Source organism: Pseudophryne corroboree, chromosome 6 (assembly GCF_028390025.1).
Source record: "Pseudophryne corroboree isolate aPseCor3 chromosome 6, aPseCor3.hap2, whole genome shotgun sequence".
Lineage (NCBI taxonomy): Eukaryota > Metazoa > Chordata > Amphibia > Anura > Myobatrachidae > Pseudophryne > Pseudophryne corroboree.
Window position 1 is genome coordinate 131199830 of NC_086449.1, and position 72089 is coordinate 131271918.

Here is a 72089-nt window from a genome sequence, read left to right on the forward strand (position 1 = left end):
CGTCCCGGTTCCAGCCGGTCCAGCAATACTCCAGGACCAGCCTGGTCCGTCTCCTTTGGCTCCAGCCAATTCAAGTATCCTCGGATCCAATCCAGTCCTACTCATCCAGCCAAAGCTTTCTTCAGTTTCATCCTCTAAGCTTTCATCTGATGGTTTTCCACCTATTTACTTTGATGGAGATTTATTGCAATATGCCGCTCTGGTTGAACAATTTCTTTCTCGGATGGAGTCTGATCCTTCAGGTGCAGTAACTCTTTCCAACGTTACTCGATATCTGTTCCTGGCATTCAGAGGAAGAGCTTTGGAGTGGGCCAACATGCTCTTTGAGAGTAATGATCCTGTGTTCCATGACTTACAGACTTTCAGTAACGCTGTAGTTAAAGAATTTAGTCCTAAACCTTTGGAATCTGCATCAACGAAGGTCCTAAATTCTTCTGTATGAATTTCTCAAGTTCCTCTAAGATTCAAGATGGGTGTCCGGAGTCCACCCTTGAAGAGGGGGATACTGTCACAATCCTGACTGTAGGTTTTATATTTGGTGACTTACCCCTGCCATCTGTCCTGGATCCTGTGTCTTTTCACTCACGGAGTTAAACAGCTTGTCAGTTTTCCTGAGTTCTCTGCCTGAGAGGTAATAGTTAATTAGCTCCACCTGTGGTGATCTCCTGTGTGAGGCTGAATTCAGTAATCTGAAGTTCAGGCTTCAGTGTTCTCTCGGCCTGCTAGGCCTCGCTGCACTTCACAGCCTCCTCTAGAGTAGTCACATGACAGTGACTTCACCTGACCCAGAGTTGTCCAATCCTCTGCCAGCCTGAGACTCTCTACATCACCTAATCCTGCCCACCAATCATCAGGGACCAGGAAGTATAAATCAGGAGGCTGAGTTGGAATCTGGGCCAGTTCCTCATGTCACATACAGCCTTTTGTGAGTCTTATGCTGAGCTCCCTTAAGGTAACCTTTGTACCTAAGTTCCTGTGGGAACTCTGTTCCCTTGTTACCGTTTGGTTTACTTGTGTGTTGCCATTTGATTTCATCATTTTCCCTGAGTCTCAATGTAAAGGCACAGCTGCAATGTTTCGTGCCTCAGTACCTCCGTGCCTCAGTACCTCCATGCTTCCAGCACCTCCGTGCCTCAGTACCTCCGTGCCTCAGCATCTCCGTGCCTCAGTACCTCAGTGCCTCATCATCTCCGTGCCTCAGTACCTCCGTGACTCAGTACCTCAGTGCCTCATCATCTCCGTGCCTCAGTACCTCCGTGCCTCAGTACCTCGTGCCTCAGCATCTCCGTGCTTCCAGCACCTCGTGCCTCAGTACCTCCGTGCTTCCAGCACCTCCGTGACTCAGTACCTCAGTGCCTCATCATCTCCGTGCCTCAGTACCTCCGTGCCTCAGTACCTCCGTGTCTCAGTACCTCCATGCTTCCAGCACCTCCGTGCCTCAGTACCTCCGTGCCTCAGCATCTCCGTGCCTCAGTACCTCCGTTCTTCCAGCACCTCCGTGCTTCCAGCACCTCCGTGCCTCAGTACCTCCGTGTTTCGTCTTAAAGGCACAGTACTGAATTCCGTGTTCTCCACTGAAAACCACAGAAGTCGGGTTTCAGTTTTACTACTGTTGTAGTTGGGATCTCCAGAGCTCAGTACCCCGTGCCTCAGTACCTCCATGCTTCCAGCACCTCCGTGCCTCAGTACCTCCGTGCTTCCAGCACCTCCGTGACTCAGTACCTCAGTGCCTCATCAGCTCCGTGCCTCAGTACCTCCGTGCCTCAGTACCTCGTGCCTCAGCATCTCCGTGCTTTCAGCACCTCGTGCCTCAGTACCTCCGTGCTTCCAGCACCTCCGTGACTCAGTACCTCAGTGCCTCATCATCTCCGTGCCTCAGTACCTCCGTGACTCAGTACCTCAGTGCCTCATCCTCTCCGTGCCTCAGTACCTCCGTGCCTCAGTACCTCGTGCCTCAGCATCTCCGTGCTTCCAGCACCTCGTGCCTCAGTACCTCCGTGCTTCCAGCACCTCCGTGACTCAGTACCTCAGTGCCTCATCATCTCCGTGCCTCAGTACCTCCGTGCCTCAGTACCTCCATGCCTCAGTACCTCCATGCTTCCAGCACCTCCGTGCCTCAGTACCTCCGTGCCTCAGCATCTCCTCCGTGCTTCCAGCACCTCCGTGCCTCAGTACCTCCGTGCTTCCAGCACCTCCGTGCCTCAGTACCTCCGTGCCTCAGCACCTCCGTGCCTTAGTACCTCCGTGCCTCCACGCATCCCAGTGCCTCTACGCACCTCAGTGTCCCCAAGCACCTCAGTGTCCTCAAGCACCTCAGTGTCCTCAAGCACCTCAGTGTCCTCAAGCACCTCAGTATTCTCAAGCACCTCAGTGTCCTCAAGCACCTCAGTGTCCTCAAGCACCTCAGTGTCCTCAAGCACCTCAGTGTCTCCAAGCACCTCAGTGTCTCCAAGCATCCCGTGCCCTTTAGCACAGTTGAACCTGGTATTCTTCACTGATTCATCAGCGCCTTTCCAGTTCTGTCTTTCAGGAGACCTTCAGCGCCCCCACGTGCTTCCTGTCTGCCGACCTAATCCTGTATGAGGAGAGCCTAGATTCGGCCATCTCTGCCGCGGTTCCTCTTCCCAGTCATCGGAAGAATACTCGAGTCCACAACATTTCCAAACCAGGTCAGTGGTAGTATTCACATAATCCTCCAGTCGCCCGCACAGACTTCACTACACCGGGTTCACAAAAACCTCAGTCATGACAAACTGTAAACAATCATAATGTTTAATCCTTTGTTTTGCAGATTTTATTAGGCCTATCCTTTTTTTTAGATTTTGCAATACCTCAGGGTTCAAACTGCCCACCCTGGGGAACTGTTCTCCATCATCCTCAGTCATTCGTTCCCATTCTTTGCATAATACCTGTGTGTGTGATCCGTATTTCTCACACATTATATACCGTGCTGACCCTTTGGGCCAACAACTACCAACGTGAACCCTTGTTGGTCGTCCCTTACTTGAGCAACTGGCCCCCATCGTTTGCAGATATTGCTGTCTCAGCGAATTCTTACAAAACAAACCAAGTTCCCAGAGATAAGGCGACGGTGAAAGTTCAACGAGTGCCTTCACTCACTCACGCCCCTATTGGCCAATACGAATTCCAGCAATGTGCCCACCACTGGTCGTACCCAATCTCGGGATCTTTTATAACCTCTATTTACTGGGGCGTGTGGGAGTATGCTACCCTTCCCAGTAAATATTAGTTGTTGGAGATTTCCTGAGTGAACAGCGAAACTCCCTTAAAATAACAAAAACCTACACAAATCACGTTAAAATGTACAAATAGCGTCTATGATCCCACAGTAAATTGTTAGTGGGTATCAAGGTGAACTAACTAATGTACACAGTAGCGTGCGGTCCAGTCGCACTTCGTATAAATAACTATTATTTATTCGCCGTGCGACCAATGGAATCGGTTGATTAGGCTGCGAAACCTTCAGCCGGAGCGTTTTCTCAACTTGTGCCTATATGGGTACTACGCCAACCCCCTGGGCTGCGCTTCAACCTTCCCAGTTCTTTTTGTCTGCGAATACTACTTGCTCCTTTACCTTATATAATGTTAACGCGGGCAAGCCAGTCCCACGCCACCAAGTGTCCACTCACCTGATGTGGTCTCCGACGGGATCCCGATTTCTGGGTTCACAAAAGAATACCTTTATTTGCACACTCACTCCTATTCACTCATATGCACACTGATTTTTTCTGTACAGAAATTCCTTTCATTCAGGCAGTAGTTCAATCCCCGGGTTTTGCAATAGAAAAAGGTTCTCTTTAAACTAAAAGTTTTGGAAACTGAACAAACTTGTGCTATTATCGCGTGGCTGCTATACCGCCCACACTGAAACAATGCTATCGTGTGATTTGAGTTTAGTGGGCGTATCCGTACGCACGTTGCGTAATATACGCCACGTGTGTACGCCTTTGCGTCGCGTATGTAATCTCGCACGTTGCCCGAGACACGTATGCACAAAGTCCAAATACGTTCACAGTAACACAAATAACACGCTTCTATAAATGTAAACGATGTTCAACTGTAATCGCTTACCGAACACCACACAGTATCTGTTATGCTGTGTGTGTGTGTCTTTTACAATTATTCCCTTAAATATTACTTTTATAATCTTAACTGAATAGCACAAAATTTCCTCAGCCCGTGTCTAACAATCAATTCTTATGGCAACAAGAGAGTGACTATGCGAAAATACACAAAATAAAAATACAGGTGTGTGTGCGTGTATTGTGTGCGTGTATTGTGTGCGCAATTGGCGCCAAACGGAGAGAGAGAGAGGGAGAGAAAGAAAACAGATTTAAAACAATAGCTGTATGTTCTTACCTTCCTCGGATCTCACCAGCATCCCTACAAACCAAGCAAAGCCGACGCAGATGCTTATCCGATCAGCACTAGTGTATCCCCAAACACGGATACAGGGGATACTACCTTTCCGCCCTTTGCTGATCGATAAAGTCTGCGCGTTTTCGCCTGACTGCAGATATGAGGTGGACCGGACGAGTCCCCAATTGATAAAGCTAAATATTTACCTTTTAACATAAGCTATTTACTATTACTGTGTAGCCGTAATGGCCGCTAAACCACGTGCACGTGCTACGCACTTTGCACGCTATTTGCGTACAAAGACCTCGCACGTGGTACGTAAGATACGTACACACGCTGCGCTGGGTGTACAGAATACACACAGCGAGCGTACACACAGACAATAACCTTTTTAAACCTTAAACAGAATATGCTTACACTGTAAACCTTAATACCGTGATACTATAACGATATAACACTAATTAACCTTAGTATTTAAGCCAGCTGTTTGAGCGATAGATGTTTAGAAACCCTTAGTGATAAATGGTGAAACACACACACTGGATAAGGTTCCAACACCTTACTAGATGATTTTAGTATGTAAAAGGGAAAAGAAATACAGTTTACAGCTTATACACTACAATCCTAACATTAATACCTAAACACAATAACTAAACAGAAATATACACAATAGCGAAAGAACGCAAACACAAATACATAGAATCAGAATGAATGGCTTACATTAAACGGGTAACAAAGTGGCCACAGAGAAACATACCATACGGGGGAACGCTCGCTAGCGCAACCGGATCCAGTCCTCCAATTATCAGAGATAAATGTTGATGAGAGAGAGTACTGGCCGGTCAGGGGACAGTGGCCTTTATATACACAACATACAGTACACTACAAAGGGCCCTACAATCTCATTGTTCATTGTACGCAGGAATGTCTCTCTTCATTATAACAAAAGGTCATAGGTGGATTTGAACAGGTGGGCTGTGACTATTTCAAACTGCTCAGGTGGGAGGTATCCTCAGGATTCCCGCCGCATGGATAATGAACTGCAAATACAGCAAATGTCCATAACCTTCTTATAGTCATAACTATACGCAGGAGCGATTAATCACTTCCTAACCAACACCGGAATGTTTCTAATAAAATACTCTTCAGTTAGGTACTAGACACCACTGTTCAACCTTTGTCAGACCCTTCGTATCATGCAAAGAGGAATTCCCAAGTCCCTGAACCATTTACACTAAACATACTTGCAGACATTATTAAAGGGAATATTATCTACAAAACGCACTATATTAGTTAACTATGCTATAAACGAGTCGCCCGCTACAAGCCCATAAACTCTACCGTAAATACGCATATACCGCGCGTAATCGCCGGAGTGAGCGTACGCAATTTGTGGACATGTGCACGTACGGCAGACTGAATGCACGAGCAGCGGGCATGTGCTTTGGGGTTAGTACAAAGCATTGGAATAACGATATTTTTCGACTTTGACACTGGTGACTCTTTTTCTGACGTCTGTGTACATTTTCGGTATCGCCTGCCTAGAGAAATGGAACCTAGATGGTATTTGGTACCGGGGACACAGTACCTCAATCAATTCTCTAGTTCCCTGTGAATTAACGGTGGATACCGGAAACACACGTTTTTCACCACCCAGGCTGCCAAGGCCTGAGTTATCCGCTTTGCAGCAGGATGACTGCTGTGATATTTCATCTTCCTCGCAAAGGACTGTTGGACAGTCAATTGCTTACTGGAAGTAGTACAAGTGGTCTTCCGACTTCCCCTCTGGGATGACGATCGACTCCCAGCAGCAACAACAGCAGCGCCAGCAGCAGTAGGCATTACACTCAAGGATGCATCGGAGGAATCCCAGGCAGGAGAGGACTCGTCAGACTTGACAGTGACATGGCCTGCAGGACTATTGGCTTTCCTGTCTAAGGAGGAAATTGACACTGAGGGAGTTGGTGGTGTGGTTTGCAGGAGCTTGGTTACAAGAGGAAGGGATTTAGTTGGCAGTGGACTGCTTCCGCTGTCACCCAAAGTTTTTGAACTTGTCAATGACTTGTGATGAATGCGCTCCAGGTGACGTATAAGGGAGGATGTTCTTAGGTGGTTAACGTCCTTACCCCTACTTATTACAGCTTGACAAAGGCAACACATGGCTTGACAAATGTTGTCCGCATTTCTGTTAAAATAATTCCACACCGACTAGGTGATTTTTTTTGTAATTTGACCAGGCATGTCAATGGCCATATTCGTCCCACGGACAACAGGTGTCTCCCCGGGTGACTGACTTAAACAAACCACCTCACCATGAGAATCCTCCTTGTCAATTTCCTCCTCAGCGCTAGCAACACCCATATCCACATCCTGGTGTACTTCAACAGTGACATCTTCAATTTGACTATCAGGAACTGGACTGCGGGTGCTCCTTCCAGCACTTGCAGGAGGCGTGCAAATGGTGGAAGGCGCCACCTCTTCCCGTCCAGTGTTGGGAAGGTCAGGCATCGCAACCGACACAATTGGACTCTCCTTGGGGATTTGTGATTTAGAAGAACGCACAGTTCTTTGCTGTGCTTTTGCCAGCTTAAGTCTTTTCATTTTTCTAGCGGGAGAATGAGTGCTTCCATCCTCATGTGAAGCTGACCCACTAGTCATGAGGAACATAGGAGAGGGCCTCAGCCGTTCCTTGCCACTCCGTGTCGTAAATGGCATATTGGCAAGTTTACGCTTCTCCTCAGGCGCTTTTAATTTAGATCTTTGGGTCATTTTACTGAACTTTTGTTTTTTGGATTTTACATGCTCTCTACTATGACATTGGGCATCGGCCTTGGCAGACAACGTTGATGCCATTTCATCGTCTCGGCCATGACTAGTGGCAGCAGCTTCAGCACGAGGTGGAAGTGGATCTTGATCTTTCCCTATTTTACCCTCCACATTTTTGTTCTCCATTTTTTAATGTGTGGAATTATATGCCAGTAATATATCAATAGCAATGGCCTACTGTACCGTACTGCTATATATTATATACTTGTGGTCATCAAAATTATGCACTGTCCTCCTACTATATATACTGCGCAAAACTTAAATGCACCACAGGTATGGATGGATAGTATACTTGACGACACAGGTAGGTAGATCAGTGGTCTACTGTACCGTACTGCTATATATTATATACTGGTGGTCAGCAAAATTATGCACTGTCCTCCTACTACTGTGCACAACAACTAAAATGCACCACAGGTATGGATGGATAGTATACTTGACGACACAGAGGTAGGTAGAGCAGTGGCCTACTGTACCGTACTGCTATATATTATATACTGGTGGTCAGCAAAATTATGCACTGTCCTCCTACTATATATACTGCGCAAAACTTAAATGCACCACAGGTATGGATGGATAGTATACTTGACGACACAGAGGTAGGTAGAGCAGTGGCCTACTGTACCGTACTGCTATATATTATATACTGGTGGTCAGCAAAATTATGCACTGTCCTCCTACTACTGCGCACAACAACTAAAATGCACCACAGGTATGGATGGATAGTATACTTGACGACACAGAGGTAGGTAGAGCAGTGGCCTACTGTACCGTACTGCTATATATTATATACTCGTGGTCAGCAAAATTATGCACTGTCCTACTATATATACTGCGCAAAACTTAAATGCACCACAGGTATGGATGGATAGTATACTTAACGACACATAGGTAGGTAGAGCAGTGGCCTACTGTACCGTACTGCTATATATTATAAACTGGTGGTCAGCAAAATTATGCACTGTCCTCCTACTATATATACTGCGCAAAACCTAATGCACCACAGGTATGGATGGATAGTATACTTGACGACACAAAAGTAGGTAGAGCAGTGGACTACTTTACCGTACTGCTATATATTATATACTGGTGGTCAGCAAAATTCTGCACTGTCCTACTACTACGCACAACAACTAAAATGCACCACAGGTATGGATGGATAGTATACTTGACGACACAGAGGTAGGTAGAGCAGTGGCCTACTGTACCGTACTGCTATATATTATATACTGGTGGTCAGCAAAATTATGCACTGTCCTCCTACTACTGCGCACAACAACTAAAATGCACCACAGGTATGGATGGATAGTATACTGTTATGCACACCAGTGCCAGCAGGAATGTACTGGTGTTGGTGTCTGAACGGAGAGGGATGCAAAACAAATGAACTCACAGACAGACTGGGGAATATGACATTACATACACAGAAGGTGATAGGGTAACAAAATAAACACAAAGTGAACAGAGAAGCCCAAAGGCTAAGAAACTGGGTGTCTCCCTAGTATTAGGAATGCTCAGATGGAAAGAAGCGAGATGTTGTGATTTAATACGTAGAGAACCCGAAATGCTGTTGCTAAGGGCAACAGCAAAACCCTAAAGGGTTACCAACGGGTGTGGCAGTAAACTCCTTGGTCAGAGATGGAATAATAGACACAAGGAGAGTCTCCACAATCCTAGTCTTCACTTGCAGTGCACTGGTTCAGCGTACTGCCACTAAACTGACACCTGAACACCTTGCACAGTGAGAAAGGATTTTGGCAGGCAAGTCTGAGAATACAGCCGCAAACTTGCTAGGTTCACAGAGTAGCAAAAGAACCCCAGCAGGTTAAACGACTGACTCCAGTCTTACTGCTAGGTCTGGATTGGCAGAGTGTAATACCAAATCCCAAGGCCTATTTGCAGTAAGCAACAAACAAATGCAAAGTTTACGCAGTACTAGCTAGCTTTCAGGAACTGACTAACCAACAAAGATTCAGCAGCATCTGCCTAACCTGAGAAGAGGGTTTATATAGCAGGTGCTGTCCACGCCCCACTCAGACCTCACAGACTGTGAGCACAAAAACCAGCACCGGATCCCCTGCCGTGCACAGAGCCTGTAACCACTGCACAGCAAAAGACCCGAACCGGAGTATCAGCTACGCTCAGGTTACTCCGCTAGCACTTGTCTCCCGGTTGCCATGACGACGTGGCAGCACAGAGAAGGAGACCCTAACATATACTTGATGACACAGAGGTAGGTAGAGCAGTGGCTTACTGTACCATACTGCTATATATTATATACTGGGGTCATCAAAATGATGCACTGTCCTCCTACTATATATACTGCGCAAAACTTAAATGCACCACAGGTATGGATGGATAGTATACTTGACGACACAGAGGTAGGTAGAGCAGTGGACTACTGTACTGTACTGATATAATACTGGTGGTCACTGGTCAGCAAAATCCTGCACTGTCCTCCTACTATATACTATAATGCAGCACAGAAATGGACGTTTTTCAGGCAGAGAACGTATAATACTAGTGGTCACTGGTCAGCAAAACTCTGCACTGTCCTCCTACTATATAATACTGGTGGTCCCCAGTCCCCACAATAAAGCACACTGAGCACAGATATTTGCAGCACACTGAGCACAGATATGGAGCGTTTTTCAGGCAGAGAACGTAGATATTTTAAGCACACTGAGCACAGATATTTGCAAGCACACTGAGCACAGATATTTGCAGCACACTGAGCACAGATATTTGCAGCACACTGAACACAACTGAGAGAACGCTGCACACGTCCTCTCCCTATCATCTCCAATGCCCGAGTGAAAATGGTGACGACGCGCGGCTCCTTATATAGAATACGAATCTCGCGAGAATCCGACAGCGGGATGATGACGTTCGGGCGCGCTGGGGTTAACCGAGCAAGGCGGGAGGATCCGAGTCTGCCTCGGACCCGTGTAAAATGGGTGAAGTTCGGGGGGGTTCGGATTCCGAGGAACCGACCCGCTCATCACTAAAATATACATGTGAAGATGTATGTTATATATATGCTGGCAGGGTACCCGGGATCAGCAGTGGCAGTGGCGACCCAGTCAGCAAGCATTGAGTTTCACTCTCCTTCTAAGCCTGCCCCCAGACTCTCATTGGCTACTTACACAGGGGTCTGGGAGCGGGTTCATGAGAGTGAAGTATAATGCTGAGTCCCGGGTTCTGCACAGTGGCTGTGGTACACAGTGCTGCTGCCGATCCCGGATACACCACCAACACATATATTACATACATCTTCACATGTATGTTTAGGGATTATATCGGCAGAGCCGGCCTTAGCTATAGGCAGGCTAAGCATTTGCCTAGGGCATCCAAGCATGTCTAGGGGCATTCAAGCAAGTCTCTGCAGGATCTCATGCTGGGACGGACAGTCTGCAAACTATCTGTTATTTTCCAAATGTAATCAGCCAGTACTTATATACACTGCTGGTTACATTTGTCAAGTAGATTGAAGACAGTCCCTTAAACTAACATTAGATCCTGCCAACATGTTTAAATGCCCCTGACTTGTGAAACCTCAGACAGAAGAAGCCTGGTAATTGCAATTCCTGGACCTGTGACATTTTCACTGACTATATAAGGTTATTACTGGATGGCTCCATATGATACCACATGTGTATTTTGGAAGACTGGTCCATGCCATCCTGTGTGTGTCCCTTATCCCTGTGCAAACCCCAGGTGTCTGCAGGGATGTAACATGGGCAGTATTTTTCCCACACTTTATTTCTCAGTCAGTCCACGGCGTAAAATTCCCATTACCCAGCACTGTAATGAGGTCAGTAAATTGATTGCGCTATTTCTAAATGAAACGTCAATGCAGTGTGACTTTTGGATGCGTCAGACTGGAGAGCAGAGCATATCGCTCCCATAGTATAAAATAAAGGGCATGCAGTTGCCGGGAGTAACAGACACCAGCAAACACACTGAACAGTTAAGAGAATGGACAGTTGCTACATGTTTGTTATTGGTCTGTTTGTATAACTAGGAAGTATGGCAGTATCTGGACATTACTGCCATCTTTGTCCATCCAGCAAGTTGGGCTGGTTATCTGTGTCCAACCAGCAAGCGAAGATAAAGGGTGAGGCTTGCAAAGTACGCCATCCCCAGTGAGGTCACATGCCTTGTACAGGTGCCCCTTTAACGGATGTGAGCGCAAGCATGTATCCACCTATCATGCCACTCCTATCTCACAAAGCACAGTCACGGATGCAGGGAGCTGCATGGGTACACACACTGACTGCTAGCAAGCAAAAGTAATGTGGGGCATATGTGTAAGGTGCATTACTGTGTGGAATGTGGGGCATATGTGTAAGGTGCATTACTGTGTGACATTATGTGTATTATGGGCATTACTAATGTGGGGCATATGTGTAAGGTGCATTACTGTGTGACATTATGCAGGGTTGAACTGGCCCACTGGGACACAGGGTAAACCCCTGGTGGGCCCCACTGCCTGAGTGTTGCTGGGTCAGATGCAGAACTAGCGGCGGTGCTAGGGGGCACCAGCTAAAATCTTGCCTAGAGCATCAAATTGGCTAGGGCCGGCTCTGACTGTTAGGGTGCCTTGACGACAGAGTTTGGCAACCTCTGATAGAGAGACTGAAAAAGTTTGCTGTACTGTATGTATAACTTAATTATTAATCTGCTGAACTAGCAGGAAACCTTGTGTAGACATCACAATACCACATCCAAAATAGTCTGTCCCCATTTTTCGCTTTAAAAATGAATGGTTAAAAAAATATGTGTCCTTATTCCATCTTTGCACACGTCTCAAACTGTGCATCGCTGTCGGGCCTACATATGCACCTGTTGCAATTACAGCCAATTCAGAGTCGCACAAATCTTAGTTTTGTCTCAACCTATGACTGAGTGGCTGTAGCTGGGTGGCAATGGGGGATGTGCAGGTAGGATAAATGTGCCATGTTCATATTGTGGGCTGTTCAGAATTGTGGGCTGTTCAGAGGGGAGTGTATGCAGAGATCTATTCAACTTCCCTTGTATATCCATCACCAAGGATAGATCTGGTGCAAATGTGTGCTGCTGATGATGATGGTGACAACTTTTTTCATCATTGACTGGATGAAGGCAGTGTGGTCGCATTCATGCTGCTGACATTAAAGGGTCAATTCAATTAAGAGTGAAGGAGGGGGAGTTGACGCTGTAATGGCGTGAAAATGCCACCAATGGCACCACAACTCCCAGCCCAGTCTTGCCCTGGACTTATATAGCTCATATACACTTATGGCCGCATATAATACATGTGTAATTGATTGACCCCCTATGACTCATTTAAGCACCCCAGAATGCAAATTCTGCTTTTCTTATTTAGGTCATCTTTATTTTAAATAGCAGAGAAACACAGTATTACTGTACATAGCAATAACACAGCATCAGTACACAACTGGTATACTGGGACTTGGGAGCAAGTCACCTTTACAGAGTCACAATACAGCATGAAAGCAGCATCTTCCTCTTCCAAACAGTAGATCTCCGGGGGTTCCTGTCTATAGACAGACAGTTAAAATATAGACAATCATTAGTTAGACACTATATGGTCAAAAATCAAACAGGGTCAAAAGTCAGACACAAATTTTTTTTCCCCGTTTTTTTTACAAGTTTTGCCTCATTTACTATCCATGACACAGACTATTACCGTTTAGTAAAGTTGTGGCGAGCGAAGCGGAGTGAGACACCGAGCCCGAAGCGTGGAGAGCGTAGCGAGCCCGCGAGGGGACGAGTTTCACCAAATTTGGGTTAAAAATGTTTAAAAACACAACTTTTTTTGTGTCTGACTTATGACCCTGTCTGACTTTTGACTGTCTGACTTTTGACTGTCTGACTTTTGACCCTGTCTAACTTTTGACTGTCAACACTATAGTGTCTATCTAATGATTGTCTATCTTTTAACTGTCTATGAGCTATACAACACCTATCTCTAGTAGGATTTTATAGCTATGACAAAATGTAAGGAAGAAAGAAATGGGGACCCTAGGAACAATACGAGTCAATAACTATTAGATGTGGAAGGAAGAAAAATACAGAAGTAAAAAGGTGGGTGAGGAAGTCCGATTAGAAAAAAAACAGGTCTGGGTGGGGCTACTAAGGACGTGATTGCATTGACGTCACAGGTCCAAGTAGCAAGCTCGGTTTGCAGATGGACTCCAGGGGTGCTGGCTTCTGAATGAGGACCGGGGAGTTCTGCTTGTCCATGCGCTGTTTGTGATATTTCTATATGTCATCATTTTATTTAAGTGGATCTATGTATTTTAAGTAAAACATTTGGATTTTAAACATACTTATGCATCTCCTGTTTCTTCTCTTAAAAAATGAAGGTATTATTATATAACGTTGCCCAGAGTATCACACTGCCTTCGCTGGCTTGCCTTCTTCCCATACTGCATCCTGGTGCCGTCTCTTCCCCATAATCTACGCATACACCTGGCCATCGACATGATGTAAAAGACAGCATGATTCAGGACACCTTCATCGATTGCTCCATGACTAGTTCTGACGCTCATGTGCCTATAGTAGGTGCTTTTGGCGGTTCGGCAGGGATCAGCATGGGCACTCTGACCAGTCTGCTGCTACGCAGCCCCATACAAAGCAAGCTATGATGACTGTGCGCGTTGACACCTCTCTATCATAGCCAGTATTATCTTTTTCAGTAATTTGTGCTACAGTAGCTCTTCTGTGGGTCCAGACCAGATGGGCTAACCTTTGTTCTCAATGCACATCAATGAGCTTTGGGCGCCCATGACCGTGTCGCCAGTTCACTGGTCGTTCTTGCTTGGACCACTTTTGGTAGGTACTAACTACTCCACAAGAACTTCCATTTTGGAGATGCTCTGACCCAGTTGTCTAGCATCATAATTTGGCCCTTGTCAAAGTTGCTCAGATCCTTACACCTGCCCATTTTTCCTGCTTCCAACACATCAACATCAAGAACTGCTAATGTTATGGCTGATGAGGGTGTTTGAGGTAGTATGTTCAAACACATATACTTACAAGCTGTTTTGGGAAACATGTACCTCATATGAGAAGTGTTTAAGCTCAAAGGGTTCACTTACCAAAGTAACACCTGGTATGGCAGTGCAGAGTCCATTCGTGCGCCACGGAAAGGGGGCGCAGCTGCACGTCCCAACCCTCATTCTTCTCACTCTGAGAGACCGGGAGATGCGGGCTGCACCCGGAGACTGCTGTAGCTGCAGTGGCAGCTCCTATACTGTGACAGGAACCGGGTGCAGCGTGTAATGTTACAGTGCAGCCAGGGCTGTAACTACGTGTGTGCCAAGTGGGCCTGGCACACAGCGCAGTTGCCCTCCTCAGGGCATGGCCTGCGGTATGTAATGAGTCAAATTGACTCATTACATGCCGCCTCTGCTGTGTGCCGTGCGCCGCCGCCGCGCTATATAGGAGAGAGCAGCGCTGGGCAGCGGAGAAGGAGGAGGAGGGAGGGGGACTGGAGCCGCAGCAGCGCTATTTCATTGGTAGTAAGCGCCGCTGCAGCTGTCCCCTCTCCTTCTGTATTGGCTGCCCGGTGCTGCTGTGGATGCTGGGATGCGGTTCCTCCATCCCAGCATCCACAGCAGCGTCGGGCAGCCAATACGGAAGGAGAGGGGACAGCTGCAGCAGCGCTACTAACAATGACATAGCGCTGCTGCGGCTCCAGTCCCCCTCCCTCCTCCTCCTTGTCCGATACCTGCACCGAGGGACCTGCCAGCACGGGGAGCCTATAAGCGGGGAGATGGTAAGTATCTTGCTCTCTCTTTCTCTCTCTCTCTCTCTCTCTCAGGGGGACACTGTCTGCTGTAATGTTTAAAAAGGGGACGCTGTCTGCTGTAATGTGTAAAAAGGGGGATGCTGTCTGCTGTAATGTATAAAAGGGGCTCTACCTGTTGTAGTGGCGCTACTGTGCAGCGTAATTTGAATAATGGAGACTACTGTGCACCGTAGTATGAATTGCTATTATTTTGTGGCCACACCCCTTCCCCATGAAGCCACGCCCCTATATATTTTTTGCGCGGCTACGTTGCGCACTGCCTCTATCTTACATGGGGGGCGCCAATGTCGTTTCTTGCACACAGCGCTAAAATGCCTAGTTACGGCACTGAGTGCAGCACTCGGCTCCTGTCACTAGCATTTTGATGTCACCCCCCTTGTGACTCCCCTGTTTAAGCTAAATGCATCACCAAATTCTCACCAGAACCTCTCTTCTTTAATGTCTACAACAGTGGCGTGCTGTGAGGTCAGTGGCTGGTGAGGCACTGCAGCCATAATATCCGCCGAGTACTGCCAACAACCCCTACCACCACGAACCAATGCCCGCTACAGCCGAAATCCCTGATACCTGCTACCCCCGCCACTAATGGTCACCACCCCCGCTAATAGCTTACAAATTCGTCCACCATCAACTGCCCAGACCCCCCGCCACTAATTTGCATCTCAGTTCAATACCATTGCTGCCAATGCCTGCAGCCTGCCTGCACTTGTGATGAGCAGGCGGCTAATATATTGTACATTTTTATAAAATAATTATTAGTGTTTGGGAATGGGGAGGGAGTGGGAGGAGGACATGAATGCAATTTTGTTGTCCAGGGCTTGCGGCGTGGGTGCGGCGCTATTAAGTTAATGGAACTCCTGGACAACAAAATAGCCAGCAGTAGGTGACAGAGAGAAGATGACGCCAGGAAGATGACAGCAGTGGGTGAGAGGGAGAGGGTGACAGCAGTGGGTGACAGGGAGATGGTGATGTCAGGGAGAGGGTGACAGCAGTCAGTGACAGGGAGAGGGTGACACCAGCAAGAAGATGACAGGAAGAGTGTGATGCCAGGGAGAGGGTGACACCAGCGGGTAACAGGGAGTGACGCCAGAGAGAGGGTGACACCAGCGGGTGACAGAGAGTGACGCCAGGGAGATGGTGACAGCAGCTGGTAACAGGAAGTGACGCCAGGGAGAGGTTGACAGCAGCGGGTGACAGGGAGTGACGCCAGGGAGAGGGTGACAGCAGCGGATGATAGAGAGTGACGCCAGGGAGAGGATGACAGCAGCGGGTGACAGGGAGTGACGCCAGGGAGAGGGTGACAGCAGCGGGTGACAGGGAGTGATGCCAGAGAGATGATGACAGCAGCGGGTGACAGGGAGTGACGCTAGGGAGAGGGTGACAGCAGCGGGTGACGGAGTGACGCTAGGGAGAGGGTGACAGCAGCGGGTGATGTCAAAGACATCTAGCGCACCACCCTCACTCAGAGCCCCCCCACATAGCTGTCCCTAACTCACACAGGATCTCCACCACCACAAACATCACTCAATTCCCCTCCCCTCAAACACACACAGTGTACCACCCTCGCTCATATCACGGATCCCCAGAGACAGCTCCCCCCCTCCAGCTTCCCTCCCCTCAAGCACACAGAACTGCACCTCCCTCCACACACCGGTATTCCCTGAGAGTGCTTACCGTTGCTGATCTCACTTCCGCTGCGGGGAAGATCAGTGGATGAGCCCGAAGCTTCCAAGTCCTAGGATTAGTGTCTCCATACTAGCGGCACAGTGTAGGCATAGCGGGAGCTGCGAGTGCCACTCCGCCTACACCATGCCCTCGGTAAAGCAACAGTGACCGCTCATCAAGCTCCACAGGTGACCTGCCCCCTGCTTCCTTCCCCCGGACACTGACAGCCGTGCGGGTACTGCGGCTGCGGGGCTCATTGCGGTCGGCCATATCTAGTCATTTAAAGCTAATCTAAGAATGTACTAGATGACAGGGGGCATGTTTCTTGGTGCTCCCCTCCCTGAATCGACCACTGACCAATAATTTCTGGCTAAGTGACAGGGGTGTGCTTTCATATGGGCTGAAAGCACGCCCCTGTCAAAGCGGCACTTGTACTAGGTGCCGCTTACAGGGCTTTTTGAATGGGTTTCTGATGGCCAATGCTTGGCCCCGCCCCCCGCTTCTGGCCCTTTCACTCTAACAGCAGGAGGTGTGCCTCCAAAACACTTTAAAAACAGCTTTCTCCAAAGTTAATAATGATTAAAATATTATAAAGGCTAAAGCAGATACTTATGACACAGTATATGTGTCATAAGTATCTTATTTGTATTATTTTAATCATTAAGGACAGGGGAGGCACTGCCTCCCCTGACTGCACGTCCCTGGTCTACAAAATGGAGGACTGCAAAAGAGCACCTAGGTAGGCTTATACATGTAATCCCTGCCTGAGTCCACAATCTGAATGTGGAAGAGGATGATATTGGAGGAAAGGCTAGGGGGGTCATTCCAACCCGTTCGCACGCAGCGGTTCTTCGCTGCAGTGCGAATGGGGCAGAAATGCGCATGCGCGGTGGCCGCAGTGCGCATGCTCCTCGTTGCCTGGCGATGGCCATCACCTGGCAATGACCAGAAGAAAGCAGAAAGTGATCGCTAGCGTGATCGCAAGAAGATTGACAGCGGGGAGGCGTTTCGGGGCGTCTACTCACCGTTTTCAGGGCGTTTAGATCCGAACGGATCCAGCGACGTCAATCATCGCTGGATCCGTTGCACAGGGTAAGTAAGTCTGACCCTGGTCTTGTTTTGCAGGAAACTTTTTTAGCATAGCAGGGCTGCACAAGCGATCGCAGCCCTGCTATGCTAAAATACACTCCCCCCATAGGCGGCATCAAGTTGATCGCACGAGCAGCAAAAAGTGGCTTTGTGCGATCAACTCGGAATGAGGTCCTAGGTTCACAACCCACAGTGTCAGGGAGATGATGAGGAGCAGATACGTCTTTGGGTCAGAAGCTTACACCAGCGCATGGTGCTTTTCTATGTGAAAAAGGAAACCTAATTTCTGTCTACTGTATTTAAGTCAGCACATTAGTTGAGGCACTCTAGAAAATGCCCTTTTTCTAAAGTGTAATCGATTTAAAGTAGACACAATCCTAGGTAAACACAAATGTGTTCTGCTGAGGGTAATCACCATATAAATATACCTTCTCCACCCTTTTATCTCAGAAAAAAATCTAGTTTTGCATGTAAGTGAAAAGTAGACACTCATGTTCCTAATTTACCCTAATTAACTACCACCCCTGATCCTCCCAACTCCTGCTGGTGGATGGTGCAAACATGTCTAGTACTCTAGATATCCCCATCTTGGTCTCCAAAGTCATAGCGTAGGACTACTGCTTTCAGGTCTACGCCCTAACCTCGTGGAGCCCTATTTGGCTTTGACAGGTCTCCAGGACTCAGAGACCTAAGCCTTGGAATCAGTTTGTGGATATTCAAAGATTAAGAGGCCTATTTATCAATAATTGCTGCAATTACCAATCCTGCTAGCATAAAATATTCTTAAATATGTATTTTGTCTCGGCTGAATATGTGCATGTGTGGCCATCTCAGAAAGGCATCAGAAGCTCCCTCACTAGCCATACTGGTCGCCTTCAGGTTGCCCCTGATTTGTGAATTTTAATGAAAGGGGCATGGTCATCGTAACTTATGGGCAAATTGGATTTTAGATGCGTGGTGGCAAGCACAGGTTCTATTCTCACTATATGGGAGTTGTGGACACCCACGAGTGGGAATAGTCCCTGTTAGTTGGCATGCTGACTATCAGAATTGTGAGGGGGCATAGGTGTGCGCAGGGGGGGTGCCTGGTGCGCACAGGCACCCCCTAATGTCTGGCACCCCGATCTCACATGCCTGATGCAGCGATCACCGAGCAGGCTGATTACCGTCCCCTCTGTGCTGCACCCTGTCAGGACTGCATTACTGACCGGACGCCTGGGTTAATCAAGGGTGACACTGCCACCGGCTTTCAAACTGCCGGCTCCACCTCTATGTACAAAAACAGCGTGATGTGACGTGATAACATCATGCTGCTCGCACGCCCACCTGCCACATGCCCACCTCTCTCCTTCTATGCTATGCCAACGCCAGGCACTGATGAGGAGCAGCATGCAGTCAGCGTTCCTCTTTGGAAGACAAATTCAATACTGGCAGGCGGTCGATAGTAGCATTGACACGTCACTCGTTTTTCCAGCAGCAGCAGTACTAGTCTGTGACTGTCAGTGTCAGTGAGTGACTGACTTGTAAGTAAGCTGCTGCAGCTTGCAGGGGAAAGAGAGGGGGAGCCAGACCAGGCTGAGGAGGAGCAGTGTAATTGCAGTTAGTGCCATCAGGGGTGTTTGTTTGGTGCACACCACAACATCTGACAATGCATCTGCTTTATTAGGATTGGTACAAGGGTGGATATTTTATATTGCGTTGACCATCAATAGATGGTGCTAGACACGCCCAAAAGGCGGTGCTAGACGCACCCCTCCGACGGTGCACCCCCTAATAAAATGTGCTGCGCACGCCTATGTGAGGGGGCAGGATCCTGGCATCGGTATTGTGACTGCTGATCACATAAATACATCCCCACTGGACAGCTGCCCAAGTCACCACAATTTTAGGGTAATACGGTGTGATGTGGAATTCCAACATGTGCGAACAGCAGCCCTAACAATGTTTGATTCCCATAAAGGGTGTCCCCACACCCAACAAGTAACACTGATTTGAAAAGTGGGAATCAACAATAGTATGGGTGCTGAGTGGAAGAGTGTACACAAATAACACAATCAAAGAAAAGAATTCATCAATTATGAAATGATGGTTGTTGTCTCCTTGTATTTCTTTCCTTGTTGTGGATGATCCAAATGTTTAATTGACTCCAGAGGATATGAAAAAATAAATGAACACAAACAATGTGTAGTAAAGGTTTTTACTGATTATTTCTTGATAGTCTCAACAATGGAAAATTCCATACGGACACTTGTGTGATATATCGCTACCATCGTAGTATTAAGGCTTTTCACTGGTCTGAAATATGTTGCATAAATCAACTTTTCACACTTATTTATTACCTAAATAAATTTACACTAATGATATAGACCAATTTCAGGAACATACTGTAAATACAATTTTTACAAGTAATTTTAGCTTTATTTGGAATTTTCCAAAACAGTTTAATGTATAGCAGTCTGCTGGTTTCTTCCTGCCAAACAAGGATCAAAACAAATATACAACTATGACAACAGTTTATGACTACAGTAACAACTAATACCCCTCTCACACCGCACAAATAACCTGGTATTGACCCAACATATTGCCGGGTCGACACGGGTCAGCGTACGGTGTGAAAGCACCATAGTCGAAATCCCAGGTCGCCTGACCCAGCAATTCAACCCAGAAATAAAGCAGTGTTATTCCTGGGTTGAATACCGGGTCAGTGGCTGCATAAATGGGCTCCCGAGTCAATGCAACCTGGGACCCGTTCACTACATCAGGGATAGGCTTCGCGGAGATGATCTCATCTCCCAGCGCCACCCCTGCTGCCAGCTCCGCCCCCTGCCGCTATGGCAACCCGCCCGGCATATTGCCAGGTCAGGGAAGCCAGCAGCAGCGTCCAATGCCGGATCCCACCCGTGAAGGACCCATTTCCAATGCCCGGGTGGGATCCGGCATTGGCGATGTGAAAGGGGTATTATTAACTCTACTACCGGCTTTATATTGCAGTATAAAATTCCCTAGTCCCTAGGGTATACCTCCAGTAACAGTTTGGTTGTGCACCAGTTTGTTGGTTCAGATATTTACAAGCTGAGGAGGTTTAATGCTGAGGAGAATCCCTGTATTATAATAATGTGTGCTGTAGACTATGCTCCTGAATAATGAGTTATCTCTCCTTAAGTTAAAATCCCTCCACTTGGTCCAGTAGGAAAGGTATTTTTATATGTATCCCTTTGACAACTGTTTCTTTTCAATGTATCAAGTCACTCACTGTATACAATGTTGCAGAATTTGGGTACTGAGCCAGGAAGCAGAAATGAGCTTTAGATAAATTCCCTTAAGAAATAATTTGTCTGGTGTAATTCCTCAATGTAAATTACTCTCTATATGTGTCCACAGTGACTATGGGGTAAATTTACTAAGATGGGAGTTCTATTTAAGATGGGATGTTGCCCATAGCAACCAATCAGATTCAACTTCTCATTTATCTAGCACCTTCTAGGAGATAATACCTGGAATCAGATTGGTTGCTATGGGCAACATCCCATCTTAAATAGAACTCCCATCTTAGTAAATTTACCCCTATGTCTTAGTATAGCAGTAATAACTGATGCCAATGTAGTGAAACCTATTTAGCGAGATTAATAAGCTGTATTTTCTTACAAAACTTTTTATGTAATATAAGTTATAGTATGCTGCAAATTGGCCACTGGCTGTTGTGATCAATTAATCCATTGAGTGCTTACATTAATAAGAAGCTTCTATTACAGTCACTCCACTCTGCTGAGCCGCACTAGGAAGGAGGAAGGCTTATGGTGCTGTGGTGTGATTGTGTAGTTTTACCAACCTTCCTTCATAAGTTGGAGTATGCACTTAATAGCAGCAGCTTCAGTAGCAGCTAATGAGTACAGTCCCAGCCTCCTGCCTGCCTCTTGGCCGCCACTCTGAAGCTAAGGCCGCCTCTGGGAGGAGAGCTGTGTCTGGCTCTACAGCAAGGGAATCCACATCCTGGGCTTTGCCTCTGTCCAGGTGAGAGCCGCCTCTGCTCCTCCTCTCAGCTCCACCTTCACTCTCACCAGGGACTCTGTGTCACTGCCCCAGCCCTCTTGCCTGCTGGGGAGGGCTCTACAGACATCTCCCAGGACTTCTGATACATGGAGGGGAATGTACACTGTGCTCCGGCTGCTGCTCACAGTAACAGAAGATCTGTCCGGTTAGTATGCACAGAGCCTGCTCACGCCACCTTTCTCCACAGCTTCTAAGATGGCTGCTCCAACTCCCGCTCACTTTCAACTGTCACACTGTACCACCTGACACTGGTCATGTGATGTGCACCTGTCCTCCTGAGCAGCTGCAGAGGCTACTGGGAATTGTTGTCTATCTGTGTATTGACATACTTACCATACCTTACCTTACCATAAATTCTAAAATGCTCAGAAAGTGCATGAGTGGTGAGACCCTTTCTGACATTCCTAAGGTGCTCACTAATTCTTACTTTTAGGGGTCTCGAGGTCCTGCCTATGTACCACAGTCCACATATGCACTCAATCCCATAAATCACATTGGAACTGTTGCAGGTAATAACATCTCTGATGTTAACGGTTTGATATTTCACTTCTACATTAGTGATTCGTGAAAATGGGACTTATAGGTGATTCATGTATAGGGTCCACCTGTGCTCCTGGGCGTGTGATTGGACAGAGTACATTTAAATATGCATGTATTGTGGGAGTCAGTTATTCGCCAGGATACCTTGAAAAAGACCCCAGGCAGGGGTGGAAACGCGTCGGTAGCGTCCAGGTGTGAAAGGAACGCGGAGTCTGAAGCCGGTGACCAGGGTGGCTTGCTGATTAGACTGGTGCCAGTCTGTATCAATTATCCATGCACTGTTTGGGACTGTTTGGCCACAGTTCCATTTATCTCCGGTAATTTCGCTGCATTTACTTATCACCAGGAGCAAATTGGTGTTATAATTGACTTTTATTGTGGAAAAAAATATTTTATTTATTTTTGACATTATATTAAAACAGACTTCACTATTATTACCTTTGTTTCATTTCCCTATGGTGAAACTGAGTATTACGAAAATTGAAGTTTGGAGAGATTGTCGCGATTAGGACTTCATTTGTACAGCGCAGGCTAAGTCATTTGCTCAAAAATCTTATATTGCCCCTGCAGTTATGACCCCAGTAGTTTACCCCCACCCCCTTTAGTTTAGCCTCCCAGTGGTAATGCCCCCAGTAGTTTGCCTGCTTGTAGTTTAGCCACCAGTAGTAATGCCCGCCCCTGTAGTTTGACCCATTGTAGTTTAGCCCCTGTAGTTATGCCCCCCTTGTAGTTTAGCCCCCAGTAGTAATGCCCCCAGTAGTTTGGCCCCTGTAGTTATCCCCCAGTAGTTTGGCCCCTGTAGTTATGCCCCCAGAATTTTGGCCCCCCTGTAGTTTAGCCCCCAAGTAGTAATGCCCCTGTAGTTAAGCCGCCAGTAGTAATGCCCCTGTAGTTACGCCGCCAGTAGTAATGCCCTCCTGTAGTATGCCCCTTTGTAGTTGGCCCCCAGTAATAATGTCCCCCAGTAGTTTGCCCCCAGTAGATGCCCCCCAGTAACAATGTCCCCCAGTAGATACCCCCCAGTAATAATGTCCTCCAGTAGTTTGCCCCCAGTAGTAATGCCCCCTAGGAGTTTGCCCCCAATAGATGACCCCCCAGTAGTAATGCCCCCAGTAGATGCCCCCCAGTAATAATGCCCCCAGTAGATGGCCCCCAGTAAAAATGGCCCCCAGTAGCTGTCCCCAGTAGTAATGCCCCCAATAGATGACCCTCCAGTAGTAATACCCCCAGCAGATGCCCCCCAGTAATAATGCCCCAAGTAGTTTGCCCCCAGTAGTAATGCTGCCCCCAGTAGTTTGCCCCCACTAGTAATGCCCCCCCCAGTAGTAATGCCCCTTGTTGATGCCCCCCCAGTAGTAATGTCCCCCTGTAGTTTGCCCCCAGTAGATGCCCCCGCTGCACTAAGGAAGAAAAAAACATCATACTTACCGAGCCCCGTTCCTGCTTCCAGACCGCTGCAGTCCTCCTCCTCTTGGCGTCCGCTCCTCAGTCAGCACTATGAAAGAGATGTCATGACTGACGTCTCTCCCATAGCGCACGCCGCACAGTGACAGGGAGACGGGCGCCCGCTGGTAACACAATCTCAGCGGGCGCCCGTCATCTCCCTGTGCGGCGCCGGGAGGGGACGGGGGACGGAGGCCACAAATGACAGGGGGGCACGGGCCCGAGTGCCCCCCCCCCTGGATCCGCCACTGAATAGACCCTACAGGTCTGAGAACCAATGCCATCTGGGCCACGCTGTAGCCACTAGAAGTAGAAATCCTCCTTCTTCTTTGAACTTTCGCAGGACCATGGGCAGGAGTGACACTGGAGGGAACACGTAAGGCAGCCGAAAGTTCCATGGACTTGCCAGTGCATCCACGAATGCTGCTTGAGGATCCCTGGTCCTTCATCCGAAGACCGGAACCTTGTGCTTGTGTCAAGACGCCATCAGGTCTACGTCTGGTAGGCCCCACTTGTCCACAAGAATTGAAAGACTTCTGGTTGAAGACTCCACTCACCGGCATGCACGTCCTGGCAACTGAGGAAGTCCACTTCCCAGTTCAGGATGCCAGGAATGAACACTGCTGATATTGCTGGCAGATGGCGTTCCACCCAACGAACGATCTTTGACAATTCCATCTTTGACATGCGGCTTCGAGTGATTCATTGATGGTTTATGTATGCCATTGTGGAAGCATTGTCTGACTGTACTTGAACAGGCCTGTTCTGTACCAGAGGCAGAGCGAGAGATAGCGCATTGAACACCATCCGCAACTTCAGAATGTTTATTGGGAGGAGTGACTCCTCCTTGGTCCAGCGACCCTGAAAAGAGTGTTGCTCCAACACCGCACCCCATCTCCTCAGACTGGCATCCGTTGTCAGCAGGACCCAGTCGGGGATCCAGAAGGGACGGCCCCTGCTCAATTACTGGTCCTGTAGCCACCAGGTCAGCGACAGACAAACCCCCGGACTCATAGTGATCATGTGAGATCTGATCTGATGAGGTAGGCCATCACACTTGGAAAGGAATAAACTCTGCAGAGGGTGAGAATGAAATTGAGCGTACTCTACCATGTCGAATGCCAACACCATCAGGCCAAGTACTTGCATCTCCGAGTGTATCAACACTCTGGGGAGACAAAGGAAGCATCTTATCCTGTCTTGAAGTCTCAGGACTTTTTCTGGAGACAGAAACAGTCGTTGACTGTGTGTGTCCAGGAGTGCCCCCAGGTGCACCATGCTTTGGGACCAGCAAAGATTTCTTCCAATTGATGAGACACCTGCGGGCTTGTAGGAAGCTTACCGTCAGTTGCAGATGACTGATGAGGACATCGTGCGAGTTTGCCAGAATCAGCAAGTCGTCTAGATACGGCAGGATCCTGACTCCCTGATGATGGAGATGGGCCGTCATTATGGCCATGATCTTGGTGAAGATCCAAGGAGCCGTAGCAAGTCCAAATGGCAGAGCCTGGAACTGATAGTGGAGGTTGCCAATAGCAAACCGCAGATAGTGCTGATGCGACATGGCAATAGGTATATGCAGGTATGCATCCTGTATATCCAGGGATACCACATAGTCTCCGGGTTCCATAGCCAGTACAATTGAGTGCAGTGTTTCCATATGGAACTTGGACACTCTCACAAACTTGTTCAGTGATTTGAGGTTGAGTATAGGCCTGAAATACCCATTGGGTTTCGGAACTAGAAACAGGGTCAAGTAGTAACCTCTGCCTCTTTGGGCCAGAGGAACCGGCACTACCACTCCTGTATTCAGGAGGGAACCCACAACCTTTTGCAGAGCTTGCGCCTTTAACAGATCCAAAGGGATAACCGTGGTGCAAAACTGGCGAGGGGGTATTCTCTTGAAGGAGACTGCGTACCCATGAGAGACAACTTCCCGCACCCATGCATCTGAAGTGGTCTTTAACCAGACCTGGGTGAACAGCAGAAGTCGGCCTCCCACCCTGGAGTCCCCCAGGGGGAGGCCCGCCCCATCATGCGGCAGGCTTGTCTTGTTTAGAAGCAGGCTAATGGGCTGCCTAGGACTGCTTTTTCTTGGGCTTAGTGGTTTTGGGAGCATGAGATTGTCACGGGTATGCCTGACCTTTTGCTTTCCCTTGAGGCCAAAAGGAACAAAGGGGGTAATTCAGAGTTGATCGTAGCAGCAAATTTGTTAGCAGTTGGGCAAAACCATGAGCACTGCAGGGGGGACAGATATAACATTTGCAGAGAGAGTTAGATTTGGGTGGGTAATTTTGTTTCTGTGCAGGGTAAATACTGGCTACTTTATTTTTACACTGCAATTTAGATTTGAACACACCCCACCCATATCTAACTCTCTCTGCACATGTTATATCTGCCCCCCCCTGCAGTGCACATGGTTTTTCCCAACTGCTAACAAATTTGCTGCTGCGATCAACTCTGAATTACCCCCAAAAAGCGGTACCTTTATACTTCTGTGCAGAAGGATTAGTATTTGGGAGAAAGGCAGTCTTAGCAGCCGCCAATTCAGACACAATTTTATTTAGGTCTTCCCCAATCAATATGTCTCCCTAAAGGGGAGTACCTCCAAGGTCTTTTTGGAGTCTAGGTCCACCTTCCATGACCTCAACCACAGAATACGGCGAGCCAGGACAGACGTAGTCGATGCCTTGGCTGCCAACACACCCGGCTCAGAGGACGCCTCCTGAATGTAAAAGCAGCGGTGGTAATGTGAGACAGGTACTGTCTGGCATTGTCAGATATATCCTCGGGCAGCTCTTCCTCTAATGCCTGAACCCATGCCTCAATACTTTTTGCAGCCCACGAGGCTGCAATAATGGGTCTATGTACAACACCTGCAAGGGATTAAATAGATTTCAGGCATCCCTTCACACGCTTATCTGTCGGTTCCTTCAGTGAAGTGACAGTGGTGACAGGCAGAGTTGATGACACCACTAGGCAGGTGACATGAGAATCCACTGGCAGTGAATTTTCCCACTTGTTACATAACTCTGCAGGGAGAGGATAGTGAGCCAAGGCCCGTTTAGACAGAGGGAATTTCTTCCCTGGATTAGACTAGGGTTCCTGCCTGATGTCCACCAAATGGTCAGAATGGGGTAGTAGATTTTTAACTGCTGTTTGAACATATTAGTTTTCTTAGCCACAGGAGTGGAATTCATCATTAGTGATTGTAGGATTTGCTTAATAGCAACCACAAAGGCAGGGACATCAATTTTCAATGGAGAAGCCTCAGAAACACCTGATCCAGTGTCTGACAGGACAGTATGCTCCCCCTCCTCTTCAGATGAAACATCTGAGAGATTAGTGGATTGTGAGGAGGAAGCAGCCCTCTTAGATGATCCAGAGACACAAGAGTGCCGTGGAGTAGATTTTTGCCTGACCAAGGAATTAGTTAATTACTGCAACTGGTTAGACCACTTTTCCGCCCAAAGCAGATTAACCATAGGGACAATTTGTGGCTGTAATGGCACAGGTGGTCCCATAGGGGGCAAAAGGTGTTCTACCAGAGTACCCAGTAGGTTTGTGAACACAGCCCAGGGTGGCTTCTGATTTGTTACAGGAGCTGCGTAGTGACTGGGAGATGTATGACACATAGTACACAGACCATCATACACAGTTTACCCCACTGGTAAATCTTTGGCGCATGCTCTGCAAGATGCAGGAGTGTCCACAGACTTACTGCCCTTCTTGTTAGACATTGGGGGTCATTCCGAGTTGATCACTCGCTAGCTCCTTTTTGCAGCCCTGCAAACAGATAGTTGCTGCCTATAGGGGAGTGTATTTTAGCCTTGCAAGTGTGCGATCGCATGTGCAGCCGATCTGTACAAAAACATTTTGTGCAGTTTCTGAGTAGCTCTGAACTTACTCAGCCCTTGCAATCACTTCAGCCTGTCCGGGGTCGGAATTGATGTCAGACACCCGCCCTGCAAACGCTTCGACACACACCTGCGTTTTTCCAAACACTCCCAGAAAGTGGTCAGTTGACACCCACAAACGCCTTCTTCCTGTCAATCTCCTTGCGATCGGCTGTGCGAATGGATTCTTCATAAAATCCATCTCTCTACAACCTGTATGATGCGCCTGCGCATTGCGGTGCATACGCATGCGCAGTTCTGACCTGATCGCAGCGCAGTGAAAAATCCTAGCGTACGATCAGGTCGGAATGACCCCTATTGTACACAAATGCAACAACAGAGCGATTTAGTACGATAAAGCCAGACAGAGTACAATACCTATGATTAAAACCGTTAGTATGTGACTGTATGTGACTGTAGACACAGTACACACCAGCGATTAAATCCGGTATTATGTGACTGAGTACACAGTAGAATACACGTAATGGGTAAATACTGTGACACACTATATATATGACCGTGACGCACCTAGGGGGTCACACAGCCGCCACGGCCACCCCCTCCAACGTTACGGCCATGCCTGCGTTGGCCGGACTGTGCCCCCTAAATGACAGCTAAACTACAACGGCCTTCGGCCGTCCAGCATGCGCCGGTGCACTCCGGCACCGGCGCATGCGCAGATCCGACCCGACCGCTGCACTGCAATAAACTGCAGCGATAGGGTTGGAATGACCCCCCTAGTCCCTTAGGGTACAGAATATAGTGGTAGGTATATCTGGGAAACACTGAAAAGTGAAACCACACAGTAGATACAGGCACATAGTCACAGGCGAACCAGGAGAGCTACTGCGACCGTGTGCCTAAAGCCGGAGCGTCTCCGCCGCAAGTACCCAGGAACAGGATGCGGGAGTATGCTACGCCGCTTAGGAGGTGATGGAGCTGAAGTGTCACCATGACATACAGTGCTGACAGCCCAGTTTTGAAGAAATTTTCTGTCAGAAAAAGCTTTTTCAGGGCTGCCTAGTGCAGCCCACATGTTAAGTGATCAGCTGCTGCAGACACCAACTGAAACTGAGCTCAAAGTGCCTGGAGGCGGGGTTATAGAGGAGGCCCCAATGCATCCTGGGACAGCCTAAAGCTTTAGCCTGTTGGTGCCTCTGGATCAAGATCCATCTCTACCCCGCAATGTTTCCCTGTGGAACCCAATGTAAACTGCTGCAGAAATATGTTTTTAATAACATTGCCAGTATCATAGGCGTTTCTATAATGGGTGCAGTGTGTGCGGTGCACATGGGCTCCTTGGTCCAGGGGGGCCACCACCACACACACCATATATTATACTTTCCACTCCGGAGTCCTGTGGCGGTGGCACTCCAGTGCGGGCATTCCCGAGTGGTTTGCGCACTGGAGATGTCCCCGGGAACATGGCGCGGGCAATATGCCAGAGTCTACTTGCTCCTGAAGGGGAGGGGGCCCGCCACGGAGGCTGCACTGTATGTTATTGACAATCCTAGTTAGTACAGCAGGTTCCCCACACGCTAGTTGCCCTAGGGACCCCACAAACCTTATACCCCTTTCACACCAAAAATGCAGGGCCTAAACCCGGGAATTCTGCCCCGGGCTCATGCAGGGACATTCCCGGGTTGGGCCCGTTTATACCAGCATTTGGAGCCGAAACATCCCGGGTCGGCACCTTTCATACTGAACCCGGGATGGCCCTGCATTTTCTGAGAATGGGCGTCTCAGAAAAAAGACCAGGAAGTGCCCTGAATAGCCAATCAGCATCAGCAGAGGCAACCCGGGAAGGCGGGCCATGTCCCTGCACCGTTCACACTGACCAGGTTCCCGGGAAGATCCCGAGACCAACCCTGGTCGATTGCAGGGTTGAAATGCTGGGGCAGGAATCCCGGGATTTTGTCACTGTACCCTTTCACACTGAGAAAATTCCCGGGTTGATGCGCGTTCATGTGCAATAACCCGGGAAATTTTGGTCTGTGTGAAAGGGGTATTAATCTGGCCCTGTCTGTCTGTGATACCATATCCTAGCCCATGGTATTACATCATTCCACTATATACTAATGTATATTTTATTTGTTTTACATACTATTTAAACAATTTCTTAACATTTTCACATATTAAATATTCTCATAAGAGCAAAACTGCTGTGAGACCATTTATAAAGTGATTCATAAATCTGAATAGAACAAAATCCATCACTTTCCAAAAGCTTTTCTGACTGTTCACCTGGAAACAATTGGCAGTAAGTATAAAATAATATACACTGTATCTACACTGCATTATATTGTCTTACATACTATTTATCAGCATTAGAGTAGTGAGTGTCAGCCTCATCATTCTTTGCTATGTAAATCCGTCCTATGAGTATTCTAAGATCTCCCCATTTAAATAAATGGTCTGAAAGCTTAACGTTAATGCAAATAAACACCTGATATAATGGGGCTGGGGGACAGTGGGGGGATTTCACAGAGCCATCACTGCCCTGTTTTATTGTAACCTAATGCCATAGGAGCTTTCCCAGGCACGCTCAGGGAGACAGAATATCTATAGCAGATGCTTTCTCCAGCAATATACACATTAGCATAAGTGCAGAGCAAGAAATAAGCTGGGAAAGGTTTAATGGCTCAGGCGCAGTGACATCTGCTGTCAGACCACTGTACAGTCAGCCAATCCCAGTGCTTACCCTTTCTACACACTACATAGTGAGAGCCAGGATGTATATATTACCCCGAGTACACTATAATGCGGAATATATTATATTTGTAACAACAATAATCCCATATCTTCTGCCTTCTGGGTCTGGATTTAGATAAGAGCTATTATGCATGTAGGGATGCAATGGGAATGGGTACTAGATCAGGATCAGGTAACCTTTGGCTCTATGCTGTACCCTTTCATCTCCATTATCTCAGGGATAGCCAGGAAAGGGACGGTCTCCGAGACCATTCCCGACTGCACCCCAGGACATACTGCATACCAAAGAAAGCCTGGTAGTGAATTAAAGTGCAATTGCTTTATTCTGATTGGTCTAGGCTGCCTCTTATCAATGGATTTGACACAACAATTACAGGTGCACTCTGATTCACTGGTGGACATGCAATATGTAACACCTTGTCTTGTCTTGTGCGTGATCTTGTAGCGGCTATATACAGGGAGTTTAGCAACAAATGCCTAATTGCCACTTTACTGAACCTTTTTGGCAATAATCTCAGGGTAATTTACTAAGGATCCACCGCCTCCTCTTGTAAGTACCTGTCTCGGCAATGAGTAAAAAGTAAAGTGACATCAACTGCAACACATCACTTTACTTTCGGGTTTGGACCTGGGCATGCAATTGAGCATGTGCGGCCATTCGGCTCTGCATGTGCAACAAGCCTTGGAGAGAGATAAAGTGGACAGAGATAACATACCAAACAACCAGCGCCTGTCATTTTTCAAACCCAGCCTATAAGGCGGCAGTTAGGAGCTGATTGGCTGGTATTGTATATTTCTCTTCAAAGCTTAGTACATAGGGGGTGATTCATTTTCGCATAACGGGCAATCAGGTAGTCACTGCGCATGTGCATGCACCGCAATGCGCATGCACTTCGGGCAGCAACAAAGGGCATTGCCGGTCAGCGACGGGATGGTGCGAAAAATACGATCGCACGGGCGTTCGCAAGGTGATTGACAGGAAGAGGCCGTTTGTGGGTGGTAACTGACCATTTACTGGGAGTGTCCAGAAAAACGCAGCCGTGCCCAAACGTTTTAAGGGAGGGTGTTTGATGTAAGCTCTGGCCCCTATCAGCTGTTCTCGAACTCTGAGGTTTTTTTAAAGGTGCAATCACTTACAAGTTATGGTTTTGCCTTATAAGCGATTGCCCCTTTAAAAAAACGTCCGATTTCGGACGGAATCCCGCACGTTAGCTCTGAACTTAGAAGGCATTACATCCGGCCAAATGATTTCCCTCCTTAAAATTGTATGAAGCTTCTTCGTCATCGCCGGCTGTTTGACAATCACCATCCAAAATGCTGCAAAGCTGTGGTTTGTAGGTGAAAACTGCAGGCAACGGGCCTCATTCAGCTTTAGTTGCAAAGTTGCAAATTCGCAAATCCGCCGATTATCGGATGACTGAGCATGTGCTGCGACCACATCGCGCGTGTGCGAAGGCCGAAATGCATTTGCAATGCGATCGCAGGCCCAGCAAAGTGCAAACACACAGCGATTGCCAGGAAATGATCGTTTGTGGGAGGTTACATGGCGTTGGTGGGGAGTGGCTGGAAAAATGCAGGCGTGTCATGGCCATTTTAGGATTGCGATTGCTGCGATTAAAACCATGGCACTGCTGCGACTGCAGCAGCATATATCATGCGTATGCTTGGGTCAACCGGAGTTGTCGATGGTATTTGATTTCTGCGTATACATTGTAATTATGCTAATGCATCGGTGGGCATCTTTTACCTTTCTGGGCGGCTCTTCACATGTGATTTTTTTATAGTTCTGAGAAAATCGCATTTTCTGTCTCAATAACGAACCAAGCTGAATGAGGCCCAATGTGCGCCCAAACCTATTAGTAAAGTACCAAAGTAGTTGTCACATTCACACACATTTAGCACAAATACCATACCCCCAACCTTTGTTAAGTTGAGATCGGAAAGAAAGGGGAGTGTGACCTTGTGCCTAAGTGTGCAGCCTCATGGGAAATGCCGTACCAATGAGCCACGCCCCCATTTTCATCATGCTGCTTCCTCCCTCTCTCCAAGAACTGATGCCACATGCATCTGTTTACCATCTGCTCTGCTAAGCAAAGCAAACACACACACACCACGGGACAATGTGACTTGCGGGTGGGTTAGCGCCAAATTTAGGACACTGCATGTGGATGTCATTTAAACAATCTGGACACCTTGCAGTAACGGGTTAACTGTAAAGAAATGACAACACATATGGTTGTTACGGTTTACGGTTTTATTTAATTACAGAATTAATTTCGTAAATCAGGAATATTCAAAGGGAGAAATAAAAACCTGTGCCTAATTCTCTCTTTTACAATTGGTAATAATAAATATAATGTAGTAAATACTATATGTTGTCTAGTGCAGTAAGTATTACACTACATGCAATATGAGGCACAGTCGGCGCATCTTTCCTTGGCCTCTGTCTTCTCACTCTGTTATGCGTGGGATTTAGACTGCGTACAGCCTGGGATCTAATGCTCTTTCCTGCCTACTTAGGAGGTCTCTGATCCCAAGAGCCCACAGTTTCCAGGGAGCCTAATTGATTCTGGAAAGCCGCCATCAGCATTTTGTGGCATGTGGTAATAGTCCATAGTGTTGGGGAAATATTTTATTTGGTTTTAATTGCACAGTGGAAAACATCAGTGGGATATTTGCTGTCACATACCCTGCCAAGTGCACTAAATAAAAGGCCCGCTGTAATTGGAATTATACAGACAGGCGAAAACATTCTAATAACATAAGGTTACATTTTATGGAGAGATTAGTTGATTCACTGAGCAGCTTCCCAGTAGAGGTGGTAGCGCTGCTTACATTGGTGAAAAGGGTGAAGAGATGGACTGACGTTGAGCTGACAGAAGGTTATTTGTGGTTGCATATTTGAGTGGGGTGTGACTTATCGGCAGTCATCCGGTCGACGATCATAAGATTGACATGAGAATGTCGACAGAGTTGAGCTGCCATTTTGCTGCATACTCAGCATGTCACAGTAACCATGCAGACATTCATCATGTCTACCCGGATGATGTGTCGACATGATGAATTGCCGACAAACCATCTTTGGTGGTCTAGAGGTGTCTCACCTGCTCCCGGCGTCAGCGGTGGCGCCAACGTTTTCTTTGTGGTCTTGGCAGTCATGTGAGTATCCGTTCCAGCACAGGTATTCCAGTGAGTATTTCTCCTCCTATCCCTCACCTTCCCACTGCAGGTAAACTCTAACAGCCTACAACCTCCCCCCCCCACCCGCAGCCTAACACTAACACCCACACCTGCAGCCCAGCCCTAACACTCCTCTCCACCCTTGCAGCCTAACCCTAGCCCCCACCAGCAGCCTAACTCTATCCCGCCCAGCGGCAGCGGCACCTAAGCCTAACCAACGGCATCCCCAGAATGTCAACATTTCACATGGTGATATTTCAGATGCCAACATTGTGAACCTGTCAACAATTTGAGGCTGTAGACCTGGTGCCTGTCATCAATTTGAACCATGTGGACATTCTGATGTTGACATTGTAGTATTGCCTTTTATGAACATCATAATGGCTACTGTTGACCATTTGACTGGATACCATTTCAGGCCTGTACACAAACATGACACATCAATGCCAACTTCTGCAGAGCATTTTTAATTCAAGCAAAATGGGTATTACCAAAGCCCAACTAAAGGTCCTCCATCAGTGTTACTGGTTAGAGAGTGCAGTATAACACCGCCAAAAAAGAAAAAGATGATAATCATCAAATACTTATGATGCTAAATTACACCATCTCAGACTGGTGTTATCAATCATCCTTGTGAAGGGACAGAGGTTTTCCTAAAAACCTAACCACACTTGTGCCCCTCCACCTTTGGGTGGCTTACTACTTTTGGAGTAGAGAGGGAGAAGATTTTTCTTGTCAGGAGACTTTACAAATCAATTTCTGGTGCCAGCTAATTCTATCAAGTACAGGCCCCATTTACCAACACATTTTTACTACAGTGTGATTTACCGTTTTTGCGCAACACATTTTTTTTTACCTTGCATTTGGAAATGATGCGCTCGCTGGCGAGCGCTAGTGTAAATAAACCAGTCAGTGCTGTATTAGCAATGCTGACGAATGAAGCCATTTTTTATCTGAAATTGGCGCATCCACCGTATGTTTTCCATTCCTGGCCCATGCGCAGTCTCTTAGACAAGACTCCATTGAGATCTTGTAGGGAGACATTTTCTTTGGATGGACGGAAGTTTATACCTGTGTCCACCAAAGTTTCTTTTTTTATCTAATCTACAGATGGGTGATCTTACATGCGATGGTTTGTGGCTGCCCTGCACCCCAGACGTGAACCCCAAGAATGTTAGGGACTTGCCCAATGAGGAGACCTGGACAATGGTGGGCAGGCCCATAACTTTTACCAAATTTATGCTAACCAACCTTTTATATGATTTTTAATTGTAATACAGGTTGAGTATCCCATATCCAAATATTCCGAAATACGTAATATTCCGAAATACGGACTTTTTTGAGTGAGAGTGAGATAGTGAAACCTTTGTTTTTTGATGGCTCAATGTACACAAACTTTGTTTAATGCACAAAGTTATAAAAAATATTGTATTAAATGACCTACAGGCTGTGTGTATAAGGTGTATATGAAACATAAATGAATTGTGTGAATGTACACACACTTGTTTAATGCACAAAGTTATAAAAAATATTGTCTAAAATGACCTTCAGGCTGTGTGTATAAGGTATATATGAAACATAAATGCGTTCTGTGCTTAGACTTGGGTCCTATCGTCATGATATCTCATTATGGTATACAATTATTCCAAAATACGGAAAAATCCGATATCCAAAATACCTCTGGTCCCAAGCATTTTGGATAAGGGATACTCAACCTGTATATAATTAAATTTTCAGTAGTAATGTTTGCATAGTGCACCTGTATCACTTTTTTTCTATGTGTAGTACTATAAATGTCTCTGCAGGTCCATGACATCGCTGTATCTCCTCCTCAAGTTATGGATGGACATGCATAGGATCCACCCAAAGGCAGATATGAAGAATACAGTGGAAAACAAATATGAATATTGTGACCACGTGAACTCACCTTAAATAACAGCAGGACTCTCTCAGCAGCTACCAGTGACAGATATGGTCCGCATGCAGGGCCAATTCTAGACCTCGTGGCGCCCAGGGCAAAAGTTTCCTTTGGCGCCCCCCCTCTCCCCCAACAGATAACACAGTTAGTGCGCTCCGTAGGAGCACAACAAAAAATGGGGGCGGGGCTTAATGGGGAAGGGGCATGGTGACAGTTATGTCCCCTGTAGCTGTGCCCCCTGTAGCTTTGCCCCCAGTACTGTGCCCCCTGTAGCTGTGCCCCAGTACTGTGCCCTCAGTAGTTGTGCCCCCAGTAGCTGTTCCCCCTGTAGCTGTGCCCCCTGTAGTTGTGCCCCCAGTAGCTGTTCCCCCTGTAGCCGTGCCCTCAGTAGTTGTGCCCTCAGTAGTTGTGCCCCCAGTAGCGCCGATTACCCCCCAAAAAATACTGACCATCCCAGCTCCTGCTTCCCGATCGCTGCTGTCCTCCGTCTCCGGCCACCGATGCTGCTCCTCGGATCTATGGGAGAGACGTCATGACGTCACTCCCATAGTACCGCACACACACTAGAGGTCAATTATGACCTCTAGTGTCTACGGTCGCTCCCACAATGCCGTGCGGTGCGCGATGATGTCATCATCGTGCACCGCATGGCACCAGTAGCGGATCTTGCCATGGCAGCGGTGCCCTCGGGACAGCGGTGCCCTGGGCAAAAATCCTGCTTACCCGTGGCAAGATCCACTACTGTCCACATGGGTCTGGAGCTGAAATTTCTGAAGGGCCTATGTGTGCCGCCACTGGGGGTGTGACTGCTGATATGGGGGGCAGTTTCCTTGGGCTGTGGCTAGTGTCTTCCTCCAATCACATCAATTGGACTCCCCACTTTGTTTAAATACACAGTGTAATTTGAAAGTCTACAAATGGAAAACACCCTTTGTTCGGTTTGGGTATGCGTGACCGTCCTTGTTCATGTGACAAAAAAAGAAAAATGGCACTAGGTCTGATCATTTTAGTGGCACTCCATATATTTATATGCACTTATACATTTTGACAATTATGTAAATGCAAACAGTAATAACAAATAAAATTAAAATTGATCATAAAATGATAATGAATATAAGGGGGAGGGGGTCTAATAGGGTGTGAGAATCAGAAAGTGAGAGATTTTGTGAGAGTTCTCCTGTTTTTTTAAAGTGACAATCATTTACATTTGCCACGTAAATGATTGCTTCTTTAAACAAAAAATAAATAAATAGGAAAACTCTCACCAAATCTCTCACTTTCTGATTCTCACACCCTATTACATTCCCCCTGTATCTTTTAACTTCAAAATAATATCAGCTTTTTTAAGCAATGCGCTAGAGTAAAAAGAAGGGTATATACAGCATGTCCCAGGATCTGTAATTCGTATCACAAGGTATTTAAACGGCCTAGTCTAGGGTTGAGCCATTCACCCAAAATAGGCCACAGCAGTCTCCTGAAGTAAATGACAGTAGTAAGGGCAGCACCTTTAAATAATTGGCAGCTAAGTGCTGCTCCCACATGATATAATAAAATAGAATGCAGAGTGCATACGTCCCAACTGTCCCAATTTTCGCGGGACAGTCCCATTTTTTTTGGACTGTCCTGCTGTCCCACCCGCAGGCCGCAGTATCCTGCAGTTGGGGGGCCAGTTGGGAGGCTCCTGCACTCGCTGCTCTGCTTAGTGGAGACAGGAGGAGAGGGCGCATGCCAGCAGCTCACAGAGCGCTGGGCATTACCCCTCAGTGATGAAAATGGGGTGTGGCTTGCGACAGCGGGCCCTCCCATGATGCCACGCCCCTTCCAGTAGGCCATGCCCCCTTTCCAGGCGGGCGCCCCTCCTTAGGATACCAAGAAGTTGGGAGGTATGAGAGTGAACATACCTGTTTAGTGTTCTATCTCCACTATGGAGTCCGCTTCATGGCTGGTACGAGAAACCCCCACCTTATTGCTGTTGTTCTCGAACTGCTGTCTTGGCATTGCCGCAGTCATGTGTAGTTAAGGCAGTGCAGTACCCCCATGTGGTTCGGCGCACTTGGGTCTAATTCAGACCTGATTGCTGTGCTGCAAATTACACTGTCCTGCGATCAGATAGTTGCCGGTCAGGGGGAGTGAAAATTCGCCCAATGCAAGTGTGCGATTGCATATGTACACTGTGCGAAAAAATCCCCTCAGTCAGCGGACAGCTGCAAAACCATCACACTCACTATCAAATGTTTTTCCTATTCTGTGCAGTGTGTGCAGTGTGTGCAGTGTGTGCGTAGCCCAGGACTTACTCCTCTAGTGCGAAGATTAGGGCCAGAGCTGATGTAACACACCCTCCCTGAAAACATTTGGGAACGCCTGCATTTTTCCAGACCTTCCGGAAAATGGGCAGTTACCACCCACAAACGTCCTCTTCCTGTCAGTCACCTTGCGAACAGCAGTGCAATTGAAATTTTCACACCATCCTGTCGCAGTATGGCGACGCACGTGCGCATTGCGGTGCATGTTCACATGCAGTAGTTTGATAACAGCAGCGATCAGGTTTGAATCGGGCCCTATGTGAACACACTTACTTGTTACATCCAAATTACACAAGTGTTTGGCCCCAGCAAGAAGTGAGGTGGGTGCAGTAAGGAGCAGGGCCCAGACCGCAGTGCTTTGGCCACTAGTGGGGTCTGGGCAGTCTGCTGCACTTATTCTGTGGTTCTGGGGTGGATTAACTTTTAAATACAACACTATCTCAAGACTCAAAGGTAAGTATTGCTGCCTGTACTACACTACCTCACCAGCCACAGAGCATCAGTGACAACCCTATAATACAGCGTAACAGTGACCACTATAATACAGAGTGCATTACTGACTGCCATATAATACAGAGCATCAGTGACCGCTATATAATACAGAGAGCATCAGTGAAGCCATGTAATACAGTGAGCATTAGTGACCACCATATAATACAGAGAGCATCAGTGACCGCCATATAATAGAGAGCATAAGTGATGCTGTATAATGCAGAGAGCATTAGTGACCACTATATAATGCAGAGAGTAATGACTGCCATATGCTACAACATATTACATTATAACACAATCAGTGTCGTCATAAAAAACCCACTCAGCATCATTAGCCACTTTATAATTATTATCTTCATGACCCCCATTAATAATTTCCCCACTTCAATTCATTTCCAACAATTCCCTCTTCCCCTCCGTCAGGGATTTATTTACAGCCTTAGTTCCTGATTGTGTTTATGCTCGGTAATTAAAAGGACAATACTTTTAGTAGATGTGTCTTGCTAGTAAAAGCATTGCCCTTTTATATATTGTACATAAACATGATCAGAAGCGCTGGGTTTTACAACCAAACGCTTCGTAAATAATCACCCTAGGTCTCATCAAAAGACATCAGTCCCTCACTCTCACCATTAATCCCTTCATTACCTCCCTCTTTCTCATTAGAAAAACCCTTCATAGTTATTAACTGACCATTAACTTTTCACCCTTACAATCAACACAATCTTCATACATTTAACCCCATTATTCCTAAAAGCAGTATCCTTATAATACTTCTCTTTCCACCCCCACTCAGTCACTCACAAACTGTTGTTTATTTCTATCAATTTTCCCCCTCACCCTATAAAGATCATGATAATCCAATTGCGGGGGGCTTCCAGGAGGAGGAAGGAGCTATGGGGCTTATTCAGGCTTGTTAGCAAACAAAAAAAGTAAAAAATTGGGCAGAAACATGTTGCCCTACAGGTGGGGCAGATGCAGATGCAGAGAGAGTTATATTTGGGTGGAGTATGGGCCTAATTCAGAGTTGATTGCAGCAGAAAATTTGTTAGCAGTTGGACAAAACCATGGGGTAAATTTACTAAGCTCCCGATTTTGACCGAGATGCCGTTTTTTCAGCAAAGTGTCATCTCTGTAATTTACTAAACACTAATCACGGCAGAGATGAGGGCATTCGTAATTTTTTGCAAGTCCAAGTAAAAAATTACGAATGAATACACCATCGGTCAAATTACGCCTGTTTAGATATGAATCTCGGTCATTTACTATCCATTCGTAATTGTAATTGCTGCCGTGAAAATGCATTCGCGGCCGCGAAAAATTACACATCGTAATTTTTTCCTAAAAAAAAACGCGCCAGCATTTGAAAAGCGTGTTTACATGTGTACTCAATTATCCATTACTCACACCTGAATGTTTGGCCCTATAAAAGTGTTCCAGGCACATTTTGAACTTCTCTCACTCTGAAATGGCGGCTGTGGTGTGTGCCAATGATTTTTGGTTTGCTGTGGGATACCTTAGACTGCTCCATGAGGCTTCCAGGAATCAGGCCCAGGTAAGTGAACATGGTCAACAGGTTGTCCAGGTACCGCGGAGGCTGCGCCAGCCTCGTTTTTTTAGAGGGCGTTTAAACTTAAATGCATTGTCCGATGATAGGGTCATACAGATGTTCCGCCTAAATAGAACCAACATTTTTCACCTGTATGACCTTGTCAAACTGGGCATAGACCCTGAGACAGCACGCTCTCGCTCTGTCTCAGGCCTACACAAACTCCTGGCTGTGTTACACTTTATGGCTACTGGGAGCTTCCAGGCTGTGGCAGGCGACGTCATTGGTATCTCACAGCCCACCTTTTCCAGATATTTGAATCAGGTGAGTCTAAAAATACATAGGCGGTTATGTCTAAGTGTTGCTTCTGTAAGTACAAACAACACAGTATTGTAGAGAATACCTAACATGACACTCACCTTAGCTTGTTTAATGTCCACTCAGGTTTTGGATGTGTTGGAGCCACACATTAATGCCTCAATCTGCTTCCCTACCGAGGAGTCGGAGTGGAGTGCTGTCAGGGTAGCTTTCTATGAGCTTGCTGGCATGCCCAATGTGCTGGGGGCCATAGATTGCACACACGTTCAGCTGAGATCACCTAAGGGCCGCCAATATATATATACTAATAGGCATCTGGCACAATCAACTAATGTCCAGGTGGTCTGTGATGCAAACATAAAAATTATGAGTGTTGTTGCAGGTTACCCTGGTGGCTGCCATGACTCCTTCATCCTCAGTCAGTCATCGCTCTTCGATAAATTTGAGGACGGACAAATGCCTGATGGCTGGCTGTTGGGTATGTTTAAAATGTTTTGTGTGTATGTCTTTTAACCACAAACTCGAGTTTTGATTAGGTGAAAGAATAATCTAACATATGTACTAATGTTGACTATATCTGTTTTTCAGGTGATGGGGGTTACGGCTGCTACTCTTGGCTCCTTACTCCATTGTCCCAACCTGATTCTCCTGCTGAACACAGTTACAATCATGCACATAAGGCTACGCGGAATGTGATAGAAAGATGTTTTGGTGTGCTGAAGTCACGGTTTCGGTGTCTGGATAAATCTGCAGGCCTTTTGTTGTATAGTCCCTCAAAGGTGACTAGAATTGTGTTCTGCTGCTGTTTTCTCCATAATCTGTGTTTAAACCAACATCTGGCACATGATGAGGGAGAAAGCAGTCAGCAAGCAGAGGAGTTAGACCCATCTGGTGACAGTGTGAGTACATATGTAGGGAGGCAGGTACGGCAAGAAGTGATCCTGCGCTATTTTTCAGGTCAGTTTTAGTAGGCTGTAATTATCCTTGACTAAACACTTTGCACTACTTTCTATTGTGTGTTTTGTAACTTACTGTTTGTTGTTTATAGTGGTGTGTACATTGTACTTAGTTTATGCTAAAAATACATTTTCAGTCATTACCCATGAAAAACATACATACATACAGAGCAGCTTCGACAATGTTTGAGACGGACACAGGAAGTTGTGTGTTTGTCAAATACAAATTTTTATTTTGCAAATCACATTGGGGTTATTTTTTCCGCTTGTGTGTGCTGGGTGCTGTGCTTTGTGCTGGCTCACTGGCACGTGCTCTGGAGGAACGCCGAACAGGGGAGGTTACTGGCGTTTGGATAGGGGTCGTGGTCCCCGAGCTGGAGGTTACTTGGTGAGCTCCCATCAATGTAATATTGCTGCTCAAATTATTAATGCTTGCAATCAGTTGAGTGTTGGTTGCAGTGTGGCTGGCTACAATCCGGGATAAGGACTCATTCACAACCTGGTTGTGCTGAATGAGCTGAACGAGTGCCTGCTGATGGCGCTGTTGCTCATCTATGATGCGCGTTAAATGAGCAAGCATTTGGCTGTTGTCAGCCCTTATTTGCTCCATTGAGGTTGCCATTCGCCCTACTTGTACAATCAGTCTGCCCGAGTTGCGACTAATGCGCGGTAGATGATGGGGCAGACTGGCAAGGTGTTGTGTATGTGCGGTCAGGCTGGCATTGCTTTGGGCCTGTTGTCTTGTCCAACTGGCCCAAAAGTCATCTGGTATTTGGGTTGGGGGCGGAGCTTGTGCCAGTTGTGGACTGATGGAGGCTTGGGGGATATCCTGCAGCTGTATTGGCTGGCTTGGGTCAACAGGTGTAAGTTGCAGTGTGATGGTTGCCTGTTGGTCTTGTCCCTGCTGGTCCACGTCGGCCATCAAGCTGGGCTCTGTATGGGGTGGCCAACATGCAATGTTTATTTGTCAATTTGTTTAAAGGCTACTTCTACACATTACTACATTCATAATACTCCATTTGTATAGTTTTTGGCGTTGTTTTTCAAAACTTATAATGTTTTTTTTGTTCAAAAACATATATACCAACACAGGCGGCCACATAGACAGATTTGCATAATCCACACCTAACTACCTCCCCTCCACAGCATTACAGTGTTATATCACCTCCCCTGACCACGATATAGACTACTTACCTGGATAGTCCTGATAAAGCTAAATATTTATCGTATATAAAACACTTTAAGAGGTCTAAGAACACTGTACGCTATCTACGTAGGAAGTACCGTAAGGGTACGCAAGTTGCGTAGCGATCGCTCAACCGTAGTCGAGACGCTCAAGCGTCACGTTCGCTTATGGCCCAGAGATCACAGGCAGGCACGCTATTGGCTGCCGACTAACGTAATGATTCGCTATAGCGTAGCGGACGCTCGGGACCACGAGGAGATCACCAGCGGTGCAGACGCTCCCAACGTTAAACCTTTATATCTATACCTTTAACAATGAAATACACAGTAAACCTTAGTGTGGTGTTAGAGTGTAAATGCAACCTGGTGTAACCTGATTAACTACAAAGCTGCTTGGGCGTCACCGACGCTCAGGGAATACTTAACACTATAAGAAATACACAGATACCTGGGCTTAGGGTCCAAAACCTATTATATGTATTATGACTATTATACTTGCAAAAGGAATCACATTACAAAGCATACACTACAATATAACATAGACTAACTAACCAAATAACTACACAGGAAATACCATACAATACAATACAATACAATCAAGGGAAAATAAGGGAAAAAGAGAGGAGAGAGAGATGGCTCATAATAACATCAAGACAATATGATTGCGGAGAAAACTTACGCACAAGGGGAAACGATCGCATGCGCCTCGATATCCAGCTCCCGATTATCAGCAATGAGAACCGTTGAAGAGAGTGTACTGGATACGGTCGGCCTGCCTATTTATGCCCCACACACAATACAATTCAATGGTCCCTACAATCTCATTGTTCATTGGACACAGGAATTCGGCTTCGCATTATAACAAAAGGTCATAGGTTGATTCATACAGGTGGGCTGTGACTGTTTCCAACTGTTCAGGTGGGTGGGATACTGGGTTTCCCGCCGCATGACTAAGTAAGAACAAATAATAGTAAATGGACATAAACTTCTTATGTCCATAACTATTCGCACGAGCGATTAATCCGCTCCACACCAACACCGGAATATTGCTATTTAAATACTCTTCCGATGGGTACCAAACACCACTGTATGACCCCTGTTAGACCCTTCGTACAATACAAAGAGGGATCTCTCTGTTCAGGAACATGCTATGTTAACCAAACTTTCAGAATCTATCAAAGGGACCATGATCTACAAAATACATTATTAGTGAAAATATGTAACGAATGAGTCGCACGCTACGATTACATAAACTCTACCGTAAATACGCATACCGTGCGCCTGCGGGTGCCCGCGACTGTGAGTATGTGCACGTACGGGAGAGCGTACGCATGCGTAGCGCGGACCAGTATGAGGTGCAAATATGGCAGTGTGTATAGAGATATTTTTCTGACTTTGACAGTCCACCCTTTGGCAGTCAATAATAACTGCCACCTTCTAAAACATTTCAAAAGGAGAAAAATATATGTCAGGGGTTAATTCATTTCCATGGTTGGGTAAGGGAGGAGGGAGGAGTAGGTGTGAAGAGGGTATGACCTAGTGAGATAGTAGAAGCATGTGTGTATGAGTCCATGTTTGGGGGGTCATGTATCATCGTGCCGTACGTGTTGTAAATCAAGCTTCGAGGTATTGCGAAGTATACATTTGAATTCCTTCTTATCCCGTATTAAGGGTCTGTGGATGGGCTGTCAAACTCTACCGAGCTCATTTCGGCTTTGGTTGTAACAAAATGGGGGAGCACATTTTAGTTGATGATACATGAATAGGGGAGGTATGTGGTTGCTGATATCTGTGCCTGTATTCCCTATCGACTATGTGTGTTATTACCTGAGGGTTGTAGAGATGAAGATAAAGAACACTTATGGAAAATGCAGTGGTATTCTATGTCAGGTTAATGTACATCTGTCGGTTGAAGTTTTGTTCGGTATCAGTTGAAAGTCGTCTTCTTTGCGCTGTTTTGCCCATTAGGTGCGAGCAAAAAGCTTTGTCAATGCCATTAGATTTACAAAAAAAATGTTGGGCTAGCGTAAGTTTAAGAATTCTAGGGAAACTGGGGATCCATGGCAAAGTTCATCAAATGTCCGTATCTAAAGTGGTCAAAACTTCTTCTTTGGTCTATCCGTTGTCTGTATAGAGTCTCGTCAACTTCCTTGTCCAAGTGGGTCTTTTTATCTTGGAGAAAAACAGAAAAAACAGGTGAAAGAAACGGACCGTATAATCGCATTTTCATTGCATCATTGTTTCTATTGTTGGGTCATAGATCAAATCCAGGTTAATTACAGTTTCCTCACTCCTCAAACTCATTACTCTTGTACTTTGTTTGCACTTCATTAAAGCCTGACCGCATCTAAATATCAAGCCAATTGATAAGACAACACCTAAGATACATAGGAGAAACTTCCCAACATCCATTATGACTCCTTGAGCCCAGTCTCCTAAACCGGAGAACCAATTTCGCGGGTTCAACCATGACACCCAACCAGTCAGCTCATTACCTACAGCAGCAAGAGTGAGATTGTGTTTTCGGCGAAATTCCCACTTCAATTGGAGAATATCGTCCATCTTTTGGTCTATGACCTCGACCGGATCCTCGGTGCTATTCGTGATATACGTGCAACACTTCACGCCATACTGTGTTGCCAATGTAACACAATATCCGCCTGTCACTGCTGTGAGGTAATTAAGAACCATTCTATGCTGCACCAGTTCTGTTTTATAAGCTTGAAGTTCCCTTCCAGTATATCTAAACGTGTCATCATACATTTCAGTGATATTATCTAACAAATTTGCGAGCGCCGATATGTATTTATAATTCAGCACTCCTCTAGCGGTGCGGGTGAAATCTAACGCGATTAAGAATTGAATCCCGGTGGATTCACTTATCAGATCAGAGGCCGGATGCTCTGTCTTCTCTATCAGGTGCCTTTTAACAACGTGCTCGTAATGGGTGTGAGTATAAGGAGCTTGGGCACCACGGTGTATGTCTTTCATTTTGTCATGTGACACAGTCATTACTTCAGGCAATACTTTTCCAATATAACACAATCCTTCAGAGTTTGGGGCAAGCCACTTGTACGCCTTTCTCCCGCATATGAAATATGCATCATCGGGGAGAACATATGGGACGGAGTAGGACATAACCATATTACACACCTTCCATGTGAAATCTCCTGACCCTAATTCTTCCATCTGCTTAGTACACGTATCAGGTTGTACGATATGTGCACAGTATCCTGGTGATACTTCTCCAACTCTCGTAATCCTATTTCCTAAGGTGTACCTATACCGGAAAGATTTTCCTCTACTGGCTATGTGGCGTACAAGCTCTGTATCTGTAGGCATTCTATCTGCTCTATGTAAAAAGGTCATGGTGTGGTTACTCCATGACACTTCCCAATTTCCTGGCTTTCGGGGGTTGGAGATGTTGAAACATAATAGGGACCTATCCACGTGGTATTGGTGGAGCTTCAAACTAGGAGGGCTGGAGATATTAAACCTCCTGTCCACCGGTCTCCCACCACTTAACTCAAGTACCTCCCCTAACGTTAAAGGAAATGGTACTAGCCCTGATTTGCTATGACCCTGAGGTACTTGAGAGCATACCCAACAATCTGTTTTGTTTAACACACTACCCACTAAGGAGTGATAGTCACTCAATGGATGCCGGTCCATATGGATATTAAAACTAGAGATGAGCGCCTGAAATTTTTCGGGTTTTGTGTTTTGGTTTTGGGTTCGGTTCCGCGGCCGTGTTTTGGGTTCGAACGCGTTTTGGCAAAACCTCACCGAATTATTTTTGTCGGATTCGGGTGTGTTTTGGATTCGGGTGTTTTTTTCCAAAAACACTAAAAAACAGCTTAAATCATAGAATTTGGGGGTCATTTTGATCCCAAAGTATTATTAACCTCAAAAACCATAATTTACACTCATTTTCAGTCTATTCTGAATACCTCGCACCTCACAATATTATTTTTAGTCCTAAAATTTGCACCGAGGTCGCTGTGTGAGTAAGATAAGCGACCCTAGTGGCCGACACAAACACCGGGCCCATCTAGGAGTGGCACTGCAGTGTCACGCAGGATGTCCCTTCCAAAAAACCCTCCCCAAACAGCACATGACGCAAAGAAAAAAAGAGGCGCAATGAGGTAGCTGTGTGAGTAAGATTAGCGACCCTAGTGGCCGACACAAACACCGGGCCCATCTAGGAGTGGCACTGCAGTGTCACGCAGGATGGCCCTTCCAAAAAACCCTCCCCAAACAGCACATGACGCAAAGAAAAAAAGAGGCGCAATGAGGTAGCTGACTGTGTGAGTAAGATTAGCGACCCTAGTGGCCGACACAAACACCGGGCCCATCTAGGAGTGGCACTGCAGTGTCACGCAGGATGGCCCTTCCAAAAAACCCTCCCCAAACAGCACATGACGCAAAGAAAAAAAGAGGCGCAATGAGGTAGCTGACTGTGTGAGTAAGATTAGCGACCCTAGTGGCCGACACAAACACCGGGCCCATCTAGGAGTGGCACTGCAGTGTCACGCAGGATGTCCCTTCCAAAAAACCCTCCCCAAACAGCACATGACGCAAAGAAAAAAAGAGGCGCAATGAGGTAGCTGTGTGAGTAAGATTAGCGACCCTAGTGGCCGACACAAACACCGGGCCCATCTAGGAGTGGCACTGCAGTGTCACGCAGGATGGCCCTTCCAAAAAACCCTCCCCAAACAGCACATGACGCAAAGAAAAAAAGAGGCGCAATGAGGTAGCCGACTGTGTGAGTAAGATTAGCGACCCTAGTGGCCGACACAAACACCGGGCCCATCTAGGAGTGGCACTGCAGTGTCACGCAGGATGTCCCTTCCAAAAAACCCTCCCCAAACAGCACATGACGCAAAGAAAAAAAGAGGCGCAATGAGGTAGCTGTGTGAGTAAGATTAGCGACCCTAGTGGCCGACACAAACACCGGGCCCATCTAGGAGTGGCACTGCAGTGTCACGCAGGATGTCCCTTCCAAAAAACCCTCCCCAAACAGCACATGACGCAAAGAAAAAAAGAGGCGCAATGAGGTAGCTGACTGTGTGAGTAAGATTAGCGACCCTAGTGGCCGACACAAACACCGGGCCCATTTAGGAGTGGCACTGCAGTGTCACGCAGGATGTCCCTTCCAAAAAACCCTCCCCAATCAGCACATGATGCAAAGAAAAAGAAAAGAAAAAAGAGGTGCAAGATGGAATTATCCTTGGGCCCTCCCACCCACCCTTATGTTGTATAAACAAAACAGGACATGCACACTTTAACCAACCCATCATTTCAGTGACAGGGTCTGCCACACGACTGTGACTGATATGACGGGTTGGTTTGGACCCCCCCCCAAAAAAGAAGCAATTAATCTCTCCTTGCACAAACTGGCTCTACAGAGGCAAGATGTCCACCTCATCTTCACCCTCCGATATATCACCGTGTACATCCCCCTCCTCACAGATTATCAATTCGTCCCCACTGGAATCCACCATCTCAGCTCCCTGTGTACTTTGTGGAGGCAATTGCTGCTGGTCAATGTCTCCGCGGAGGAATTGATTATAATTCATTTTAATGAACATCATCTTCTCCACATTTTCTGGATGTAACCTCGTACGCCGATTGCTGACAAGGTGAGCGGCGGCACTAAACACTCTTTCGGAGTACACACTTGTGGGAGGGCAACTTAGGTAGAATAAAGCCAGTTTGTGCAAGGGCCTCCAAATTGCCTCTTTTTCCTGCCAGTATAAGTACGGACTGTGTGACGTGCCTACTTGGATGCGGTCACTCATATAATCCTCCACCATTCTATCAATGTTGAGAGAATCATATGCAGTGACAGTAGACGACATGTCCGTAATCGTTGTCAGGTCCTTCAGTCCGGACCAGATGTCAGCATCAGCAGTCGCTCCAGACTGCCCTGCATCACCGCCAGCGGGTGGGCTCGGAATTCTGAGCCTTTTCCTCGCACCCCCAGTTGCGGGAGAATGTGAAGGAGAAGATGTTGACAGGTCGCGTTCCGCTTGACTTGACAATTTTGTCACCAGCAGGTCTTTCAACCCCAGCAGACCTGTGTCTGCCGGAAAGAGAGATCCAAGGTAGGCTTTAAATCTAGGATCGAGCACGGTGGCCAAAATGTAGTGCTCTGATTTCAACAGATTGACCACCCGTGAATCCTTGTTAAGCGAATTAAGGGCTGCATCCACAAGTCCCACATGCCTAGCGGAATCGCTCCCTTTTAGCTCCTTCTTCAATGCCTCCAGCTTCTTCTGCAAAAGCCTGATGAGGGGAATGACCTGACTCAGGCTGGCAGTGTCTGAACTGACTTCACGTGTGGCAAGTTCAAAGGGCATCAGAACCTTGCACAACGTTGAAATCATTCTCCACTGCACTTGAGACAGGTGCATTCCATCTCCTATATCGTGCTCAATTGTATAGGCTTGAATGGCCTTTTGCTGCTCCTCCAACCTCTGAAGCATATAGAGGGTTGAATTCCACCTCGTTACCACTTCTTGCTTCAGATGATGGCAGGGCAGGTTCAGTAGTTTTTGGTGGTGCTCCAGTCTTCTGTACGTGGTGCCTGTACGCCGAAAGTGTCCCGCAATTTTTCTGGCCACCGACAGCATCTCTTGCACGCCCCTGTCGTTTTTTAAAAAATTCTGCACCACCAAATTCAAGGTATGTGCAAAACATGGGACGTGCTGGAATTTGCCCATATTTAATGCACACACAATATTGCTGGCGTTGTCCGATGCCACAAATCCACAGGAGAGTCCAATTGGGGTAAGCCATTCCGCGATGATCTTCCTCAGTTGCCGTAAGAGGTTTTCAGCTGTGTGCGTATTCTGGAAAGCGGTGATACAAAGCGTAGCCTGCCTAGGAAAGAGTTGGCGTTTGCGAGATGCTGCTACTGGTGCCGCCGCTGCTGTTCTTGCGGCGGGAGTCCATACATCTACCCAGTGGGCTGTCACAGTCATATAGTCCTGACCCTGCCCTGCTCCACTTGTCCACATGTCCGTGGTTAAGTGGACATTGGGTACAACTGCATTTTTTAGGAGACTGGTGAGTCTTTTTCTGACGTCCGTGTACATTCTCGGTATCGCCTGCCTAGAGAAGTGGAACCTAGATGGTATTTGGTAACGGGGGCACACTGCCTCAATAAATTGTCTAGTTCCCTGTGAACTAACGGCGGATACCGGACGCACGTCTAACACCAACATAGTTGTCAAGGACTCAGTTATCCGCTTTGCAGTAGGATGACTGCTGTGATATTTCATCTTCCTCGCAAAGGACTGTTGAACAGTCAATTGCTTACTGGAAGTAGTACAAGTGGGCTTACGACTTCCCCTCTGGGATGACCATCGACTCCCAGCGGCAACAACAGCAGCGCCAGCAGCAGTAGGCGTTACACGCAAGGATGCATCGGAGGAATCCCAGGCAGGAGAGGACTCGTCAGACTTGCCAGTGACATGGCCTGCAGGACTATTGGCATTCCTGGGGAAGGAGGAAATTGACACTGAGGGAGTTGGTGGGGTGGTTTGCGTGAGCTTGGTTACAAGAGGAAGGGATTTACTGGTCAGTGGACTGCTTCCGCTGTCACCCAAAGTTTTTGAACTTGTCACTGACTTATTATGAATGCGCTGCAGGTGACGTATAAGGGAGGATGTTCCGAGGTGGTTAACGTCCTTACCCCTACTTATTACAGCTTGACAAAGGGAACACACGGCTTGACACCTGTTGTCCGCATTTCTGGTGAAATACCTCCACACCGAAGAGCTGATTTTTTTGGTATTTTCACCTGGCATGTCAATGGCCATATTCCTCCCACGGACAACAGGTGTCTCCCCGGGTGCCTGACTTAAACAAACCACCTCACCATCAGAATCCTCCTGGTCAATTTCCTCCCCAGCGCCAGCAACACCCATATCCTCCTCATCCTGGTGTACTTCAACACTGACATCTTCAATCTGACTATCAGGAACTGGACTGCGGGTGCTCCTTCCAGCACTTGCAGGGGGCGTGCAAATGGTGGAAGGCGCATGCTCTTCACGTCCAGTGTTGGGAAGGTCAGGCATCGCAACCGACACAATTGGACTCTCCTTGTGGATTTGGGATTTCAAAGAACGCACAGTTCTTTGCGGTGCTTTTGCCAGCTTGAGTCTTTTCAGTTTTCTAGCGAGAGGCTGAGTGCTTCCATCCTCATGTGAAGCTGAACCACTAGCCATGAACATAGGCCAGGGCCTCAGCCGTTCCTTGCCACTCCGTGTGGTAAATGGCATATTGGCAAGTTTACGCTTCTCCTCCGACAATTTTATTTTAGGTTTTGGAGTCCTTTTTTTACTGATATTTGGTGTTTTGGTTTTGACATGCTCTGTACTATGCCATTGGGCATCGGCCTTGGCAGACGACGTTGCTGGCATTTCATCGTCTCGGCCATGACTAGTGGCAGCAGCTTCAGCACGAGGTGGAAGTGGATCTTGATCTTTCCCTAATTTTGGAACCTCAACATTTTTGTTCTCCATATTTTAATAGGCACAACTAAAAGGCACCTCAGGTAAACAATGCAGATGGATGGATTGGATACTAGTATACAATTATGGACGGGCTGCCGAGTGCCGACACAGAGGTAGCCACAGCCGTGAACTACCGCACTGTACTGTGTCTGCTGCTAATATATAGACTGGTTGATAAAGAGATAGTATACTCGTAACTAGTATGTATGTATAAAGAAAGAAAAAAAAACCACGGTTAGGTCACTGGTATATACAATTATGGACGGGCTGCCGAGTGCCGACACAGAGGTAGCCACAGCCGTGAACTACCGCACTGTACTGTGTCTGCTGCTAATATATAGACTGGTTGATAAAGAGATAGTATACTCGTAACTAGTATGTATGTATAAAGAAAGAAAAAAAAAACACGGTTAGGTCACTGGTATATACAATTATGGACGGGCTGCCGAGTGCCGACACAGAGGTAGCCACAGCCGTGAACTACCGCACTGTACTGTGTCTGCTGCTAATATATAGACTGGTTGATAAAGAGATAGTATACTCGTAACTAGTATGTATGTATAAAGAAAGAAAAAAAAACCACGGTTAGGTCACTGGTATATACAATTATGGACGGGCTGCGGAGTGCCGACACAGAGGTAGCCACAGCCGTGAACTACCGCACTGTACTGTGTCTGCTGCTAATATATAGACTGGTTGATAAAGAGATAGTATACTCGTAACTAGTATGTATGTATAAAGAAAGAAAAAAAAACCACGGTTAGGTGGTATATACAATTATGGACGGGCTGCCGAGTGCCGACACAGAGGTAGCCACAGCCGTGAACTACCGCACTGTACTGTGTCTGCTGCTAATATATAGACTGGTTGATAAAGAGATAGTATACTCGTAACTAGTATGTATGTATAAAGAAAGAAAAAAAAACCACGGTTAGGTCACTGGTATATACAATTATGGACGGGCTGCCGAGTGCCGACACAGAGGTAGCCACAGCCGTGAACTACCGCACTGTACACTGGTTGATAAAGAGATAGTAGTATACTCGTAACAACTAGTATGACGACGGTATAAAGAATGAAAAAAAAACCACGGTTAGGTGGTATATAATACAATTATGGTTGGACGGACTGCCTGCCGAGTGCCGACACAGAGGTAGCCACAGCCGTGAACTACCGCACTGTACACTGGTTGATAAAGAGATAGTAGTATACTCGTAACAACTAGTATGACGACGGTATAAAGAATGAAAAAAAAACCACGGTTAGGTGGTATATAATACAATTATGGTTGGACGGACTGCCTGCCGAGTGCCGACACAGAGGTAGCCACAGCCGTGAACTACCGCACTGTACACTGGTTGATAAAGAGATAGTAGTATACTCGTAACAACTAGTATGACGACGGTATAAAGAACGAAAAAAAAACCACGGTTAGGTGGTATATATTATAATACAATTATGGATGGACGGACTGCCTGCCGAGTTCCGACACAGAGGTAGCCACAGCCGTGAACTACCGCACTGTACACTGGTTGATAAAGAGATAGTAGTATACTCGTAACAACTAGTATGACGACGGTATAAAGAACGGAAAAAAAACCACGGTTAGGTGGTATATATTATAATACAATTATGGATGGACGGACTGCCTGCCGAGTTCCGACACAGAGGTAGCCACAGCCGTGAACTACCGCACTGTACACTGGTTGATAAAGAGATAGTAGTATACTCGTAACAACTAGTATGACTATGACGACGGTATAAAGAAAGAAAAAAAAAACCACGGTTAGGTGGTATATAATACAATTATGGATGGACGGACTGCCTGCCGAGTGCCGACACAGAGGTAGCCACAGCCGTGAACTACCGCACTGTACTGTGTCTGCTGCTAATATAGACTGGTTGATAAAGAGATAGTATACAATACTACTAATATACTGGTGGTCAGGCACTGGTCACCACTAGTCACACTGGCAGTGGCACTCCTGCAGCAAAAGTGTGCACTGTTTAATTTTAATATAATATTATTTATCATGTACTCCTGGCTCCTGCTATAACAACCTGCAGTGCTCCCCAGTCTCCCCCACAATTATAAGCTTTATATACAATACATTGATGTGCAGCACACTGGGCTGAGCAGTGCACACAGACTGAGTCACTGTGTGACTGTGTATCGTTTTTTTCAGGCAGAGAACGGATATATTAAATAAAACAAACAACTGCACTGTCTCTGGTGGTCACTGGTCACTGTGGTCGTCAGTCACTAAACTCTGTCTGCACTCTGCACTCTCTTCTAATCTACAGTATCACAGCAATCTCTCTCTCTCTCTCTCTCTCTTCTAAATCTAATCTAAATGGAGAGGACGCCAGCCACGTCCTCTCCCTATCAATCTCAATGCACGTGTGAAAATGGCGGCGACGCGCGGCTCCTTATATAGAATCCGAGTCTCGCGAGAATCCGACAGCGTCATGATGACGTTCGGGCGCGCTCGGGTTAACCGAGCAAGGCGGGAAGATCCGAGTCGCTCGGACCCGTGAAAAAAAAAGTGAAGTTCGTGCGGGTTCGGATTCAAAGAAACCGAACCCGCTCATCTCTAATTAAAACTGGATTGGCATTTCTTAATGCACCCATCCTCAATGACATTGTTACAGAGCCTACAGATACAGTTTTCTTCAGCTAACAATCCGTCACAATTTCTTATATGGTCAATGCTATCGGATCGTTTTCTGATACTCGCCTTTGCTTGTTGGTTAGGTTGCTATTGGAAATTTACACCTCCGTCTCAGTCATCCTGACCTTTCTGGATCCTTTCTCGACCTCACTGGTACTCTCACCGAAACAGACTGCTCTGGTCAACATCATGGTCAACAGGAAAATCCATATCACAGTCTCTTGGGGCAAGTCCATCTTACAGGAGGAGAAAAGAAGAAATTTGTAATGGGGGTATAAGAAAACAGTTTGTGGGGGAGAGAACTTGTTACGATAATAAGTTCTCTCGTCTTGTTGTTCTTCTTGTTCTGCTGTCCTCTCAAAAGGTGCTGTCTCTTCAGTCTTCCAAATGAACATTCTGGTGATGCAATATTCCTTCCTAACCAGCGATCTTTCTGTAAGGAGCAAAAATCTGGCATTACCATTGGTCCAACTGAGGGGTGACATACCATCTTTAAACCATGAAAACATGAGTGAGAAGAGAGAGAAAACAAAAAAAAAACAAAAGAGATAGAGAACAATTCATGTGCATATATACATATTACATAACTCAACAATAAACACCAATAGGAAAAGAGAAATTAAACATTTTTTTCAAACATTTTAAAACATGGTCAGCATTAAGAAAACATTGTCAGATTTATCAGGCTGTCATATCTACGTGTCTAATGGTTTCCTTGAGCAGTCCCTCCCCACCAGCACCTCCATATTCCACTGTCTGTATCTGGCCAGAATACATTGTGGTGGATAGGTCATGCTGGGGTTTGGTAGACTTCTGCAAGGACCAAGCGGATATGCAATGTTTGAATTCTTACCAATAATCGTCAGAGATGGGGATAGAAAAAGAAACATTTCACAGATACATTTACAACTTTTCACCCGGTCATTCCTGTGTCTTCAGTGAATGACCTCCCAATTTATTAACCGTTACCTCAGGCTTACCGTCAGTCCTAATGATCACCTTTTCCTGACTACATATCATGGGTGTGGCCCAAAATTCTTCCTATGTGATCCCTGATTATAATCGTGTGTGTTATAATTTTGCTCATTTCTTGGTCTAGGGGGTCTGACTTTATGTGGGTTATTACAGTTGCTGGCATAATGCCCTTCTCTTCTACAATGATAACAAATCCTTGGCTTTCTCCATGTGCTAGGGGCCTGGGATTCCGGTCGACTTGATGCATCCTCTAGTGCTTGGATGTTCAGTGCCATCAACCGCTCTCCCTGCGCTTCCCTGGTTCTTTGGATATTTCGGTCATGCTCGATAGCGGACTCTCTTAATGCCGCCACCGAGATACCTCTCCAATGTGGTATGGAAGTTTGTACCCTAATTTTTAGTGTGTCTTTTAAGTTGTTCATTAATACGGACACAGCTACCTCTCTGTGGTGTACATTAGTTTCAATGTCATCTATACCAGTGTACCTAGCCATATCCTGCAGAGCCCAGTGAAAATACTCTGATGCGGATTCACCTTCTTTTTGTTTTATTGTAAAGATTTTATTCCATTTTACTACTGTAGGAAAATATTCTTTCAACTGTAGATTGATTCTTTTTACATTATCTTGGTTATACTCGTTTGTTAGTGGCACTTCCTCATCTAGCTTACAATCAGCAATAAATTTCAATGAATCAACATCGGGGGGTAAACATGCCCTCAAAACTGTCCTCCAATCTTTGTTATTTGGCTCTGCAGTGTGTCCTAGCACTCTAATGTATCTTTGACAAGCAACTAAGTCTTTCCTGGGATCAGGAAATTCAGACAGAATTGTTCTTAATTCTGTTCGGGAAAAGGGGCAGTACATGGCGATGTTCCTGACGGGGGTGACTCCTGAAGAGTCAGTTTTCCCATTTGGTACTGCAATTACCCTGACAGGATTAAGTCCAGTAACGTCATTCTGAATTGATTCTACAATATGAGGTACATTTGTTTGTGCGTAATGTAGAATACCATACGTACCTGTGGACACGACCTCACCTGACCCTCCATTAGGGGGTTTGTTTACAGTCTTTACCGATTGGGTCGCGTCCACCTGGATGTCTTGTGTGATGGCTTCTGGAAGAGGTGCCGACATCGTTCTGGGTTCACTTTCTTGTTGGTGTTCCTGAGGAAAGTTTAACATGGGGTGCGACTTGCATGGGTTAATAGTTGTACATTTAACACTTTCATTTTTATAAACCTTATTACATTTTACACTTTCATTCTTAACACAGTTACTAAGTGCATTTTTATCACACCCCATTGTGCCTTTCTCCGCAACCATAATTCTCTCCCTTGCCATGTCTCTCCTCTCAAGATGAAAGTTAGGTATGTGAGTTACATTTCTTTGCATTTCACCCTCCTGTTGCCATAACTGTAAACAATCATAATGCTTGATTCGTCTCTTTGCTGATTTAATGAGACATATCCTTCTCCTTAAATTATGCAACACCTCTGAGTCAAAACTACCTATCCCGGGAAATGGTGCCTTATCCCCCGCAGTCATTCGTGTCCATTCATCACAAAAGGTCTCAGTGTGGGGACCATATTTCCCCCACATTACTAACCGAGCAGACCCTCGGGGTCTGCAAGCTTCTGGAGTCTGAATCCTGACTGCCGACTGTCTCTGTGTCGTGCACTTGGCTTCCATTGTGGACCTTTTTAACACAGAAAAACTTCCTAAAATGCACCAAACACAGAAATTCGTTGGAAATCCTTAAAGCTCTTCCACTGAACTTCTTCTGCTCCGGGTATCTCCGATCCGCCTTCTAGCAGACACGTGTAGCCGTTGCAGGCCCTATCTTTAGAGATTTTCCTGAGAAAATTCCCTTCCTTTTTCTTTACACAAATCACGCTTGCATGTGCTCCCTACAACACGTATGAGGGCAAGACCTCATATCACGTTGCGTTATTGGTCACACATACAACCGTGCGGTCCAATCGTACCACTTATAGACACTTGTTGCCCATAAATGGTAGGATCATTGGAGTCTCCCTACTGTGCTCCAAAACAGCCAGAGCGTAACACAACGAAAACTTTATCACACTCTGTTGCACGTTTTCACTTCAGGCCGTGCTCATAGATCACACAGATCACAAAGTCCACAAAGCGGGATTTAATACCGTTTTATCACATAGACCACAAAGTCCACAAAGCGGGATTCAATACACTCATACCGTTTTCAACCCACTATCATTCTTATCGTTTTCTGATCAGAAAAATCATTTCCCGTAGTCTGATAGCTCTCCCCAGAGGTATTACAGTAAAGTAAGGTATTTAAACTAAGTTTTGGAAAACTGAAATCAATTTGTGCTATTTATCGCTTTGCGTTATTTACCGTGTTGCTCTACTTATCGCCTGTTGTTTGAGTTACGTGGGCGTTCCCAGACGCTCCGTTGCGTAATATACGCTGCGTGCGTCGGCCTTTGGATTGCGTACGCAAGTCTTTGTTAGAGACACGCGTACGCAAAGCAAAGATCCACCGTAACACAATTTATACTTTTATCAATGTAGATGATCCTTGATCATCTACCACACACCACACTGACTTCGCCTTATCTCCCAGGCAAAAACTGTGTGTTTGTCTATACTTTAACTATATTACCTCTATTCTTAAACTATGAAATAACGGCAAATCTCTTTTAGCACTTTTATCAACTATAAAACTGGCAGACAGGAGAGTGATATACGAAAATACATAAATGAAAAAGAAATGCAGATATATATGTGTGCGTGCGTGTGTACGCAAGACAGAAAAATAAACAGTTTTAAAAGACACTAGCGTTTTGCTCTTACCTCCGGTTCCCGGATTCCTTCAGCACCCTTTACCTAAGCGAAGCAGACGCTTATCCCGTCAGCACTACGAGGGATACAACCTCCCGCCCTTTGCTGATGGATAATGTCTGCTGATATTACCTAGCAGAGATGTGTGAAGGACTGGACGAGCTCCCAATTGATAAAGCTAAATATTTATCGTATATAAAACACTTTAAGAGGTCTAAGAACACTGTACGCTATCTACGTAGGAAGTACCGTAAGGGTACGCAAGTTGCGTAGCGATCGCTCAACCGTAGTCGAGACGCTCAAGCGTCACGTTCGCTTACGGCCCAGAGATCACAGGCAGGCACGCTATTGGCTGCCGACTAACGTAATGATTCGCTATAGCGTAGCGGACGCTCGGGACCACGAGGAGATCACCAGCGGTGCAGACGCTCCCAACGTTAAACCTTTATATCTATACCTTTAACAATGAAATACACAGTAAACCTTAGTGTGGTGTTAGAGTGTAAATGCAACCTGGTGTAACCTGATTAACTACAAAGCTGCTTGGGCGTCACCGACGCTCAGGGAATACTTAACACTATAAGAAATACACAGATACCTGGGCTTAGGGTCCAAAACCTATTATATGTATTATGACTATTATACTTGCAAAAGGAATCACATTACAAAGCATACACTACAATATAACATAGACTAACTAACCAAATAACTACACAGGAAATACCATACAATACAATACAATACAATCAAGGGAAAATAAGGGAAAAAGAGAGGAGAGAGAGATGGCTCATAATAACATCAAGACAATATGATTGCGGAGAAAACTTACGCACAAGGGGAAACGATCGCATGCGCCTCGATATCCAGCTCCCGATTATCAGCAATGAGAACCGTTGAAGAGAGTGTACTGGATACGGTCGGCCTGCCTATTTATGCCCCACACACAATACAATTCAATGGTCCCTACAATCTCATTGTTCAATTCGGCTTCGCAATTCGGCTTCGCATTATAACAAAAGGTCATAGGTTGATTCATACAGGTGGGCTGTGACTGTTTCCAACTGTTCAGGTGGGTGGGATACTGGGTTTCCCGCCGCATGACTAAGTAAGAACAAATAATAGTAAATGGACATAAACTTCTTATGTCCATAACTATTCGCACGAGCGATTAATCCGCTCCACACCAACACCGGAATATTGCTATTTAAATACTCTTCCGATGGGTACCAAACACCACTGTATGACCCCTGTTAGACCCTTCGTACAATACAAAGAGGGATCTCTCTGTTCAGGAACATGCTATGTTAACCAAACTTTCAGAATCTATCAAAGGGACCATGATCTACAAAATACATTATTAGTGAAAATATGTAACGAATGAGTCGCACGCTACGATTACATAAACTCTACCGTAAATACGCATACCGTGCGCCTGCGGGTGCCCGCGACTGTGAGTATGTGCACGTACGGGAGAGCGTACGCATGCGTAGCGCGGACCAGTATGAGGTGCAAATATGGCAGTGTGTATAGAGATATTTTTCTGACTTTGACAGTCCAGATGAGCGGAGCAAGTAAGCCATCTACATACTGGACAGGGGAGATGTGTGAACAATATAATGTTGTGGATGCTGTTTTTGTTTGGGAATTTTATTGGTATTTTATTTTAATGTGCACGTGTGTGTGGCCAAATTTTAAACAAATGTCTGTTATTTATTAAAAATGATGTTGGCGAGATCATCCACTAAGACCTTTTAAAAAAAATCATTTTCACCTTTAGCAATTGAAGACGTAACATCACATTGCTTGTTCTGGAAAACATGTAATCTCAAAACCAACTAACAACATATTAACTGTACTGTGTATATTATTGCCTATGTGTTTAATTTCTGTTTTTACTCACCAGATAACTGAGGTGATCGGGGCTCATCACTCTGCGAACTCGCCAATAGTGCCAGTGGTGGCTGGGGTGACACTGCCGAAATGCGTCGCCTGGGTGGGGATGATGGAGCCGCAGATTCCGTGCCAAGACGCCGTGTCTTACTTGGCCTCCTGGGTAAGTGGCCCGAGCCCTGTGATGGGCACCTTACAGGAGGTCGGCTTCCAGAAGCAGAACCTATGTGAAAATATAAACATTAATATTTTGTACTTCTATGTGTTTTCAGAATATGTGACTACAGTGAAGTCTTGCCTGCAATCCCAGCCTCATCCTGACTTGTCTGAGGCCTGTCTGGCCGGCTGGTCTGTGGGACTGTTGAAAAAGTGGACCAAACATTATTACCATGCTTTGTGTAAAAATTATAACTGCAAAGCCTTAGTGTACTGTAACCATCTATTAGGTATTGGATAAACAAATAATTTCTGATTAAGAGCTTCAAGCTTCATTATTTTGTGTTGTATATCCAAATGTACATGATGTTGCACACAATAAATCTGTTACATTTGAGAATTATGCCTCAGATATTGCAGAGATTGACTACTTGCAAATGTTTTAAAAATGTAATATTGGAATAATTGCACCGTTTTTCAGAAGTAAATAAATCAAAAAATATTTTTAAAATAAGCATACAACACAGATGTCCAAGCAATATCGCAAAAAATATTTAAAAAAAAAAAAAAAACAGCAGCCATTGCACATGTTTTTGCGCAATATTAAATTTACCAAACAGCCAATGCAAGGTGAAAAAAGCAAATTCGAAACACAAACACACCTTAAGGGTGCATAGGCCTGAAATATGTGAAACACAATTTATGCATCCTTTACCCTTTAAAAATGACATTTACAACATTTAGAGGACATTTAAATAAAAATCTAACAAATCAAACTTACCATCCTGCGTGGGTCGGTCCGAATCCCGGACATGAGTAGCAGACACCACTTCGGCAGGAATCAATGCCCGCACAGGCTCCTCCCAGTCCCGATAGGTGGCCCGGAAAGGGGGGCCACCTCCGGTTTTTCGTGCAGTTTTGGACTCTTTGGCCATCTTGGCCTTGACACGCCGCTTTATATCATAAAACCTCTTGCGGCACGTGTCCTCAGTCCGCCTCACCACACCCTCACTATTCACGGCAAGTATTACTTGCCCCCACAGGACAGACTTCCTGCGGGAGGACACCTTGCCAGCATCCTGACCAAACAATTGGCGATGGTGCTTCATCAGCTCACGCACCAAAGCCATGTTTTCAGCATAGCTGAACTTAATATTCCTGCCAGTCTTGGTAGTGGTGCGTGGCTGCGGAGCCACAACACCATCACTATCACTGGAAAATACAGCAACAGGCACCCCCTCCTCCTCCTCCTCACTAACCTCCTCCCTCTCACTACCCCCCTCCACCTCACTAACAGCCTCCACCTCACTACCAGCCTCCACCTCACTACCAGCCTCCACCTCACTAACCTCCGCCACCACACTGACCTCTGAGTCTGACATGACAAACGACAAAAAACACAGAAAAATCAAAACACAAAACACACTCCTCCACTACTCCTACTACTACACACCACACAGCCAACACACACGCTCACTCACTCACTCACAAACAATGACAAAAGACTGTAAAAAAAAAACAAGGACAAAAAAGTAGACAAACTGTGAAAAAACAATACTACAAATATGACAAGACTACTTACACACACAGTACAGCACTCAACAATCACCAAACTCCTCTCCAAATCCACCAAAAACTCCACCAAACTCACCAACTCCAAATACACCTTCCTCTCTCCTCTCCACTAGCTAAACCCACGAGGTGCGGTGTGTTTGGGGCGGTTTTATAGTAATATGCACAGACACTCCTCCTTCACGAATACAACCAATCACGGCCGCGTGACGAAAACGAAACTTAGGACTAAAAACGCGGCAGCAATTTCTAAATCACTGCCGTAACAGACATGTGACGCAGTCGTAAAAAAAACACATAAACGCGGCCGCGAAACAGCAAACGCGGCCGCAATCTACAGCAGAAAAGCATGAATGACATCGACATCGGAAGAAACGAAAAACACGAATACGACAGCCTAGTAAATTAGTCGTAATCAATTCAAAAAGTTGCAATTTTACACTGTCGATGTCATTCGTGATTGAACTTGGACATGATTCTGGAAAATACGAATCTTAGTAAATTTACCCCCATGTGCACTGCAGGGGGGGCAGATATAACATGTGCAGAGAGAGTTAGATTTGGGTGGGGTGTGTTCACACTGAAATCTAAATTGCAGTGTAAAAATAAAGCCAGTACAGAAACAAAATAACTCACCCAAATCTAACTCTCTCTGCCAATGTTATATCTGCCACACCTGTAGTGCAACCAGAGGTGTAGCTAGGCGCTATGGTGCCCGGAAGCAAGGGCATGTTTTGGTGCCCCCTTCCCCTGTACTGAATTGCGGGCCTGGTCAACAAGTGGTGGCAAGTTACATTTGAAAAGAAACAATATTTAAAAATTCTAAATTGGTGACATGGCCAGTTCCTGACCTTGTGGAGCTCAGGGCAAAAGTTTCCTTTGGGTGCCTCCCATGTTTAAAATAGGCTCAGTGCATACTGAAGGCTTGCAGCAACAATATAGGGGCATGGCAGTACGGACAGTTTAATGGTTAGCATTACTGCCTCACAGCACTATAAAGAGGGTGGGCAGAGCTGTCAGTCTCTCCCGCTATCCACTCTGGCCTGCCCTGTTCCCTACCTAGTCTCCGAGCCAGTGTGCACCCTCTCTGCTTCTCCTCTTCCTGTACTGTGGCTGCCAGTACAGTGGCCCACAGGAATGGAGGGTTGGCGTGCCCTCTAACTTTTTTGGCGCCCGGAGCTTGCGCTCCACCGGAGCCACCCTCGCTACACCCCTGAGTGCACATGGTTTTGCCCAACTGCTAACAAATTTGCTGCTGCGATCAACTCTGAATTACCCTCATGTTCAAACTGAAATCTAAATTGCAGTGCAAAAATTAAGCAGCCAGCATTTACCCTGCACAGAAACAATATAACCCACCCAAATCTAACTCTCTCTGCACATGTTACATCTGCCCCACCTGCAGTGCAGCATGGTTTTGCCCAATTGCCAACTTTTTTGGTTTGCTAACAAACCTGAATAATCCTAATATGTTTGCAGTATTGCAACACAGCCACACACATCCCCAGCGGCACATACACCGTGCTGCATATATTTTTTAGAACAATAAAAAAAAGTTATTCAATGTCCGCAAGTCACTAAAGTACAAAAGACAGAATGCAGCTGCCAAGCCGCGGTGTGTGTTAGACTCACAGCTGAAAGGTAAGCAGTAAAACCAATGCTGCGGCCACCCTCCCTACCTGTTTACACAGCTTTCTGTCATCCGTCCATCCTGCCTACCTTCTTTCCCTAGCTGCACCCCTGGGGTGAAACCTAGGTGATGTCATGCGGTGCAGGGAGAATGCGCTGCTATTTTTAATGCCGGGGACCCGACTCAAAGAGAATTGAAGCATTCTCCCGACCAGTAGGGGGGAGGGGAGGTGACGGCCAGCAGGGTTTGCATGGGGTTCTGGGAGGAAGGTCGCTGCCAGTTTTTGATAGGAAAATGTTTTCCTCTTGTAAATGCTGCCAGTGTTCTGTGGGCCTATTTTCATGGGGAGGCCTGGAGCTGCAGCTCCACCCGCCCCATTGTTAATCAAGCCCTGGCAGCTAATTAATTTTGTTATGACAGTAAGTTCGCTCTCTCTTCTTGAGTGTAGAACCTTGCAGAACATACTGGCACGACAAAAGTAAAGAATAATAAGTAGCCAAGCTATGCCCAAAATTACTGGCCTGTTGTGTTAAATGCAAATAAAGACAGGCTTGTTTGTGTGAGATGCGAATAAAGCTGTCACCCCATCACCATCTTCATTACTCTGGCCCTGCACTTATTCATGAGCAATATGGTAAGCCTGGCAAACAGAGCTCATGCCTTGATAACGAAAGTGAGTTTGTCATCTGCATTCTGGGAAAGAACGGTTCTGGTAAGGGGAAGGCTGGTTTTATTCCTGTAATGCAATTGCTCATCATACTGTTTGTTGGATCAGGAAGACTGCTATTTTGTTTATAACAGATATACAGTATATTAACCTTTCACCAACTAATTTATATAAGAATGCAGTCTGGGCGGTGTAATGGTTAGCATTACTGCCTCACAGCACTGAGGTCATGGGTTCGATTCCCACCAGAGGCGTCACCAGGTGTGGTGACACCCGGTGCGCACCCCTGATGTACTGCCGCGATCGCGGCAATAAAGGGGCGTGGCCTTACAGCTAGGGGGCGTGGCTTCGTGGGAATACTGGTATCGTCACTCTGGGGGCATGCCCAGCATCTCCGGAGATGCTGGGCTTCCCCCAGAGACGGTCTCAGTGTGCTGTCGGCTCCTCTGCTATGACAGGAGCCGGGTGCTGTAGCGGAATTTCACACTGCAGCACCTGGCTCCTGTCACTACGGAGGAGCTGACATTTGGTGTCACACCCGGGTGCGGGCCGCACCCCCCGCACCCGCCTTGTGACGCCACTGATTCCCACCATGGCCCTAACTGTGTGGAGTTTGTATATTCTCCCCGTACTTGCGTGGGTTTCCTCTGGGTACTCCAGTTTCATACCACAATCCAAAAATATACTGGTAGGTTAATTGGCTCCCAACAAAACCCTAGCGTGTGTGTACATGTGATAGGGTATATCGATTGTAAGTTCCACTGGGGCAAAACTGAGCTAAAACTGGAGGGAGGTAGGTTCAGGGGAAATTTGAGGAAAAACTACTTCACAGAAAGAGTAGTGAACAAGTGGACTAGCCACCCATCAGAGGTGGTAGAAGTTAAGACAGTAGAGCAATTTAAACATGCATGGGATAGACATGAGGATATCCTTACAAAGAAATAAGATCAAATAAGTTTTGAGTTAAAAATATGGTAAAAAAAAAGTGGCAGACTAGATGGGCCAAGTGGTTCATATCTGCCGTCACATTCTATGTTTCTATGTAATGCATTTAGGACCTTATTCAGCTTTAGTTGCAGTTTTGCATTTTCAGCAAAACTGCAACTGGCTGCAATCACAGGGGGCCGCCCAGTGCAGGACAAGACCGCCCAGCATGCAAATAACCAGCACCGATGCTATCCCAATGTAATTGCGATCGCATCGCTGATTTGTGGAAGCCCCCTTGCCTCTGCAGCCAGACTGCGAAGGCAGACACAGGGCAGCCATTTTTCGGGTCACAGCGGCTGCCCTGAACCTGCCCCTGTTACTGTCATGCCACCCGCCCAAGGCTGAGGACACCCTCGCAACGCCTCATTGCATAGTCCGCGCATGCGCACTACGGCGGGACACGGGGAGATGCAATCGCATATCAGTAGCGACTGCTACTGAATAGGGTCCTAAAGCAGTGTTATAAAACAAACAATCTGAGCGGGATGTACTAAGCGGAAAATGCGGTAAACCCCCTGTTTACCGCATTTTCCTGATGTACTATCCCCCGGCCGCCAGGTCAGCGCCGCGGCGGGGTTCGCCAGCTTTAGCTGGCGATAGTCCATAGAAGCCTATGGGCTTCTCTCCGCGGCGCTGTGTGAGGGATCCGATCGGATCCCTCCCAGCATGCCTTGCGGCCACCCCCGTCACCCTGCGCAAGCGCAGACTGACTCCTGGGGCCGAATCCCGGAAGTCAGGCTGCCGCTGTGCATCGCGTAGGACAGCTCTTATCGGTAGAGCTGTCCTCCGCATTGCTGATCGCATATGTTAGTACATATGCGATCAGCACCGTGGCGCAGGGCGGCGATGTACATTAGTACATCCCGCCCCCTGTCTTTACTTTCATGCATGACAGAACTAGAGTCACAAGGTAATTTTTGCTAAACAGAAGAGTTGGCTGAGATTGGGCCTGATTCATGTGTGTAAGTAAAGCAAAAAAAGCTAGTAACTTTGTGTCTAGAACAAACCATGTTGCTATGCAAGGGGACCCAATACATTTACATTTTTTCTGTGCAGGATAAATGCGGTCTGCTTTTGCATGTAGCCCACAAATGTTAGATAACTTTAATATTATACTGCAAGTTAGATTTCAGTTTGAACACATCCCACCCAAATCTAACTCTGCTCGTTACATCTTCTCCCATCTGCAGTGGAACGTCCTTTTAACCAGTTACTTGCTTGTTTGCTTTACTTACAGTACAAACATGAATCAGGCCCAATGTGTGAGTGCTGCTAACCCAGTTACACTCATTCAGCTACAAGTGACATGTGAATGAGTGGCTTATAACTTTGAATCGCTCGCACTGTACGAGTGTACTCAGCTCCCCAACATGCACATTTGCTAATATTCTGAGATCTGTCCACAAATTGGATTTGCATGTAACTATGAATCCGGCCCTGAGTGTACAAGTGCTTATATGCAGTGGCGTGCGGTGAGGTCAGTGGCTGGTGAGGCACTACAGCCATAATGTCCGCCGAATCCTGCCGATGACCCCTACCACCGCCGAGCCAATGCCCGCTACTGCCTCTGAGCCGATGCCTGCTGCCACCGCCAATGGCTTACAAACTTGCCCACCATCAACTGACCCAGCCCTCCGCCACTAATTTGCATCTCAACCCGATGCCGCCAATGCCCGCTGCCTGCCTGCTCATCATACTTGTGATATATTGTACATTTTTATAGAAAAAAATTAAAATTAGTGTTTGGGAAGGGAGTGGGAGGAGGACATGAATTCAATTTTGTTGTCCAGGGCTTCCATTAACTTAATGGAGAAGGGTCTGAATGGGTTAAAAAAAAAAATTAAAAAAATGCGTGAGGTCCCCCTTCCTAAGTATAACCAGCCTCGGGCTCTTTGAGCCGGTCCTGGCTGTTTAAATACTGGGAAAAAATTGGACAGGGGTTCCCCGTATTTAGACAACCAGCACCGGGCTCTTAGACCGGTCCTGGTTCCAAAAATACGGGGGACAAAAGATGTAGGGGTCCCCCGTATTTTTAAAACCAGCACCGGGCTCCACTAGCCAGGGACATAATGCCACAGGCGGGGGACACATTTATGTAGGTCCCTGCGGCCGTGGCATTACCCTCCCAACTAGTCACCCCTGGCCGGGGTTCCCTGGAGGAGTGGGGACCCCTTAAATCAAGAGGTCTCCCCCCCCTCCAGGCACCCAAGGGCCAGGGGTGAAGCCCGAGGCTGTCCCCAGCACCCCTGGGCGGTGGGTGCCGGGCTGATAGCCATAAGTGTGTATAAAAAAAAATATTGTTTTTTGTTGTGGAACTACAAGGCCCAGCAGGCCTCCCCCGCTTGCTGGTACTTGGAGAACCTCAAGTACCAGCATGCAGGGAAATAACGGGCCCGCTGGTACCTGTAGTTCTACAACAACAAAAATACCCAAATAAAAACACAACACACACACCGTGAAAGTAAAAATGTATTAAAACACACTCACACACTCACACATACTTACCTACATCCCACGCCGGTCACGTCCACTTGTCCATGTAGAATCCAATAGGTGGTTCCTGTAAAATTGAGAGAGAGATTACTTACCTACATCCCACGCCGGTCACGTCCACTTGTCCAGTAGAATCCAACAGGGCCGGTACCTGTAAAAATGAAAATTATACTTACAAACAAAGTAATCCACAGGAAGAGAGAGAGAAATGAATGAATATTATGCACTCGCTGACGCGGGAGGACGTTAGCACAGACAGGGGAGAGTGCTGCTGCTAGCTGGGATGATGGAGCAGGCGCCCCCGATAGTTGTGAGCCTAGTAGCTATACCCCTAGTAGCTTTGCCCCCTGTAGCAGTGCCCCCAGTAGCAGTGCCCCGAGTAGTTGTGACCCCTGTAGTTGTGCCCCCAGTCGCTGTGCCCCTTGTAGCTGTGCCCCCAGTAGTTGTGACCCCTGTAGCTGTGCCCGTTGTAGCTGTGCCCCTTGTAGCAGTGCCCTGAGTAGTTGTGCCCCCAGTCACTGTGGCCCCTGTAGCTTTGCCCCCAGTCGCTGTGCCCCAGTAGTTGTGACCCCAGTCGCTGTGCCCCTTGTAGCTTTGCCTCCAATAGCTGTGCCCCCTAGCTGTGCCCCGAGTAGTTGTGCCCCCTGTCGCTGTGCCCCCTGTAGCTTTGCCCCCAGTAGCTGTGTCCCCTGTCGTTGTGCACCCTGTAGCTTTGCCCCCAGTAGCTGTGCCCCCTGTCGCTGTGCCCCCAGTTGCTGTGCCCCCTGTAGCTTTGCCCCCAGTAGCAGTGCCCTGAGTAGTTGTGACCCCTGTAGTTGTGCCCCCAGTCGCTGTGCCCCTTGTAGCTGTACCCCCTGTAGCTTTGCCCCTTGTGGCTGTGCCCCCAGTAGTTGTGACCCCTGTAGCTGTGCCCGTTGTAGCTGTGCCCCTTGTAGCAGTGCCCTGAGTAGTTGTGCCCCCAGTCACTGTGGCCCCTGTAGCTTTGCCCCCTGTAGCAGTGCCCCCAGTAGCAGTGCCCCGAGTAGTTGTGACCCCTGTAGTTGTGCCCCCAGTTGCTGTGCCCCTTGTAGCTGTACCCCCTGTAGCTTTGCCCCTTGTGGCTGTGCCCCCAGTAGTTGTGACCCCTGTAGCTGTGCCCGTTGTAGCTGTGCCCCTTGTAGCAGTGCCCTGAGTAGTTGTGCCCCCAGTCACTGTGGCCCCTGTAGCTTTGCCCCCAGTCGCTGTGCCCCAGTAGTTGTGACCCCAGTCGCTGTGCCCCTTGTAGCTTTGCCTCCAATAGCTGTGCCCCCTAGCTGTGCCCCAAGTAGTTGTGCCCCCTGTTGCTGTGCCCCCTGTAGCTTTGCCCCCAGTAGCTGTGTCCCCTGTCGTTGTGCACCCTGTAGCTTTGCCCCCAGTAGCTGTGCCCCCTAGCTGTGCCTCGAGTAGTTGTGCCCCCTGTCGCTGTGCCCCCAGTTGCTGTGCCCCCTGTAGCTTTGCCCCCAGTAGCAGTGCCCCGAGTAGTTGTGACCCCTGTAGTTGTGCCCCCAGTCGCTGTGCCCCTTGTAGCTGTACCCCCTGTAGCTTTGCCCCTTGTGGCTGTGCCCCCAGTAGTTGTGACCCCTGTAGCTGTGCCCGTTGTAGCTGTGCCCCTTGTAGCAGTGCCCTGAGTAGTTGTGCCCCCAGTCACTGTGGCCCCTGTAGCTTTGCCCCCAGTCGCTGTGCCCCAGTAGTTGTGACCCCAGTCGCTGTGCCCCTTGTAGCTTTGCCTCCAATAGCTGTGCCCCCTAGCTGTGCCCCGAGTAGTTGTGCCCCCTGTCGCTGTGCCCCCTGTAGCTTTGCCCCCAGTAGCTGTGTACCCTGTCGTTGTGCACCCTGTAGCTTTGCCCCCAGTAGCTGTGCCCCCTAGCTGTGCCCCGAGTAGTTGTGCCCCCTGTCGCTGTGCCCCCAGTTGCTGTGCCCCCTGTAGCTTTGCCCCCAGTAGTTGTGACCCCTGTAGTTGTGCCCCCAGTCGCTGTGCCCCTTGTAGCTGTACCCCCTGTAGCTTTGCCCCTTGTGGCTGTGCCCCCAGTAGTTGTGACCCCTGTAGCTGTGCCCGTTGTAGCTGTGCCCCTTGTAGCAGTGCCCTGAGTAGTTGTGCCCCCAGTCACTGTGGCCCCTGTAGCTTTGCCCCCAGTCGCTGTGCCCCAGTAGTTGTGACCCCAGTCGCTGTGCCCCTTGTAGCTTTGCCCCCAAAAGCTGTGCCCCCTAGCTGTGCCCCGAGTAGTTGTGCCCCCTGTCGCTGTGCCCCCTGTAGCTTTGCCCCCAGTAGCTGTTTCCCCTTTGCCCCCAGTAGCTGTGCCCTCAATAGCTGTGCCCCCTAGCTGTGCCCCGAGTAGTTGTGCCCCCTGTCGCTGTGCCCCCAGTAGCTGTGACCCCAGTTGCTGTGCACCCTGTAGCTTTGCCCCCAGTAGTTGTGACCCCTGTAATTGTGCCCCCAGTTGCTGTGCCCCTTGTAGTTGTGCCACCCAGTTGCTGTGCCCCTTGTAGTTGTGCCCCCCAGTTGCTGTGCCCCTTGTAGTTGTGCCCCCCAGTTGCTGTGCCCCTTGTAGTTGTGCCACCCAGTTGCTGTGCCCCTTGTAGTTGTGCCCCTTGTAGCTGTGCCTCCCAGTTGCTGTGCCCCTTGTAGTTGTGCCCCCCAGTTGCTGTGCCCCTTGTAGTTGTGTCCCCCAGTTGCTGTGCCCCTTTTGCTGTGTCCCTTATAGTTGTGCCCCTGTTGCTGTGCCCCTTGTTGTTGTGCCCCCCAGTTGCTGTGCCCCTTATAGTTGTGCCCCTGTTGCTGTGCCCCTGTTGCTGTGCCCCTTGTTGTTGTGCCCCCCAGTTGCTGTGTTCCTGTTGCTCTGCCCCCAACACAAACACATTAAAAAAACAGCAACACACACATACTTACCGCTCCTGCAGCGCTGTCCTCCGTCGTCCGCCGGCTCGTCTCTGCTGTACTATGGGAGAGACGTCATGACTCATGACGTCTCTCCTATAGTAGCGCCGCTCAGACACCAGGGGTCAATTATGACCTCTGGTGTCAGTCAGCGGCGCTGGCTGCAGCGGGCACCCACACAGCACACGGCGCCTGCTGCAGCCGGGAAGGGGGCTCGCTAGTGATTGGACAGCGGATCCAGCACTGGATCCGCTGGGCCAATCACATCTGGGGCACTGACAGGGGCGTACATTCATCGGGGCTGAATGCACGCCCCTGTCATTGCGGCACCAGTATAGGTTCCGCTTCCGCATTCATTTTCAATGGGCTTTCACAGCCCATTGCTGCGCCCCGCGCCCTGCCTGCCCCCCGCTGCCCGGACTTTTAGTGTTAGCAGCGGGAGGCACCTCTCCCGCTGCCTCCCAGCTGTCCCTCACAAGCAGCCACAGGGGGGGAGAATTATTAAAATAATAAAAAAAGATATTTATAACAGACTGTGTTATAAATATCTTCTTTTTATTATTTTAATCATTATGACTGCCTATGCGCTCCATTGTAACCAATGGTGGGAACTTTGTAGTCAGCGGTTGACGAAAGTGACCTCACCGCTGACCACAAAGTTCCCACCATTGGTTACAATGGAGCGCATAGGCGCTACATTGTAACACTGCCGTGTGCCGCCTGTCAGACAGTACAGGAGCACACAGCCGATCAGGAGGGTGCCACAACGTGGCACTCCCTGATTGGCTGAAGAAACCCACTTAGACATCAGTCAGAGGGGGTTTCTGGCATAAGGGGAAAGGGGTCCCATGTGAAAACATGGGTCCCCTTTCAGTTCGTGGTCGGGTGTCCCGTTTTTTTATTTTTACAAGTACGTGGATTACAAATGGATTATCCGAGGAGCCCTCTACACTGGATTTGGTGAGTAGGATTTTTTCAACAGGTACACCATGGATTCTACTGGAGAAGGGGACCGACCCTCGTGTGAACATAAGGTAAGTATGTGTATATGGTGGTGTGTATGTATGCATTAAAGTTATACTTTCAAGGTGTGTGTGTAATGTCTTTATTGGGGTATTTTTTTAGTAGTAGTACTACAGGTACCAGCGGGCCCGGTTTTCCGCCGCATGCTGGTACTTGTGGTTCTCCAAGTACCAGCTTGCGGGGGAGGCTTGCTGGGACTTGTAGTACTGCTACTAAAAACAATATTCATTACTTTCAACAAAGGCTATCAGCCCCCCATCCGCAGCCCATTGGATGGGGGGGACAGCCTCGGGCTTCACCCCTGGCCCTTGGGTGGCTGGGGGGGGGGGGGCCTTGATTGAAGGGGTCCCCACTCCCCCAGGGCACCCCGGCCAGGGGTGACTAGTTAGATATTTGATGCCACGGCCGCAAAGCACTGTATAAAAGTGACCCCCGGCTGAGGCATTATCTGTCCAGCTAGTGGAGCCCGGTGCTGGTTTCAAAAATACGGGGGACCCCTATGCTTTTTGTCCCCCGTATTTTTGGGACCAGGACCAGGCGCAGAGCCCGGTGCTGGTTGCTTAAATATGGGGGAACCCCTGTCAATTTTCCCCCCATATTTTTGCAACCAGGGCCGACTCAAAGAGCCCGAGGCTGGTTTGGCTTAGGAGGGGGGACCCCACGCAATTTTTTTTTTAAGTTTAAACATTTTTAATTTTTTTTACAAGGTGCACAATGAAGCCCTGCACGGATCTCTCAGATCCGGCCGAGATTCATTGTATTAAAGTCGGCAGTGTTTTACAAGTCACTCACGTAAAACACTGCCTAAAAAAACTAATGACATCGACATCGTAAAAAACGAAAATGCAGAATACGGAAGCTTAGTAAATTAGCCGTAATCAATTCAAAAAGTTGCAGATTTACACTTTCGATGTCATTCGTGATTGAACTTTGACCTCAAACGGAAAAATACGATTCTTAGTAAATTTACCCCAGAGGGGTATATTTACTAAGGTCCCGATTTTGACCGAGATGCCGTTTTTTCTTCAAAGTGTCATCTCGGTAATTTACTTAGCAAAAATCACGGCAGTGATGAGGGCATTCGTAATATTTTGGAAGTCCTAGGAAAAAAACACGAATCAATACACCATCGGTCAAATACGCCTGCAATTTGGTAGAAATCGGTCATTTACTAAAAAGTGCAAAACACAAACACTGCCGACAATAGCCAAACACTGCCGTGCTAAAATACAAATCGTGAAAAAGTGCTAAAAAAAAACAGACCTGCTTTTTTATCCCGTGTTTGTATAGGCATGCACGGATCCATGAGATCCGTGCATGTTTTTCAGTGGGAAGGGGTGGGAAATGTTATAATTTTTTTTTTAAAAATGCGTGGGGTCCCCCCTCCTAAACCAAACCAGCCTCGGGCTCTTTGAGCCGGCCCTGGTTGCAAAAATATGGGAAAAAAATTGACAGGGGTTCCC

General features: G+C 47.1%; 1 long non-coding RNA gene across 1 annotated transcript; it reads left to right on the forward strand.

Moving 5' to 3' along the window:
- The first annotated feature begins 21776 nt into the window (after window positions 1-21776).
- LOC134935042 (uncharacterized) lies at window positions 21777-59635 on the forward strand. The gene is made up of 3 exons (XR_010179861.1): window positions 21777-21974; window positions 59219-59368; window positions 59478-59635. It is a non-coding gene; the product is annotated as an uncharacterized LOC134935042 (long non-coding RNA).
- Window positions 59636-72089: the final 12454 nt, after the last annotated feature.